Raw genomic sequence first — 72089 nt, 5'->3', positions numbered from 1 at the left:
TTATTTTGAAATTGCCGACTTGCATCCACCTCCACCTGATAGGCCTGTGGCGGGCTCCAGCCTATGTTGAGGGATATTTTTGACTTTGATGAAACCCACAAAAAAAAGAAAGAGACCAGAGGCAAAAAAACGCGTATACAATAAGAGACGGCCCAAGAAGTGTCCCTCCAAGTTTCCCGCAACACCCGTATTTCCCATGTGCCTTAGCCGAACCACGTGACCGCCGCCGTCGCAGCTATAAATACGTTCCCCTGCCCACAAAGCAAATCACCCCATTCATTAGCTGATTTTTCTTGGTTAGCATATGTCTCAAAGGCCTAACGTTCCCCACTCTTCTTCAATAGCTTTTGGTCTCCATTCTCATCTCCTGGTTTCCAGTGAGATGAACCCTAATTCCAACTGGTCTTAATAGTTCCATCTCTTTCTTTTTCTTCTATTGATTTTTTGTTTAAACTTCTTTTATTTCCTTTTTGAAACAAAGTAATTGCCTTGTTGATTTGCAAGCAAATTTTGGTAAAGTTCTTAAGTATTTGAGTTTAGATCTTCTTTGAGAGTGCCGCTATGGGAGTGAAGAGTTTTGTTGAAGGAGGCATAGCCTCAATCGTGGCCGGGTGTTCGACCCACCCGCTTGATTTGATCAAAGTCCGAATGCAGCTCCAGGGTGAAAGCCATGTTCCCAATCCGGCTGTTCAAACACTCCGCCCTGCTTTAGCCTTTCAGACAACCACTACTACTACTTCCTCTGCTATCCACATGCCTCCTCCGCCGGCGCGTGTTGGACCTGTGGCCACCGGGATCAAGATCTTCCGGACCGAAGGCGTCGCTGCTCTTTTTTCTGGCGTCTCTGCTACCGTCCTCCGCCAGACCCTCTATTCCACCACCCGCATGGGACTCTACGACATCCTGAAACAGAAGTGGACTGATAAAGAGACCAAAACCATGCCTCTCTCGCGGAAAATCACCGCCGGGCTAATCGCCGGAGGGATCGGCGCTGCCGTTGGGAACCCAGCCGACGTGGCGATGGTGCGAATGCAAGCTGACGGACGCCTTCCCGTATCTCAACGTCGTAACTATACCAGCGTTGTCGACGCCATCACACGCATGACCAAACAAGAAGGCGTGACCTCCTTGTGGCGCGGCTCGTCGCTGACGGTGAATCGTGCGATGTTGGTGACGGCATCGCAGCTTGCCTCCTACGATCAGATCAAAGAGATGATTTTGGAAAACGGGCTGATGAAAGATGGGCTGGGGACACACGTGGCAGCGAGCTTTTCAGCCGGGTTTGTTGCGGCAGTGGCGTCCAATCCTGTTGATGTGATAAAAACAAGGGTGATGAACATGAAGGTGGAGGCAGGGCAAAAGCCGCCTTACGCCGGCGCTTTGGATTGTGCTATCAAGACGGTGAAGTCGGAAGGGCCGATGGCTTTGTATAAAGGGTTTATACCCACAATCTCGAGACAGGGACCATTTACGGTGGTGCTGTTTGTGACACTGGAACAGGTCCGGAAGTTGCTTAAGGACTTTTGAGGCATTGATAACAAAGACGATGACGAAAATGAATGTTTAAGTTACTTAATTGTTTTCCAGTTTTATGTTGTTCTACATGTTAAACGCGATGTGCGATTCTTGTTCTAATAATGATATCAATAGATGAGATATTTGCTCTAAAATTACTGTAGGTAAATTAGTCGCTGCAAATCCACCTCAATTTTGATTTGGGTTCATGATAGGGGTAATAATGCTATTGTTGTCCAACTCATTAATCACTGTTGCCTTTTCAGCAAACAAACATAAACGTCTTTATCAAAATTGAGGTGGATTTGCATCTTCTTTTGGGGTGCATGAGATATTTGGATGGCTGATTCCGATATTAGTCCCTGTATTTTCTAATTTTTAAAATTTCAGTCCTCATTGAAAGGATAAATGGATGTTTTGGTTTGTCAAATCTTACATATGACCTATAATGTTACATTTTCGAATGAGATTATGGTGTTTAGATTCTCAACATTTCTTTCATTTCTTGACGATGAAGTAAGACTAAGTCCATGAGCTTATTATTCTAGGTCAGAACAAGTTAATAGGATCTCTTACACCCCTGAGTCCCTCCCATGTGGCGACATGGGGTCGTAAAAAGGAAAGAGAGGGATGAAGCTTTGGGGGTTTCTCTCGCTTTTGGCATAACGAGCCCCCAACGAGAGGTCCACACGACGAGACTATTAGCTCAGTGGTAAAGTGCACCCCTGATAATTGCGTCATTGTGCCAGACTGTGAGGGTTTTCAGTCACATGGATAGTTCAATATGCTTATCAACACTTGACCCTGAGATGTGAATCATTCAAGGCACATTAACATGGCGTACTCTTGTTTGAACCGAGGTTTGAAAGCCTCTTTCTTAGATTATTTAAGATTTTGGGTAGAATTTAAAATTTTGGATAAAATTACCCTTTATCTTCATACTACTTGTGGTTTATTGCATTCATCGTAACAAACCCGTTTTGGTTGATTAATTTTTTCTTTTAAGAAATTATTTTATTAATCTTAGTAGCTAGTTTCTTTATATGATTTTTTTATTTGGAAATAAAATCCTCATTTCTTTTTATTTTACATAAAAATTTACAAATAAGGTTAACAGCTTACGTTACCAAATAAAACCCATTTTGCCATAAACATTAATAATTAGAAAAAACCAATAGTTTAAAAAAAAAACTCAATCTTCTTAAATTTGTTGAAACCCGCAAATCGTAACAAATAGAACATAAAATTTGGAGGTTTATATTATGAATTTTAGTTGTACTTCACTTTTCATATTAAAAGTGATTCTCTAAATAAACAACTATAAATTATATAAATAAACTATCATAATTAGGTTGAATAGTTGTTGAGTTGAATTCATATAATAAAATCAAGGTGTAATAAAAATGAATTTATTAAATTATTATAATTTTATGAAAATTTTAAGACTAAAAAATGTTGAACTTTTAAAAACAAAAATTCTATATCAAGGGTAATTTAGTAAAATTTGTTTTAAGATAATCTTACATTTTGTTAACCAAAGACATGAACCTTATATTCTAACTAAATAAACCAAACAAGGTAATCTCATATTCCATCCGTAATCCTATTACGAAATGTAATCCAAGATTTGGACCGTTAAATTCATTAAGTTATGCGATTTCCAAAGTTTGATGGGATAAATATATTATCATATGGATAATATTATGTCAATTTGTTATTTTCACATACTACTCACTAAAAGTTTAATTAATTGACTAATAATCATCATCTGCGTCAATATTAAAATTTCAAAATTTTAAAAAATCTATAAACTCAAATTAATTTAATTAAAAAATATAAATTAAATCTACAAATAAACACATAATAAAAAATAATAATTAAATTTAATCAAACAAATTAAATTACTATTATTTGATAATTTTAAAAAATATATAAAAATTAAACTGAAATAAGTTGTAGGAAAACAAAGATATGCGCCGATGCAGTCGCTGATTGATTGACCCAAGAGTTCAAATTTGAATTGCAATATAAAAGTATAGAGAATTAAAGATATTATGTATAAATTAAGATAGACGTAATCCAATTGGAGTCATCAAACACCTCTGATTTCTTTTTTTTTTCTTTTTCTTTTTTACTAAAATAGCTTTTGAAATCCAAGATACGCATTTGTAAAATTCAATAAGTTGAATTGGAATTTCAGTAACAGTTTCATAATATTCATAATTATTTTTTTAAACTTTTGTTTTCAACAATAAATTTAAAATATTTGTTGATTTTGAATTTGAATTTTTTTATTTTATACCATTCAAATATAAAATAATATTTATTTTTAACTATAATATAATATCATATATCATAAGATCTAAAGCTGACGTGGACAACTGACTTAACGTATAATTGTTATTTTCTTAACAATTTTAAATAAATAAAATTTGAAATGTTTAGATAAATTTAAAAAATTTACATAATTTTTATGTAAAAATAAAAAATTATTATACAATATTATCATAAATATAATTTTTATTTATCTTAATATTAAAATTTGTTATCATCATATTTTTAAAAATTGTTATTATGATTATACTTAAATTAAATTTTGTTTATTTTTTTAATTTAATTAAATTTAAAAATTATCATAAAACATGTATTAATTAATTTAAATTTAAATTTAAAGTAACTATGTTATAGCCCGATTTTAAGTCTAGTCGCAACAGTGGTTTCAGGACTACAAATCCAACGCAAAAAAATTTATTTTTCTTATATTTTTATGGTCTACAGTTTTATGAATGATTTTGTAAAAATTTCATTTGAAAATTTTGACGTTTGAGCACTCAATTTAGTAAAAAGGGCCAAATTGCAAAAAGTACAAAACTTGAGTTCTAGAAGCTAGAGGTATCTAATTGCTATGAAATTTTAAATTGAAGGTCCTTATATGGCAATTAGACCATTTTTTAAGTTAGTGGATAAAAATGGACATGAAGTAAGAGAAATTTTAGTGTTTTAAGAAAAGGGCATTTTGGTCATTTGGTAAATAAAGCCAAAATAACTAAAATAAAAGATGTTCATCTTTCTAATTTCATCCCTTAGTGTCAGAAATTGAAGGGTCTCCATAGCTAGGGTTTTGGCCAACTTTCAAGCTCAATTGTAAGTTCGTTCTTACCCTGTTTTTAATGCTCTTTACATTTTTAAAGTCGTTGTAACTCAATCTACCTATTTCTACTACTAATTTAAGAAATAATCAAAGTCTAAATTTTTATCCATGATAGATAATTGTGTATTTTGAAGCCTAATGTTAGAAAATATAATTTAGATGTAAGATAAACAACTTTTGCTAGGTGATTTTTTATGGAAATGTCAAAAATGACCTATTTGTAAAAGTTATAAAATAAGTAGTAAAAGTGTGATTAAGTGGAAAATTTGGGCTGGCATCAGTATGAAAATGGTTCATCTAGGCTTGGGTTTCGAAGAAATTGAATACATTTCAATTTACGAGCCTAGGGACTACATTGTAAAAATGTGAGACATTAGGGGCAAAAATGTAATTTTCCATAATATGATTTTTGGACTGAATTGAACAATATGTGTATTAGATAAGTTAAATTTGTTATTATAGATCAAGAAAAATGAGGTTCGGACTTAGATCGGGGGAAAAACAAAGTGTTTGACGATTAGGTCAAATTCTATTATTTTTGTACCGAGGTAAGTTCGTATGTAAATAATGCATTGTTATATTTATGTTTTAAATGCTTTAATATTGTATGAATTTTGATTGACTCTTTGGACGTGGTCGAAAAAGTTTCGAGAAGTGAGAATTTTCGGTTGAGCCTTAGGAATAGAATAGGATATAAGTGACATGTCACTAGGAACCCATGTGTCTATGTGATCCGGGTGCTGGTCTTATACGTCCTACCAGTGGCTGGGTAATCCAGCATGAGTTGCAGATACCTGACAGTTTGTGTGAGCAGCACTGTGTAGCTACATCCTGACTGACAGCTTGTGTGAGCAGGCCCGTGAGTAGTTCGAAAACGAGTATCCGTTAATATTCCAAAAGTTTAACGGAAATGTTAAAATTGTGAAAAACTATAGTATGTTACGATTTGGCACAGGTATGTACGTAAAACTCAAACGTAATGAGCTCGATAAGTGATGAACCCTTGGTAAGGTTATGATTGAGTAAGTTAAGACTAAAGATTTTGAAATCATTCATGTTAATTTTTATCATGCTAATTATCTGTTAGATGTGTGGTTATGATGCTTATTATTTGCATAGGAACTTACTGAGCTATAAAGCTTACTCCTCTTTCCTTTCCCTTATCTTATAGTGTCACCAAACTTACTCGAGGATCGGAGACCGTCGGAGATCCACTCACACTATCAACAATTATTTTGGTACCAATGATTTCAACATTTTGAGTTATGACATGTATAGGGGACTTGGTCATTTTGTTATGTGTCATAACTGATTTGGCCAAATGTGTTAGCTTATGTTAGTTGAAAGTTCATTTTGTATAAGGCCACTTGAAATTGGCTACTTATTGGTATAAGTAATTTATATGATGATGCCCTTCATGAATGTGGAAACTTGCATGATTTGAGTTAATGAGTGTGTGATGTTTGTGTATAATAGATGGTAGCATGTAATTGACGTGTGGATGTCTTGATTGTGGCTGATTTGATTGGATGTAAATGCTTGAATTGATGCTATGTTGTGTTGTGTAGGTGTGTGCACCAAAGGGTGGCAAAAAGGCTTGGTAAATAGCCTTATTTTTGTCCACATGAGTAGAAACACGGGCGTGTGTCTAGGCCGTGTGTGACACACGATTTTCCCCATACGCATGTGTTAGGCCATGTGTCCCCTGCACCCTAATTTTTGCAAAACAGAATGCTTAGAATTGAGCACACGGGCAGAGAGACGGGCGTGTGTCTCAGCCGTGTGGATGACAAGGCCTCAAGAATGGACGTGTGAAGTCTGCACCTATTTTATGAAAAATCATAATTTTTAAATCGACCACACGGCCTAGCACACGGGCATGTAACTTGGTCATATGTCTTCAATTTGTTCTTGGGTGACAAACAGAGAGTTACACAGGGTTGGGACACAGGCGTGTGTAACTACAAGGCCTGCCTACACAGGCGTGTCCCATATCCACACAGGCGTGTGACCCTTGTTTAGTGAAAAATCTTCTAAGTGTTGCAAAATTTTTTAAAGTTCTCGATTTAGTCCCGAACCACTTCCTTAGTATGTTTTGGGCCTCGTAGGCTCGTATTAGGGATTTTATGATTAATTGCAAATGGTTTTAATTTGGACGAAAATTTGTGGCTCCGAATTGTATGATTGTTTGTGTTATAAGTCCAGTAATGCCTCGTATCCTGTTCCGGCGGTGAATACGGGTAAGGGACGTTACAAACTAGATATGTACTTTTTTTTAATTTTTAAAAATTCTAAAAATATATATAAATGTCCACAATTATTGTATAAAATTGTTTTAAAGAATAGTATTATAATTTTTTTCATTTTTAATATATATTTTTCTATGTTCTTACTTTCAATTTTTTTTCTGTGTCATCAATTCCTTTAAATTTTTTACATTATATTTTAATTAATATATACAATCAATCTGTATATCGTAAGGGAAAGAAACTAGTATGTATATGATATAACAAGATGCACACTAAAATTGTGGCAAATACTACAATTATGTTTTTTTATGTAATTTATATATTTTTTAAAAGATAATTTATATAGTTTTTTAATTATCCATTAAATTATAAAGGTTTGCGTTTAAAATAATATTTAATTAGATAAAATAAAAATAATTTGTTCATTTAATTTAACTTACATAAAATTTTTATTTAATTATATATTATCTATAATATATAAAGCATTTGCTTAATTAATATTATTAAGTATTTATTCATTCTACAATACACTACATTATCAATTAATATTATTAAGTATTTAAGCCATTTGCTCAAATCAATTAATGCCATGAGCCTTTTAAAATTAGACTTTTAAGTCCTCTACATTTCCTAGCTGTGCCAGTTTAATCCTGTTACCACTTGCAACAATGAAGGCATCATGTATCTATAGTAAAGTTTTGAAACTACCGAGTTCTCATCTTGACAATTGTCATGATTAAAATAAATGAAATAAATTTATTGTAAATGAAACAAATGCGAAAACATGAAAAGATTTAAAAAAACAAATGAATTAAGTGAAAATGTTTTTTTTTCTTTTAAATTATGTTACAATCATCGAACCACCATTCATTACACACTCTTCCAATTCGATTCACGTGATTTCTATAAAATGGGATAACTTCGTGCTTGGTCCTTCCATAGTTTGTGTTATATGTGGTTAATGCCTTAATTTCAGTTTTTATATATTAAATTCAACCCCTATTGTTATCTATAATTATTTCAATATCAATATTCAATTTGAATACGATATAAACAATATTACAATAAATTTATTTTACATTTTTTTCCACCGTATTTTCTTTTTTATTATAACTTTTTCTGTTGGGTCGAACACGAACGAAAATTGAGAAAATTAGATACAAATATTTACATGGAAAAAATCTCCCGAAAAGGACAAAAAATCACAGGTAAAGAACACTTTACTAAGATGGCAAAGACCTAAGGGGGTACAAGATAGAGAAACAAACAAACCCCGAACCCGAAATACAAAGTTTTCCCAAAATTTCTACAAATTTTCTCTTAATTTTGTTATTGTTATTCTAAACTATTTAGGATTGCTAAGAGGCCTATTTATAGGTTGAATTTCATGTACAAATATGACTAAAACATACCTAGAATGATTAGAGTTTGACTGGAAGAATATAACAGAGTTTAACTAGGAAAAGAAACCAGGTTAATTGGGGAACACGTCACCACGTCGTGATGTCGCATTTGGCTAGTCGGGATGCCAGGAATCGTGTCGTTGAGACGACAGGTTCTTCTTGTCAAGACGTGGTGTGTTGCATCATCAGGATGTCGACTCTACCTCGTCTCGACGTCAATTCTGTTTCAGTCTAAATACGAGACACACTCCACAAATCTTCACATTGACTCGTATTTTTGAAAAGCTTTCTTTGTTAAGCCCTTTCAGGGGCCTAACTCGATCTCTGTCGAATGCTTACTAAGTCTAAGTAATGCCTAAACTTGGAAATTGGAAGAATTTTTGTCATCATGTCTGCTAGGTTGTTTTCTATGCCAATTTTATGAATTTGACCATCTCCTTGAGTAATCACGTCCTGAGCAATGTGATACCAAATGTCTATATGCTTTGTTCTTTTATGATACATCTGATCTTTCGTGAGTTGTATGACATTTTGACTATCATAATATGTAATAGTCTTGTCATTTTTATCAACTAGCTCCCCGAATAGACTTCTCAACTAAATAACATTTAGAATTAAACATGATTTTTAATCGATCAATTTTGAATGGATCTTTAGCCACAATTAACATATCATCCACATAAGATAACAAGTAAATGAATGATCTATCATTAAGACAATACAAGTATACACAACTATCATACTTACTTCGTATAAAACTGATGCTTAACATTAAAGAGTTGAACTTCTTGTACCACTACCGAGGAGACTGCTTCAAATTTTATAATGATTTTTGAAAAAGGAAAACATGATCTTTCTTACCTTTGATCTTGAAGCCTTCCGGTTGTTGCATATAAATATCCTCATCCAAATCCCCTTAAAAAAATCCAGCCTTTACATTTAATTGCTCTAACTCGAGATTGTGTAATACAATAAGAGCTAATAGTGCCTGAATGGGCGTATGCTTTACAAGTGGAGAAAAAGCATCATGAAAGTCAACTCCCTCCACTTGATTGTATCCCTTTGCAACCAATCTCTTTTTGTATCTAGTGTTATCTTGACCCGATCCTTCCTTCTTTTTGAACACCCACTTGCAACCAACTATTTTCTTTCCGGTGGGTGGTTTAACGAGCTGCCACATCTTATTCTTTTGAAGAGACTTCATCTCTTCTTCCATGGCAACAAGCTGCTTGCTAGAACCAAAAGCCCGAACTACCTCTAAATAATTTGAAGGGTTGGTTGAATTGATGCTTTTCGCAACACTTAGAACATATGCCACTAGCATGCATTTTTCTGTCTCGAGCTAACTTATAATTTTGAAGGGCCTCTGATTTGGATGTAGTGGCTTTGGAAACCTTTTGTTACATCAAAGAGATGTTGGACTCAAAATTTCTACACGACGTTATGACGTGGTGATTCTCCTCATCTAGACGTCGCCCTTATTTATCGTGACGTTGTGATGTTGTGCTGTGTGATGTTGTGATGTCACTGTCTATCTTTGTTTTCGGCTCCACCTTGCTCGAAACACTCGACTTTTTAGTGTTGTTTTGACCTGGTGACCCCTTTTATGATAGAATCATCGATGTTTCATCAAATGAACATCTCTACTGACGATAATCTTACTCGTTTCTAAGCATCACAACTTATAGCCTTTTATCATGGCCATAAAACCTAGAAAAATACACTTCACTGCCCTTGGTTTAAGCTTTCCCTGACTAACTCAAGCATAAACAGGAAAATCGATTACTCTAAGGTTAAAGTAGCTGGGAAGATTACCTGACCAAATCTCTTCATGAACCTTTCCATCTAAAGCTCGATGTGAAGCCTGATTCACTAGATAGCTTGCAAGGTTAACTACTTTGACCCAAAACTCATTTTCTAAGGCTGCATTGGAAAGCATACATCAGGCTTTCTCAAGTAATGTTTTGTTCATTCCTTCAAAAAATCTATTTTGTTGTAAGGTGCCTACAACTATGCGGTGTCTCTTGATTCCTTCACGGTTTTAGAAATCGTTGAACTCAATTGAATAGAACTCGAGCACATTATCCATTCTGAATCATTTTATGGACTTCCCAATCTGTTTCTCAAGTTAAGTCTTCCACTATTTGAAGATCCCGAAGACTTCATTCTTGTACTTTAAGAAATATACCCAAACTTTTCTGAAGTGGTCATTTATAAAAGGTAGAAGATATCTGCTACCTCATTCGGAGACGATTAGAGCTAGACCTCATAGATTGGAATGAATGTAGTCGAGGGACTCTTTAGTTTAGTGCACTGCTAAATTGAAGTTGACTCGTGTTTACTTTCCATAAACGTAATGCTCTTACAAATCTAACTTTCTAACTCAAGTGCCTATGAGAAGACCTTTTTTTTTCTCAAAATGATCATACATTTCACTCATATGACCGAGTTGCATGTACCATTGCTGGGTTGATTCAGAATTCAAAAAGAGCAGATTTTCACATGTCGTTGTGACATCGGGAGAGTCCTCATTAGAACATCGTGACGATCTCGCCTCTACTTTCGTAATGTTTGTTGAACTAGATATCGTTGCTGTAATGCCCTGTACCTGACCTGATTACTAGACCTAGATATAGGATGTTACAACACTTAGATACTTAGCAAAAAATTTACCACTAGTGAAAACCATACTGGATGTACTTCTTATTTATTTATAATATTTTCTAAGTTAAAAGATTTGAATGAAACATTTATTAACTGTAAAAGACTCTTAAAAGTAGTATAAAACATTACAACTTAAATCTTTAGTGAGACAGACATATTCATGGCGTATGGACTATTCGCCACATTCACAAAAGTGCCCCTCTGTATGCATAATATCGCTCTTTGAACTGCCACCCTAGCGCATTCCTGCCTTGGTCCCTCCTGCCACACTAGTTCAATTCCAAGAACCTGTATTATAAGTAAACACTTATAAGTTCAATAAAACTTTGTGAAACTCAACCATTTTTACTTTAAATGATAATGTTGAATTCCTCAACTTAAGAATTATAGACTTCCTTTCAGATTTTGGAGGATACTTTTCTGATTCATGATAGATAACAATACGCTAGCCTCTAATTTGACCATCTTGTATATGTTCCACTCGATTGACGAGTCACAGCCTTTTCACCTTATAGTGGATCCCATTTCGCAATTGCTTGAAGATAGAAATTGAATACATCTCTCTAAATGATATACCTACAAACACTACTCTCACCAAATTCATATATTGGCTCTAGCAGTTGGCTAGATTACAATCATGCTGTAACTTCACATCGATCCAGACAACGAACTTGGTTTGATGAAGGTAATATTTTATATCACCCAATAGAAACTCAGATGAATACAATGCAAAATGGGAAATTTTCCAGTTTTTTGTGGACACTTACCCCACCCAAAATTTTATATATGCCAAGCTATCTTTCTGCCCTAGCAAGTTACTATGGCAGATTCATCATTCGAGTATACTGTCGAGGACTCTTTCAGAAAATGCCTCAAAAGCATACCTAAATCTCACCAAAAATGCAAACTAACAACTCACCACTCACCACTTAGGCATTACACAATTTTTCTATAGGCTTTCCAAACATGACGCTACATAGGATTTATAAATAAATTGCCACAAAGGCTTCCCAAGTAAATTGCCACAAAAGCTTGGTTTGGTTTGCCATTAAAGCACCATGTAAACTGTCGTGTTTGACGGTATAGATTTTCTTAAACTTAGCATTGCTTAAGGTTTGCCCATCATCGCCCTTAGAACATGTAGAAACCCTAGTTGACAAATGCGGCTCATCCGTCATTCCCAGAATGTTCCATGGCCATGGTTTTTACACGTTTACCACGCTGGCCTTATCTCGAGTTTATTGTCCCGGTAGACGTCATCAAATTCCACCACGGGGTTCATGATTATATCACATTTTCTCGACATTTCACCCGAACTCCTTTGTCACCAACCAACATTTGGCATGCATCACTCTAATAAAATACTAGACACATTTACATAGACTTCACTCACACCTTTAACAGAATTATATTTCCCAGCACAAAATTTCTTATACATGCTTATCTCACATCGTGATTTTCATGCAACACATCATACACTTTAGTACATACATACAAATGTTTCATAGAGAACACACACAACCATACATACATACAGCAACTCCTTAAGAAGATATGTACATCTATATGAACATCGACTGTACAAGGAATCATCATAATATTGTTGGAAAAACGGTTTTGGAAAACGCAGCGAAAAATAAATTTAGGGAAAAACTAGAGTTTTAATTTTTTTTCCAAAACAAGATCTTGATTGTGATATCTAAAGTAATAAACACTTAATCAAAATTGTACCTTTTGGATTCATCTAGGACGAGCACTTTGACTGAGTAGTCTTTTTCACTATCCTCAAGCTTACATCTATCAAGTGTGGGCTCGCTTCGAATCAGAAAATTTTTCACAAAAAATACTAGTGGGGTAATTTTGCAATCTCTAAACTTTTGAGTGAAGTTGTAAATAAAAAAAAATCTCTAGAAATTTTCTGAAATAATCTCTTTAGATAATTTTCTTTCTACAACTTTCTCTTGAATTTAAGTGTTTGTAAATAATGACCTAAGGCTCTCTTTATATAGAGAGAGTTTAGAGAGTTCAACTATGATTAAACTTAATCACTTTAATATTAAATTAATATAATATTTATCAAGATAAATATTAGATTAAATTTAATATTAAATTAATAAAATACTAATTAGATGAATATAAAATTAAATTTAATATTAAACTATTAAAATAATATTATTTTTGGAATAATTAATCTGAAATCAAACTCTCTAATGAATTTCAGTAGGAATGCAACTCTTCCACTGCTCAACCATTGATGACCAATAGCCGCCAGCCGCCGGGACACTATCTCCATAGCCACCAACACCGTTGTGTCTGGTGATGCAGGTGCGAAACCCTTACGACACCCAAAGTTGGATCTGCTGCTGCCGATTCGGTTAGGGTCAACGATAACCCAACCAATTTGATCTAGTCACCGGTTGCACCATCTGTCCAGTTTCACTTACAGAGCCCGATTCGACCAGTTTTTGGATCTTGGTCTCAATTTTGGGCTCTTGACCCAATTTACAATTTCATGTTCAATTACCAATTGGGCTAATTATCTGACTTGAAAATTAACTTCCAAAAATATCATATTAATTTTAATTAATTTGATTAATTTAATTTTACTTGATCAAAATTAATTTTTCCAAAAATCATTTAGATTTTCCAAATTAATTTTTCAAGAAAATTCTTTAATCAAATTCTCTAGTTGAACAATTTAATTTCAAATCGAATAAATCAACTCAATCAAATTATTCCCAAAGTTGTAGAATTTTCTTCTAATTCAAATGCACTTCGATTGAGCATTTGTTGAGCTAGTGGAGAGACCAATCAGACACATACAATTAGTCTCTAGTGATTGCAATTATGCCCAAAAGCATCATTCTGATAGTTCACAATTACTTAATCATTGAGTCAGTCCACAAGAAGTACCATTATTGAAAACTCCTTATTGTATACTATTTACGAAAGTAATTCATCCAACTATTTTTGTCCAATGACCTCGTCATGTGTTTGTTACCCTCATATGATATCCTTTATTCCCTTAAGTTAAATCCGTTCACTCAATACAATCATATTTTATCTCATTGTCAACATTGTGTCTTTTTAATGATTAATATGATAATTGTCAACAAATGACTGTGATAAATTGCTCATTCAAGAACAAGCAACCCGTGGCCACATTCCATATTTATCAATCCACACAATTCTAATGAGATGATATCATTAACTCTTTAATTGATCTATGAATTCCACTGTTGCTAGTAAAGACATGTCATATATAAGTCATGTACCCAACATACCGGTTATGGCTTGATCATCTTTAAAGCATAAACGACCATTTATATCAAAGCACATGAGTTTCATATGCATGGTCAGTGGCTAACTCAGGATTTAGGTAAATCACACCACGAACGTCACAAGTGAATTAATTCACAAACAGATTCAGAATTAATTCATCTTGGGTCCATTCCAATGTATCATTCTACCAATCAATACATCTATGTCTCTACTCGTGAAATCAACTGCTCCAATAGCCAAGGCTAGCCATCTCCATAATTGGAATTGTAGACAACATAATAATCCTTCTCAGTATTTGATTCAGATGCTCACTTTGATTCTTTTATAGGATTACAGACTCATTTAAATTATCTACTGAAGTAAGTCATCTTTCTCGCAATGTAAATGTCCTCTACAATGTAAGTCATCTTTCTCGCAATGTAAATGTTCTTTACAATGTCACTTATCTTCAGTTTAAACTTTAGATAATAATGAGCTAATATTTATTTGTCACAATTTTGCTATGCATGCAAAATATAAAAGTCATAAATACAAAAGACATAATAGTGAAATGTGAAATTAACTTTATTTATTTATTCATCATTCAAATAAATAGAAAACAATTAAATGTTTACTACTATATGGCACATTTCCCAACAAATATATCATGCAGAAGTCAGGTCTAGACTGTAATACCCCGTACCCGAGTCCGTCGCCAGAGTCGGACACGAGAGGTTTGCAGACTTAAATCACTTCTTTGCACAATCCATTTTAAAATTTTTTCCAGGCAGTTGGCTAACTGCATTACTGTCACCTTAAAAATTATATCTTGAGTTTCACAACTCGAAAATCAGTTTCGTAATTTTTCCCTGAAACTAGACTCATATGCCCATCTACATATTGTTTTCTAGAATTTTTGGTCAGTCCAATTAGTACAGTTTATTAGTCAAAGTTTCCCATGTTACAGGGATCGACTACACTGACCTTTGCGCATTACGACTTGGATATCTCCCTGCACAGAGCTTCAATACTGATGCCGTTTGTTTCTATAGAAACTAGACTCAGAGAGGAATCTATAAATATATGGCATGACTCCTAATTGTCTCTGGTTAATTTATAATGAATTTCCAAAATCGGAACAGGAAATCCAGAAACCATTCTGGCCCTGTCTCACGAGAACCTGAATATCTCTTAACATACTGTCCATATGATTGTTTCGTTACTTTCCTATGAAAATAGATTCATCAAGGTTCGTTTACATAATTTATTCACTACTTAATTTCATTCCTACTATTTTTAGTGATTTTCCAAATCTACATCACTGCTGCTGTCAGCATCTGCCTTTAAGGTAGACTTTACCTATTTCATAGTTTCCATGATTCAACTAGCCCTTTTAGCATAAATAGCACAAATTATGATAGTGATTAACCATTCCCATGGCCAATCCTTGTTAAGCATATCCACACCTCTCAATAACCATATCCATACCAAATGATGATAACATTATGCTCAAACATATATAAGCCATTTTCGCATGGCTATCCAAAATTATACAAGTCCAAAGGGTCCATGACCCACAACAAAAAGGGTAGTCCTATACATGCCATTTTGAAGTTCAACCAAAATTGTACCAAAAGGGGGCTTTGATAGTGTGGGCGACTTCGACCTCAAAATCCCGAGTCCGATAGCTGAAGAACCAAAATCTATAAAATAGAGAATCAAAGAAACGGAGTAAGCAATTTATGCTTAGTAAGTTTTGAGCAAGGGATTCCAGCACAACAAAAGTATAGCATTCATGTAGCTAAACGGATAATTTCATATGCACAAATTTTCAATATCATACTTACTTCACATTACCAACCCTTTTATTCATACACAAAGATCAACTTAGCCAAAGGCCGGTAGCTCATTTATCAACTGAGCGAATACTTATTTGTAAGGGCTCAACTAATTCAAAGCACATACGAAACATACCTCAATGTTGGGATGTTTCAAGCGTATTAACTGAAATTTTTACAGCAAGATCATTCATTCCCAAATCACGTACCTTCGAAATTTAACCGGATATAGCTACTCGTTCAAATGCCTTCGGGACATAGCCCGGTTATAGTAACTCGCACAAATGCCTTCGGGACTTAACCCGGATTTAGTAACTCGCACAAATGCCTTCGGGACTTAACCCGGATTTAGTAACTCGCACAAATGCCTTCGGATCTTAGTCCGGATATGGTCACTTAGCACAAAGCCTTCGGGACTTAGCCCGGACATCATTCAAATAACCATGCACATTTAACAATAAATCATGGCACATTCGTATTTCGTTTTCGTTAGCAAAACTCAAACACAAGACACTTATCATTCTTGCAATTTCGGCTCAATAGCCACACACAAAGAGCATGATTTTGATTTGCTTAAAACATGATCTAATCAAATCATAATTTAAGCTGTTTTACTCAAGAACTTACCTCGGATGTTGTCGAACGATTCCGATAGCTATTCGACCACTTTTTCCTTCCCTTTATCGGATTTAGTTCCCCTTTGCTCTTGAGCTTAATTAAACAAATAAATTGATTTAATCATTTGAGCATCGAAAAGAGGAACACAAGGCACTTAGCCCATATTTATACATTAGACATTAAAGTCACATATGTACGGAATCATGAATCAAACTCAACATTTTAGCTAATTTTCCCCCTTGGCCGAATTTTCTAAGCCAAGACAAAAGCATCAATATGCTTGCCTCTAACCGAATACATGCAACACCAATCTTCTTCCTATGGCCGAATATGCATGTCTATGTTGAGGCCGATTATATACTTAATACCACACATAAATGGCATACATTTTACTAACTAATGCATTACATATTATAACTCAATACGCATCCATCATTTACTCCATAACTAAACCACCACCATATATAAACATATACCTTGGGATGATATATATATGTACCATACCAATACATCATGTGCAAATATATATATATGCAAGAGCCGAATCACAAGGCTGATTATAGCCATCTCATATATTTTCATCCTATACCCGGATGCACAAGTACATTATAATAGCTTCCAACTTAATTCATCGTAAATTTCCCTTTATTTTTTTTTTCATGGCCAAATGCTCCTTCTACACCATTTACCTTCACAAAGCATGAATTTCATCATCCAACTTACAAGCTTACAATCTCATGAAGTTTAACCTCATAGTACCTACCAAACTCTCACTCATTAGCTTCTATCATAAACCTCCAACAACACCAAATAAACATATACTTCGTGGGTCTATGGTAGAACCAAGAAAGGAACTCATAGATATCAAGATGTAAGCAACTACCATTATTCATCTAAGTTTAGCATGAAACACAATCATCACCCTTGTTAATCTTTTATAGCTGAAAACCATACTCACCCCCAAAATCAAAATTTCAACATGGTTTACAAAAATCACTTGATAACTCACTCAGTATCAACTAAAATTTCAAAAGCTAGTACAAACTTCGTTACCTTAATAGTGACCTTAGATGACCGATTGCTTCACTCCCTTCTTCTTCCTTTCAATTCGGCCAATAAGAACCAAAGAACACAACTTGTTTTTCTTTCTTCCTTAGAACATTCGGCCAAGGGAAATGAAGAAAGATGGACACTTTTTTTTTTGTTTTTTCTTTCTAGTTTCGACAAAGTGGGGGGGAACAACCACACACTTTTTTTTTTGTTTTCATCATATTCCCTTTCATTATTTTATGCCCATGCTCCTTATTTTATCATACTTCCCATGAAACACTAACTCAACATGTTTATGACATGTTCTTGCCCATCACACTTGGTCTACCATGCTTGTCATGGCCGGCCACTACTAATTAGGGGGGGAAATTGACATGCAGGTCCCCCCTTTTTATTTCATGCACTAATAGATCCTTATGCTTTGACCTATCACATTTCAAAATTTTCTCACATAAGTCCTATTTACTAAAATTCACCTACAATTAAACAAAATTCAAACACGAAATTTTCACACATGCACATGTACATATAATGAGCATCAATTATGACGGTTAATTATTTTTATGACTCGGTTTAGCGGTCCCGAAACCACTTCCCGACTAGGGTCAATTTTGGGCTGTCACATAGAGACTCACCAGAGACCTACCTTTACCTCGAGTTTGAGTTTTTGTTTCAATTTTCCTTTTCAATCCAATAGCAGCAACTATTAACAAAATCATGAAATTTCTATTAGAATCCACATGCAGGGCCTTTCCCTCATACCCTATTGTTCTTACACCTTTTAACATCTTTACCCATCAACAATCATAACATAAAAGGCTATAAGACTTACTAAAAGGTTGAATCACCCATTGATTAAACGAGGTCTTAGCTCTATCTTAACGAAGAAAAAAAACATTTAGGTTAGAAAGAAGAACCATAACGTAAAGCAGAAAGGGAGCCATTTGAAAGGTTTTCCTCATCACTAAATATAAACTCCCTATTCCCTTACTGTGGACCTTAACAAGTGATGATGCTTACCTAACCCAAATCTCCTAATTTTCCCACAAAAATTCCAGGAAAGGTAAAGAGAATTTGGTGAAGATCTTCATTACTGTTTGACCGGTTATGGATAGGTTCTAATCTGTACAATTGACTCCCAACTAATCCCGTTACAAGACCCAACTAGAATAGTGCTCATGTAAATCGAGCATACTATACCCTGGTGGTGACTCACGTATGGCATTCTCAAGTATCCTACAACTTTCTCATACACTTGATAGGCTTTTAGTTCTCAGTTAAAACTCTAAGCGTACTCTTTCTTAGGCATACTCTTTGCTCACTTGAAGATACCCTGTAACTAAATCCTTAGTTATCGCTAACGGGTGAATACTTTACTGCTAGTATGCCCCCATACTCTAACTCACCAACAAGTTAGCAAGGTGGTAGATCATACTACCACGGTGCCAAAACAATTTACATCCATACTTACTCACCTTTTTGGATCTACCGTTTTTGGGGTGTGATAGTTGCACCTTGCATAATGTAAAGGCTGCCAACTTTCTACCCTCTCATCAAAACAAGGGCTCCATAAGATACTTTTAAGTCGTTTGACTCGATGACAATTATGTAACCATTCAAGTCTAGAATACTCAAAGAGACGAGATTCTTCTTTAAATTAAGTAGATGCCTGACATCTGACAACGTTTTGATTATTCCGTCATGTATCCTAATATGAATGGTACTAATGCTAGTTATTTTGTAAGGTGAATTATTTCTCATAAGCACAAATCCACCTTCAATCGAATTGTATGTGGAGAAATAGTCCCTATTAGGAGATATGATAGGAAAACCCTAAATCTAATATCCACTAGGATGTGAACTTAGACCTTTCAGTCATTGATACCAGCAACAAATCATCACCTCTGTCCTCGATTACACTGACATCATCTACATTGACTTTTTTCTTTCCTCTCTTGTCGATTTTGGTGGCCTTTTTTTTTAAATTTGTAACATTATGCCTTAATGTGACCCATATTTTTGCAATAGTTGCATTGGTTGTCGCAGTTTCTAAATTTTGATCTTACCCTGGATCTTCTTTGACCCAAATCCTTAGATTGTTGCCTTCCTCTAGCAATCAAAACTAAGGCTTACCAATTTGACTTGTTCTTCGAGCCTAACTCACTATCGAGTTTATCCTTTCTCAAAAGGATTCCCTTCATGTCCTTAAAAGAGAGTCTCTCTTTATCATAAATTAGGGTTTCCTTAAAAGTTTTGTATAAAAGGGGCAAAGAACAAAGTAATAACATAACCTGGTCTTCATCGTCTATGTTGGCCTCGATATTCTTTAGGTCATTTAGAAGAGTTACAAATTCACTGATGTGAGTCCTAATAGACTCACATTATTCCATATGGAACATATAAAATCAATGTTTCAATACTACGCGATTTGCGAGAGACTTTGTCATATAACGGGCTTACAATTTCCTCTAGAAGGTCGTTGTCATCTTCTCCATAAGTACCTCATGTAATACATTGTCAGTGAGACACAACTGAATTGTTGACAATGCCTTCTTATCAATTTCCTCCCACTCTGTTTGATTCGAATTTGTGGGCTTTTGCCCTGTAATGACCATTTTCAGATCGTTTTGAACTAGAATTGTCATCTGAACTTGCCACAAGCTAAAATTTGTAATCCCATAAAAATTCTTGATATTGTACCTTATTTCCATCTCTAAACGGGTTGAATGCAGAAATTAAACCAAGCTCTGATACCAGTTTGTTAGGTCGAAATCGAGTTATGCAACGAACACGAATAAAAATCAAGAAAATTGGACACAAATATTTATGTTTAAAACCCCTCTGAAGATGATAAAAAACTATAGGTAAAGAAAACTTCACTAAAACAGTAAAGACCGAAAAGGGAGTACAAGATGGAGAAACAAACAAACCTTGAGCCTGAAATACTAAGTTTCCCCAAATTTCTCACAAACTCTCTTTTAATTTTGGGTTTGTTATTCTAAATTACCTAGGATTTCTAAGAGACCTATTTATAGGCTAAATTTCGTGTACAAATATGACTAAATCATCCCTAGAATAATTAGTGCTAGATTAAAAAAATATATAAAGAGAGTTTAACTAGGAGAAGAAACCCAATTAAGTGGGGAACATGTCGTCACATCATGACGTCACGTTTGGCTCATCAAGATGTTACGCATCGCATCATCGGGACGACGAGTTCTTCTCATCAAGACGTGATATGTCGTGTCATCGAAACACTAACTCTTCCTCACCTTGACGACGATTCTATTTCAATCAAAATGCGAGACACACTCCACATTTTCAAACAATTATTAAACTTACCAACATTGCACTAAATTATACAAAAAAAATATAAAAATGACAATATATTTTAAAATATTATGTCATTCTAATAGAAATATAAGCATTTATTTTCAAGCTACTGTACTCGTTAGTTAATTATTAGTTTTATTTTCTAAACTCAAACTTGTACTACTTTGAAACAACTATTTACGGCATAGATTAAAGGTATATAATATTGGTGTAATGATTTCTTTTTTTAATTTTAGTTTCTCGGTGATTTTGATGAATACCAGTAATTAATTAAATTTTATTTTAAATATTAATTTTTATTCTTAATTTATAATGAACATAATACAAATTATCATAATTTTAAATATTAAAAATTAATATTATATTATTTTTACTTTCTCAATAATAGTATTATTAACAATTATTTTAACAATAAATATAAAATATTAAAATTTATACATACATCTTGTGTATCGCATAGGATAAAAACTAGTTTTTATATATTGCATACATTTTATTTTAACGATTTACAAATAAAATCCAATTTCAACATTCATATTAAAAAAAAAGCATTTAGTGATTTATCAAGTTCCAAATTTAATCTTAAACACTGTGACACCTTACCAAATGAATGTGTGTTATGATATATTAAAAAAAAAGACAAATTTATGTTTTAAAAGATGTGAAGAGATACACTTGCATCAATGTAAAATTAATATAGTTTTAAACTCTTTTATAATTTTTTTATGATTGATATTTTAATAATCCGATCATTATATTTCATGTGTTATTCATGTAGATCATGTATGTTAAGTTTGGAGTAAAGAAAAATGTTTTAACTATTTGCTTTATAAAAAAAATTTGTTCAATGCGCATTTTAGTTCTTGAAGCATACCGCATTTTCCACTTTGATTCTTTTTTTAGTCCACTTTAGTCCCTAATGTTATAAGACATTCCTGGTTCATTCTGTTGGACATTAAAAAAATGTCTAGGATAACCAACTAATTATATGTTGTAACGCGCTCGACCCAATCCGATACATCGAATCCGGATCCCAGGTGTTAAATTTCCTATTATAGACTTATTCATGTCCAAACGTTTAAACAGCCTTTTCATTCGGCTAGGGTTTACAAGTATATATATTACACTTATTTGGCCAACACATTATATTCTCGCTACAAAGCTTCTAAATAGATTGCCTAGCCCATTCGTAGTGTTCTGTCAAACTTGATCACATCACCTCAAGCTCACTCTGTATGCATAACAGCTCATCGCGCCATTCCTTTGGTGTAGCCCTGGCGTTGTCCTTCCTAGCATAGCCTGGAATCAGTTTACCTGTGACGTAAAAGACACAAATGTAAGTTCATGAGAACTTAGTGAGCAAATCCTTCTTTACTTGATTCATACTTGATTTCGTATTCATCTCCTTTGCTCTTATCCTTCCTTTAACTCAAGCGGTTACATCCTTAAGATTCCATTCATTGTGTCATTGGTGTCAAGCTTCATTCTGAGACCATAACTTGCTATTCCTATCACTGTAACTTTATTCACATTCCTCATTTTGTTCTTTTATGATTTCTTACAAATAGAATACCTATGGTTTGCCACTCACGCTGGCGCGGTCTAGTCTCGTTGATCTTACTATATTACTATATTGGGTTAGTTATAACACTTCTTACGGAGCTTTTCTTTCAGAGTTCTCCACACTTATCATTCCTTCAGAAGACTTCATACTCCATTTTATCAGAGTTCACCATGGATTCCCATCTTTCCGTTTAGAGTCTGCCACAGAGACATTTTTTTCAATTGGTTGTCACAAGGTTTATTCTTTAGATGATTGGAAACACAAAAATTTATATACTTTTTCATGCCTTTTTTAACTTAAAACCAGGTTATTCCGGTTAAATTCTTGTCAAAAAATACTTAATATTATAAAATAATTAAATTATGTTAAAAATATGAAATTTATGAATTTTAATTAATTTTATAGTTAATTTTTATTATATTTGGTTATTTTTGACAGAATTACACAATTGGAGAAAAAGGGCCTGGTGAACACTGCGAGAAGAACAAAACCGAGAGTAATTTGAAGTATCGAGGCCAATTAATTTCCAGCCCAAGACGGTCCAGAAATGTGTATTAATTCATAATTAAATTAATTTTAATTTATTTCCTATTCAATTTAGGTTAAATGAATTAATTTTAATTAATTATGAAGAAAGGGCCTAGTGAACCGCACTGGTTGAACCGAATGGAGTGAGCCGAACCAGCCACTAATCGGGCTGACTGAACCGTCCATTGACTTACCCAAATCAGCAAATTAGATGATAAAATATGCTTGCAAAAAGGACCTTGAAAAACCTCCAAACTACGTTCAAACCCCACCTTTATTTTAGCCTTTGTATCCCCAGCCTATTTTTAGCAAGGTTGAAAGCTTCAACCTTGCCATGTGTGTGGCCGGCCATGGGAGGGCTCTCTTGGCTGCTGAATTTGCTATTTTTAGCAGCCCTCTTCAGCTATAAAAGCCACCCTATGCTGCCCATTTCAAAGCATCCCTCAACATCCCTCATTCCACAACATTCTCTCATCCTCTCTTCACTTATCTCAAAGTTTCCTCTCTATTTTTCCATCCCATTTTCTCTTCCTCTTGTGCCGATTTCCTCTCTTGAGAAAGAGGTGTTCTTCAGCCATCTTAGGCAGCAATCAAGGATTTATAGAAGCCTTGCTCGACGAAGACAACGAAGACTAAGAACGGAGCAACAGTCAAGCTACAGAGAAACACTGGATTTGCTTTATGTTCCCTTTCTTTTTAATTTTTGTTGTTTTTATGATGAACATATCTATGAAAAATATTGTTGTTGAAATGGTTATTTTAATTAATTTAGCTTGAATTTAATTCGTGTTGGGTTGATTATATTTTGCCTACTTGAATTATTAAATTAGTGTTTATACTGTTATAGGCCTTAGTGAAATACTTGATTAAGTAAAATCATGCTTAGGTTATCTGGCATTATAATTGTTTAGATAACTAAAGAATTAATTATTTAAACGGATTGAAATTGCAATTAATGGACTCAGTACTTAATTAGTGCATGTTTAATTCTTGTAAGGTAACTGAAAATTAAATCAGCATTGTATTTGGCGATACATATGCCTTGCATAACTTGCAAGATTGTTGTGATTAAATTGTTTCAAGGTATGGCTACTTTGTTACTTCACATAATCTTTTACATGTTTATTAAGTTGAATTAATCGGTTGAATTGACATAGGAATATGCAAGAGATAATTTAATTCAATAAGTATGTATGTGCGATAGCATGTTTACTTTATTAAATCTGTTTAGTCGGTTGAATTGGCATAGGGATATGTTCAAGAGATAAATGGAATTTTTTAATTAGTAAAAATGTTCATAAGTTAGCAAATTACTGGGTTGCCATGAATTTACTCATAACAGCATAAGCACGAATTTAATATTTCTAAGTTAAGAAGGTATAATTAATCCAACACAATTATATCATCTTGATTAAATCTTAATTGAAATCGTGCACTAGAACTCTTTTATTTTATTTAAATTGTTTGCTTAGTTTTAAAATCTTAGTTTATAAATCACTCTTTTCAAACCAAAATTATTTTTACCTCACCAAAGTGTTTTAATTAATTTCATAAATATTGCTTTTTACAGTCCCTGTGGGTACGATAACTCGACATTTACTTGTCACTTTATTACTTGTTACGATTGTGTACACTTGCACATTTCCACCGTTCCAATGATGCTACAAAGGCATTTCTTTTCAGAGATAACCACAAAAGCTTCATTTTCATTAAGTACTCACTATAAGAGTTTTCCTTTTGAAGTCTTGCCACAAAGGCGTCCTTTAAGCGTTTTACCATGAAAGCTTCTCTTTCCAGAGTTTTGCCACAAAGGTTGTCTTTTAATAGGTGTTTTAAATGATAGGGATTTGCTTAAACTCACACTTAGTGAGGTTTTCACCTCATCATTTCGGGACACACAGAGAACCACGTTATAACCCATCAGTTACAATCTTACACGATATGGTCTTCTTTCCATATGATGTCATAACCTACACAATATGGTTTTCTTTCCATATGATGCCATAACCTGCCAGTTACGGTCTTACATGATATAGTCTTGTTTCCATATGAAACCATAACCCACCAGTTACAATCTTACACGACATGGTCTTCTTTCAGTGCCGTGGCCATGGACTTGTCCTTTTACAGATTTGTTTTTCAGTCCCGATAGACCCCTTTGACGACTTTAGAGACAGACACAGACTCATCATACATTGACTCACTCACGACAAACATTTTTACTCATGACAAACATTTTTATACTTATCAGACAGACATGCGCTTCTTATTAGACTCGTTCTCACTTTCAGACATAAGCACACCGTAGTCATTTAGATTCATAAGTCTTACATTTCTTATCAGATTCGTCACATCACACTTTACTAGTTTCAGTCTCATTGTAATGACTCGATAGTCAAGGGTGTCGAAAAGTGCATTCTCAAAACTCTGTTCTAGTAAATTGGACTAGTAAATATTTTTAATAAATATTTACGAAGCTAGTTGTGTAGTTAATTAGATTTTGGTTAAGTGAATTTACTTGAATTAAAAGTAATTAGGTATAAGGACTAAATTGCGTAAATGGTGAAAGTTGAATTATAGATTAAAAATTAATTAAAAGGCCAATGTAGTAATTATATCTATGTTATAAAAAATGTTAAAATATGTTATCTTAATAATTAAGTAAATGTATATATATTATATAATAATAATTAAAGTATAATAATAAAAGTTAGTATAATTAAAAAAAAGAAATAAAGAAAGATAAAGCCATACAAATTAGAAAGAAAGAAGTACAAAAGAAAGTCACGCATGGCCTTAGGGACTTTTAAGGTTCAAAGTTTAATTGGTTAGTTAATTTAGTCCATTTTCTTGTAATTTTTATGTTTTTAGAATCCCGGTATCTAGGGTTACTCGACCCATATTGAAATTTTATCAATTATTAAGTTTTTAAATGTTGTTAATGTTGAATAATTTTAGTATTAGGGATTAAATTGATAGATTTTTAAGCTAGAAATGAAAAAGGATTAAATTGTAGAACAAATTTTAAATTTTGAGTAATAAGGACTAAATTGTGAAAATTCAAAATTTAGGGGTTTAAGTGAAAATAATGAGTAAAATTTAGTTTAAAGTGAAATTTGTATGAAAATATAGAATTAAATGTGAAGAATAAAAATTAGTCTCGATTTAGGGACTAAATTGGAATTTAGACAAATATTGAGTAAAAATTTAAATATTCAATATCGAATATGAAATTGAAATTTTATTGTATTGATGAAGTTTAATTGTTTTAATTCTGTAGCTAACGTCTACTGGAATCTTAGACTAAAAAAGGGAAAGATAAAATCGATGTCAAATAGCTCGAAATTCTTGGTTTGTATTTCTATAATCCGAACCTAGTTACTAATTGTTGTATTTTGATTTAATGCATATGGTAAGTGATTGAGGTGAGTATTTGGCACTTTGATATTGAATTGAATTAAAGTTGATTGAAATGGATTGAATTGGTATATATATTATGAATGTATTGATTATTTGAATTGAAATGAATATATATATGTGTGTGCAAATATGATAATTGGATATTGGTTGTATTTGGAAAGTGAATTGGAGCCTTATTAACTGTATCGGGCTGAGTCGGATATAGATGGTATGCCATAGGATAGGGAGAGTTCATGGATTTCTTCGATTCGAGTCGATGAGGCATTGGGTGCCTATTAACTTCGGTTTAACCAATGAGACACTGGGTGTCAAATTTATATAGCGCTGGGCGCAGTTACTATTTTGGATTTATTTGATGAGGCCAAACTGGTGTGTTGGATCTGTGTATCCATCCGAGTCGAGGGGTAATTAAATAAACGGTTCTGTAATTGATATTAGATGATATTGTATGTGAATTGAAAATGGGACATAGATTTGAAAAACGAAAATGAGATATGTTGTGATTATAAACGAGATATATGAGTAATGTACTCATTGATTGAATATAGTTGAATTATGTAATTGTTAAAATGAAATGTGGTTTGATATGTGAAAAGCTATCTATATAGCAAGTATGAGAATTGGGATATTTGTGAAAGAAATGAAATATGATAGCATGTGTAAGTTGAATATAGTATGAAATGATATGCTATTATGTATAAATTCAAAGGGTTGGCATATGATAGTTGTGATTTTTAAATATTAATATGTGTTTATATTTCAATTATACATTTGTAATCTCTTATCTTTAAATATTTGGATTATAGAAATATCACTGAGTTTTACTCAGCGTACGGTTTTGTTTTTCATGCGCAAATTAGGTACTTCTCTTTTGATCGCCGATTCAACATCCAACAACGATCCCAAACTCAAATGTGGTGATATTTATCTTTTGTGTTGGCATGTACCTAGAACATCTAAATGATAGTTATTTTGTGGATGGATTGTAAATGAGGTTATAAATGTAATGTTGATTTGGTATATACATATAAACATGTGTTTGTGTTTGAAGCCATTTTATGGCATGGTAAATTGAACCAAATCTAGATATGAGCATATGAATTTAAGTTAATGTTTTAGGTAGATTTGGGTTAGGCCTAACCACACGGCCGTGTGAACCCTGCAATTAAAAATTTTCTAACTTTTTCCAAAAATTTTCAAATGTTCCCGATTTAGTCTCAAAATGTTTCTAAACTATTTTCAAACTCTCAAAGGCTTATTAAAGGACTCTATGCATGTTAATGTTGAATCATTTTATGATTTTTGAAATGTTTGAAATGAATGATTAGAGTACGATTACTCGGTAATGCTCTAAAACCCTATTCTGACGACGGATACGGTTTAGGGTGTTACACTCATGCTTTGGCCAGTTAGCATAGAAGTTTCTAGATAAGCATAATACATATGCAAGAGTTAATCTAGGGACTCACCTAATAAAGATGTTTAGCAGGTTGGTCTCCAAGCTTAATTTCTTCTTAGAATTGCAGTGACCACTGCCTTGTAAAAATAGAAAATTTTCCATTTTACCCATCCAAATAACTTTTACAATCATCCTACCTAGATAATTATCAAACAAATACTTATTTCTTCTTACACTCATACAGATCTACTTTTGGAAAGCAATAAGACTTACCTTGGCACGAAGAAATCACTGTTAAAATCCAGGGTCTCAAATCCAGCTTAAAGAAATTCTATTGTTTCCTCTACCCTTAGATTTCAATATTCTTGAAGAGAGAATAGGAGAACTCTCTTTATTCAAACTTGAAGACTTATTCATAAAATCTAAGTCTTCATTAGAACTTGACAAATGTCACATCACTATTGAATTATCTTATCAAGGTTTACAACTTCCGAGAAACCTAATTGAGTATTTTCCCTTATCTTTCAACCATCCTGGTTTATGTTCAGTTAGTTCCTAACTAGTTTATCTTGTAACTTAACTAGTACGGGACCACAGTTACAAGGACACTATGCCACTGGTGTGACCCATATTCAAAAGAATTCATCTTACTTAGCCACAATTTTCATTTCTTTAACCTTAGTAACCTGACATAGAAACCTTTATTCTCTTGTACTCACTTTGGAGTTCGCCCACACCATACGCCAAAATGTAGTTGGGCGGATACCACTCTGCCAATTATACTTCTACAAGACTATGTGCGAAGTCTCGTATCCGTCAAGATCGAAGCGTTTCAAGCGTACTCATAAGGTTCTTATACTTCGTCCAAATTCTAACATTATACATTCCCAAAATCTTCTCTATATGCCTTACTTTCATAAATAGTATTTGTACAATTGGATTTCGCTAGGTGGGATGTTACATATGTTGTCATGTGTCATACAATGATGTCACTATGACATCATCATTTGAAAAACCTTAAAAAATCTTTAAAATTGAAAAAAAATAAAAGAATTACTTAAAAATTACAAAACTAGAAAATTTATTGAAAAATTATAAAAATATATATATAACAAATATAAAAATTAATAAAAATTTAAAAATATATTAGAAATTTTAATATTTTAATTATAAATCACATTTACTGGAGCTTGAACATGATATCATTGTCTCTTGGAAGGATATCATCTACGATAATTGTTTTATAATTCAATCAATCAAAATTTATAATTGGTAAATCTTTTTAGGTGAAATTTTTTGATAAGTTATTTTTAATTATTTAAATAATGAAAACATTTTTATTATTTAAATAATAATTTAATTGAAATAAAATTATTTTTTTATTATTTAAATATTTTTTTTGAAAAATTATTCAAATTTATCACCTAAAAAGATTTATCAATTGAAGTATAAGATAAGTACCATAGATGTTATCCTTCCAATAGACAACAATCTTAAGTTCAAGCTCTATTAAATGTGATTTATAAAATTTTTAAAATATTAAAATTTCTAATATATATTTAAAATTTTTATATAAACATATAAAATTTTTATATAAACGTATAATTTTCTTTATAAATTTTTTTTGTAATTTTATAATTTTATCTATTTTTTAATAAACTTTGTAATTTTTTAAAGGCTTAAGGGTGTAAAAAGCCCTCAAACTTTTTCAAAAAAAGTAACTAAGCCCCTGCTTTTTTCTTTTTGCACTCAATTGGATACTTAAATTTTCAAAATACATCAAAAAGGCCCTCAAACTTTTTCAAAAATAGAAATGAAGCACTGGTTTTTTTTATACTCAATCGGGTACTTGAACTGCCAAAATGCATAAAAAAGACCCTCAAACTTTTTCAAAAAAGCAATTAAGCCCATGATTTTTTTTTGCACTCAATTGCCAAAATGCATCAAAAATGTCATTTGATAGTTAACTTTAACTGTTGACCGTTAAAGCTAATTGCCCCAATTTTTTCAGTTAAAGTCACCACATGTCAACCATGGTGTGACATGTGGTAAAAAATTATTAAAAAAATAAAGATCAATAAAAGTTATAAAAATTATTAAATTGTAATAAAATATAAGAAATATTTAATTTTTATTAAAAATTAGAAAAATATTATAAAAACATAAAATGTAAAATTTTATAAAAAAAGTGTAAAAATCTATAAAAATATAGAAAAAATATATAAAATTTTATAAAGTCGTAAGAAAATAATAAAAAATGTAAAGAAATATAAAATTCGTAAAAGAATTATAAAAATTATCATATCATAAGAAGAATTTTATAATTTTTCTATAACTTTTATTTTTTTATTTTTTTATCATTTATTGACATATGCCACGCTGTGTTGCGATACGTGATGGCTTTAACTGAAAAAAAAACTGGATCGTTAACTTTAATGGTCAGCGGTTAAAGTTAATGGTTAAAGGACCTTTTTGATGTATTTTATAATTTTTTATGATTTTTATAAAAATTTTAGAGTTTTTTATATTTTTTTACAATTTATATATTTTTCTAATTTTTAGTAAAGTTTAAATATTTTTTTATATTTTTATTAAAGTTTAATAATTTTTATTTTTTATAATTTTTTTGTCACATATGACACAATGATTGTGACACGAGGTGGCTTTAACTAAAAAAAATAGGGGCAGTTGACTTCAACGATCAACTGTTAAAGTTTACGATCAAATGGCCTTTTTGATGCATTTTGGCAATTGAGTGCAAAAAGAGCAAGGGCTTAATTGCTTTTTTTGAAAAAATTTGAGGGTGTTTTTTTATACATTTTGAAAGTTCAAATACCCAATTGACTGAGAAAAAAAGCAGGGGCTTAATTTTTTATTTTTTATTAAAGTTTGAAGGCCTTTTTGATGCATTTTGAAAGTTCAAGTGCTTAATTAAGTGCAAAAAAAGGGGGGCTTAATTGCTTTTTTTTAAAAAGTTTGAGGGCTTTTTACACTCTTAAGCTTTTTAAAAAATATATATTTTTGTATTTTTTATATTTTTTAAATATTTTTAATATTTTTTCAAATGATGACATCCTCTTATAACACGTGTCAACATATGATTGATTGCATATGTAACACTCCTACTTGTCTCTGTTACCGAATTAGGGTTACAGAGCATTACTGTACAATTCAGAATATTTAACATTGAAACAGAAATTAATAAATAATTTAGATTTAACATTTGATAGCATAATTTAATTATAGCATAAATACTCTTATAGGCCTTAAATTGAGCTTAAAAGACCCTAAAAATAGTTTGGAAATATTTAAGGACTAATTTGAAACAAATCAGAAATTTTAGATAAAATTAAAAAAAGTTATGAAATAGGGGTCACACAATCATGTGACCAGGTTGTGTGACATAACCCAGACTGTGTGGGCATTGGAACTATGGGACAAACAGTCGTGTCCCAACCGTGCATGTTTGCCCGTGTAACTCAGTGACTTGGGTCACATGGTCGTGTCGTAGGGCGTGTGCCAGAACGTATGAAACCTGCACTTAAAATTAATATGACACATGGTTGTGTGGGGTGGTTGTGTGCCAGCCCGTGTCCCAGGCCATGTGTAGCAAAAATTGCCCCTAAACCAAGCCATTTCAAACATTATTCTTGCACGCCAATACACGCCATTTCTACAAACATTCATATGATTAAAACACATTCCAATCACACTCAAAACATACCAAATCAATCATCCAATAAGTTCTAACCAATATACCAACAATAGGTACCACAATCACAATCAAGCTTGTTTCATTTCAACATTTCAAAATCAACCATTTAGTACATTTCTAGCATACCAAATAACCATTTCTTTTTCATAACATTAACCCATAAGCCATTTGCTTTCAAGAGGCATGAATAAAGTGACCAAAATCACATGACCAAAATCTCATTTGATCTAATTGCCTATCCAATGTACTCTCAATGGTACCACAATTTAAATGTCCAAACAAATTCATACTCAATATTTACAAGACATTATCAAAGTCTCCATTTTATCACATTTGTTTACCATATATCAAGCTAATCAATATAGGTATTTAACTAATGATCAAAATCACATCAAGTTTCAAAAATACACCAAAGACATTAAACATTTATAACTACAAAGCTTACTCAAACTAACTTATAAACAACATTATCGTAAACAAAATAACTTAAAGGGCTCCTAGTTCATATCATTTATAACCCGACATTAATATATCCAAACCTTCTACTGACATAAAGGATGGATAGTGTGAATGTACTCCAACTTGATTTCAATCAATCGAACTTTATGACAATATACAATACAAGGAAAAATAACTACGTAAGCAACCAGTACTTAGTAAGCTCGTATGAAGGAAACTTAACTTACAGAATATAAATGATTAAACTATTAAAACATCGCTCATTTATAATTAAGCATACTTTTCCTTCCAATTCACAACACACCATCAGGTTAGTAGGTGTATTAAAGAGATTATCCAATCAATTGAACATGAAACATATCAATATGAAGTTCAATACATAAATCCTCAATCTATTACTCAATTTGTTCCCTTTTCATTTCATATTCATATACCAACATTTTCCATTTCATGTTTCCATAACACAGTTCTTTTCATATACGCATCAATTCATTAAAACTTAAATTGTCCTTTGAATCAAATGAAATAACATCGAATACTTGGAAAATACTCATATAACCATTTAATTCCCTAAACACACCACAACATCACGATTTAACATATTTATAGACATATAAGGTATACAATCACACCAAGGCATTAACATTCATTATCAAACTATACTAGTCAAACTTTCAACTCGTATTCATACTTACGATACATACCTCACTTGAAATGTGTTACCTGAATAGCAAATGATCAGAGGGTTTCATGGTGTCTTTCAACCATGGTCTTATTTATTCTCGACTTGATGTCATAGTGTCTTTTAACCATGTTCTAATTCATTTTCTGTCGTGTCGCCTTAGTGTTTTTCAACTATGGTCTTATTCATTTTCTTTCTTGTTGCCATAGTGTCTTTCAACTATGGTCTTATTCATTTGATTCATGATGCCATAATGTCTTTCAGCTATGCTCTTACTCGATAGAATCGTGATGTCATAACGTCTTTCAGTTATGGTCTTACTCAATAGAATCGTGATGTCATAACGTCTTTCAGCTATGGTCTTACTCGTTTCTAGTATGATGCCATAGTGTCTTTCAACTATGGTCTTATTTATTTCTGGTATAATGTCATAGTGTCTTTCAACTATGGTCTTAATAATTTCCTTCAAGCCAACTAACTCAATTCATATATAAATAATTAGATATTAAACAACCGAAACAACAGCTAATTTATTTAATCAAGTTACGAACTTACCTTGACAATAACAATTGTAAAAACGAAGCTGACGACTAGTCTAACACTTTAGCTTTTCCTCAGTGTAGATCCACTTGGTTCGTTTTTTGATCCATATAATAATTTTCATTCAATTAAACCATTCAAATAACTTAACATAATTAATTCAACTTATAACCTTTATCAATAAGAAATTTACAAAATTACCCCCAATATTTTACGTTTTATGCTATTTAATCCCTAAAGCCGAAACTTGTAAATTTACCATTTTTAGCTAAAATTCATGTTAGTAGATTTTTATAGGATTTCTAAACAACCCAAATTCAACAAAATTTCACATTAAATCCCATGAATTTTACTCCTTCAACAAATTAATCCTTTAACATTAAAATTACTAAAAATAACTTAACAAAATACTTCTATTTAACAACTAAACTTAATAATCTATCAATTAAATCCATAAACACACTTAAATCATTCATGGCAAGTCCCTAAACTTTTAAAAGTTTCATAAATTAACCCCCAATTAACTAGATTAAGCTAAAACAATAATAAAAACATAAAAATCATGAAAAACGGACCTCAAAATACCACACATGCATAGTAAAGAGCTTGGTCGAACTCCATGATTTCAACAATGGTGTTTATTCGGTTATAGAAGATGAACATAAAGAGAAAGAAAAAAAAATATGTTTTCCTTTTTTTTTTTAACATAGCCTTTCTTTTTTCTTTTTTTATTAAAATATATCATCTAATTTAACATATTTTAAGCACCAATTGTGAATACCATTTTCCTGTGGTATTATTTTCACATCAGCCCTTGTGACATTATTAATTTAATTATTTAACACCCTTAATTAATAGAATTTAACTTTTTTAATTTTTACGATTTAATCCTTTTTAATTAATAACCAAATTTTAATATGACCCTAACAACACTCCGTAAATATTTTATTAAATATTTACAGGCTCGGTTTATAGAAACGATGTCGCAATACCTCATTTTCTAAAACTATTTGACTTTAAGGACATACCGCTTGAACCTAATTATTCTTTTAATTAAAAAAATCATTAAATCAAATTTCAACGTAATTCTCTACTTGACTCGTAAATATTAAATAATAATATTTACGGACTCACTCGTCAAATTTGTGGCATCGAAACTATCATTTTTGACACTACTGAAAAATGGGCTATTATAGAATATTTCAACTATATCCCAACCATTAGTTGGGATATTCAGAGGACTAAACTGGGAATGTTTGATAACGTTAGGGACTAAAGCGGGCCAAAAAAAAAACTTTAAAGACTAAAGTGAGAAAAGTAGTATACTTCTTGGACTAAAGTATGCATTAAACCAAAAAAAATTACATCATTAAATATTTATAAACAATATTTTTTATTGGTATAATAAGCCTGTTGAATCGATTCAAAATTTTATATATATGATAAGTACAATTATATTTATAAATTCAAGAATTGAATTGTTAAAATATCAAAAAATAAAAAAAAATCCAAAAATATAAAATCATCTCATTCCTTCAAAAATTGAATAGATAAATCAGTATTTGTATCTATCACGTAACACTTTAACTTTACATGAAAATGTATATACTAAAGGTTTCACATTCTATGATTTTTATTTAAAAGAGGAAATTTATTGGACATTTGATGGCTGAAATATTACGTAGATTCTGGAACACATAGATTGAAGACGACGCGAAAGCTAATCAGATTCGTATGAGTGTTTTATGGGATGGGGAGAATGAAGTTGAGTTGGGTTATTTCGTCACTAGCAGAGAGAGGGTTTGTTGGCGAGTGAATAAGCCTAACCAAATAAGCCTAACCAAATAAGCCTACATACAAATGGGGGACAATGGACAATGATGGATGGCGATGGGCACCAACGACCTGCCTTGGAGCATCGCCTATCTACTATGTGTTTTATGGGACAAAGATCGGCGCACCATTTCCACATCTAAATCCTTGGCTCACAGCATTCTCAACCCAACAAAAAATTCAAGCTTAAAAAAAAAAGCCTTGGTGCAATGTTAATGTTATTGTTATCATGTTCATTTTATCTTTCATAGGACTTCTAATAATATTTGTTGGTGGATATTACATGGTTTTTCAATAAAAAGAAATAGTATAAGATATGTCAAAATATTTTTTTTACCAAAACTTAGCTTGACGAATTTGAGCAAACATGAACATTTTAATTTTTAAAACACTGAATTTTAATTAAGAAAATAGGAGTGATCACAGATTTTCTTTGGTCAGAAGTGATTGGACATCTATAAAATCACTTTTTTAGAAGAAAAATTTTAAAAATTCTTTTAAAAAGATAATTATTTGTCTACGTTTTGAAAACCAAATAGATATATGAATTCGAAAGCCGGTTACATGTGAAGAAGGTATTAGCACCCTCACAATGCCTAGAAATTTGTACCTTGTTTAATACATGTTAGGACCATGACTGTCCAACAATGTTTGTCCAATGACCCAGTCGGTCATGGACTTGGTCAATCACAATATAAGACAGCTTAGGTATTTGTATGTGTTGGCCTTTTTTACATAGACATTACTTCTAAAACAAATGGGCCTCATGTGTAATAGCCCGTTTTTAGGGTTAGTTGGAACTGTGGTTTCGGGACCATAATCCAAAGTCAAAATATTTATTTTATTATTTTATTTAGGTTTACAATATGATAGAATGTTTGTGTAAAAATTTCATAAAGAAATTTTACCGTTTGGGTGGTTAATTGGTAAAAAGGACTAAATTGCGTAATGTGTAAAAGTAGAGTTTTATTAGTTAAAAGTGTTTAAATGTTATAGAATATAAAATATGAGGTCCTTATATAGAAATTAATCTATTATTGAGTTAGTGGAATGTGATGGCTTGATATAATGGAAATTTTAAATGTTATTAAAGGTTAAAATGGTAAATGATTAATAAATGTTATAATAATTAAACAAAGCCAAATTGTCATCTTATTTTTCATTCATCACCATCTAAAATAGAAATGAAAAACCATGGAAGAAGCTTGCTAGGGCTCGGCACACATTTGGCTTAATTAAGGTACGGTTTGAGCTTGGTTTTTAATGATTTCTATGTTTTTGAGCTCGTTGCAGCTTAATCTAGCTTGCCCGTACCTTCATTTTCGAAACTGATATAGATTTTGAATGATGTCATTGTTGAATGCTAGGTTTTTTAGATGTTTTATGATAGATTATTAATGTTTGAAGCTAGATTAACAAGTTTTATTAAGTGATTTTTGACAAAAATGTCAAAAATAGACTAAATTGAGAAAAGTGAAAAATTCATGGTTAGATGTGTGAATAAATGAAAATATGGGCTGCTATAAAGTTGTGTTAAATTCGGCTAGGCTTGGGTTTGGCCAAAATTGAATGAATTTCATTTTAAAAGCTTAGGGACTAAATTGTAAAAGTGTGAAACTTTATGGGAAAAAGCATAATTTTTCCAAAATGTGTATATAGTGTCAAATTGAATAGAAAGGAAAGTTAATATGCTGAATTTGATATTATATATATAGATCAAGATAAGCAATTACCGGAACTAGATCGGGGAAAATGAAAAGTGGACGAATAGCCGATAATTTTATTTGAGCGACACCAGTTAAGTTCATATAATTAGAATCGAACTTTTCTATATTTGTAATTGTTGAATTGAATGTATATAATTGAAATACTTGAAATATAAATGTCTTAATGATATATTGTATTCGTTACCGAGCCCCATTTAAACTATATGAATTCATTGGATACGAGTGACATATTACTGGGATTATCGTATTGGTCGAGCTCCTGCATTTGTTGCAGACTTACCACAGATCTTACGAGCTTACCAATTCAGCTTATAAAAGTTTACTGTTTCAGCTCATTAGAGCTTACCGATTCAGCTCGATAGAGCTTACTGTTCAGCTGAATAGAGCTTACTGTTTTTAGCTCAAAAGAGCTTACTGTTTATCAGCTCAGAAGGAGTTTACCGACCATGACTCAAAAGAGCATGTATGATGATGAATTGACAGATTAATGACATTGTTCACTCGACTATCCTTTGAAGTTCTAATAGGTTCAACGGGCCTAAATACTGTTATACGGATAAGTTAAGGGTTATAAGTGATATTAATGTTATATGTATGATATGTGAATTTTGGAATAATACAGAATATTGTATTAATGGATGAATTACTGTTGAATTGAATGAATTATTGTTGATATGTTTGAATTACTGTTAATACAAATGAATTACTTTTGATACGGATAAATTATTGTTATTACTGATGAATTACGGGTTATACGGATGAACTACTAGTTATATGAATGAATTATAGTTTATACGAATAGAAATGAATTGCCACAATGTTATGTGAATTACATGGTATTGATGATTTTATAAGCTTATGTATTTGGCAAATTTGGTTGGATTGTATTGAAATGGTAATATAGGTTATAATGACGTATGAAAAAATGTTATATATGTGAATCGAGATATAGGTGGTTTAACCACATATATGCCCATTAGTGTGCAAGATACATATTATTCGATGTTATTTCCATAGTTGAACTGAGAATATAATGGTATGAGAATTGAAATGATGATATGAATCAGTTCAGGTATACATGGCACGCTCGACAAGTAAGTGATATTTAATAATTTCATATGATATGTAAGTGAAAACCGATGAATACATACAGAAATTGCCAGGTTGTTATTATTTTACGTGTTGGCTTTGATGGGACTGATTTATATATGCTCATGTTTCTCTAATTTTGAATTAATTGTTAAATTGTATATAGTACATATTAGTCATACGAGCTTACTAAGCTTATTAGCTTACTCTATTTATTTTTTGAATTTTACAGTGATTTGAAAGCTCGCTCGGGTTGAAAGTTATCGAAGATTTCATCACACTATCCAGGAGTTGATTTGGTATTTTTGAACTCTTTGAAATTGGTAATATGACATGTATAGGCTAGTTGATGTTTTGAGATGTATGAGTTATGTAAGCTATTGAAGCTTATATGCATTGATGTGTTTAAGACATGTGATTTGGCTTAACTTGGTTAAATATTGGGTTATGTTTATGTGTACTAGATATGGCATGTTTTGGTAAGTAGTTGATGGAATGAGGATATGTAAATGGTATGGATATGTGAAGGAAATATGAATCGAAATTGTTGGAATAATAGTTAGTACTTGGATGTTTAAGGTTGAATTATTGAATAGGTTATATGTGTATTTTGGCTAATGAATCATATTGGTTTGGTATATGTTTGAATGCACAAATGGAATTGATTTTTTGAGTATATAAATGTTTGGTTTTGTAATGGCATATAATGTGTATTTGAAATGGCTATTTTGATTGCCAAATTAAATGAATGTATGGTGTTATATGTGAGCTTAGGTGATTAAAGTTGGGTGCGGAAAAGTGGCTTAAAACAAGCCTATTTCTCGTCAACATGATTGAGCATACGGGCGTGTGAGTCAATCGTGTGTCTGCTGAAGCTTAGTTAAAATAAGTCAGTGAGTTACACGGCTTAGACACACGGGCGTGTCTATTGGCTGTGTGTGACACACGGGCTGACACACGGACGTGCAGTTGATCGTGTGACCCAAATCAGTATGTACGCCCTGTTTCCACACGGCCTATGACACGGGCATGTCTGGTGGCCGTGCGAGGCACGTGGCTTGGGCACACGGGCACGTGACCTCTGTATTAAAGAAAAATTTTTAAGTTTCCCAAAGTTTTCAAATGTTATCAATTTAGTCCTGAATGCATGTTTTAAGTTTTTTTTTTTGCTCGACTCAAGCATGATATAAGTTTAAATGAATGAATTTGATTGAAATGAGTTGATTTATTGATAAATGAATGTTCTAAATTGTGCTATAATCCGATAATGCCTCTTAACCTATTCCGACGACGGTTACGGGTTAGGGTGTTACATCGTGAAATACATCATTTCTACTCCCGAAAATGAAATTATCAAGAGGAGCAGTGCATGAAAAGTTTGAAGTAGAATTTGACTTGGATTAAAGAGAGAATATCTTTAAGACGTTATCAATGAGTATTTTCGAGGAAGGATTTTCTGATTGAATTAGGACTCTATTGATTGATTATGAAGCACAGGAAATCAAGTTTATCTGGATTGCTTGACATTTATCATTACTGCCTAGGATGCCTATAAATAAGCAATACTTTGTACATTTGAGGTACTTGTTTGTTTATTGTGTAGAGAGTTGCGAATTACTATTCTGACTAATTGTTCTCTTTGTTTTCAAATTCAATCTTAGACATTAATTGTGAGTTAAACATTTGTAAGTGATATTTGGGTGAGTGGTTTGAATTAGATAGAACTAGCTATTGGGGTTGCAAATACATCCTGTAGAAAGGTAGTTTGGGCTTATACCAATAGGTGATTGGATTAATTAAAGAATAAGAGACGTTCACTAAGCAAGGCTCGGCATAGTAGGATTTTTGTTTTTGTTTTACTATTTGTTCAATTTTATAACTGAACTCGCTATCAAACAGTCAAATGATATTCACAACAAACTAATGTGGTTTTTCAATACATGTTTTTAAATTTTAAATATTATCAGTTCAAATCTAATAGTGAAATATGATTCTATAAAAAATTTTAAGTATGCATGAATTTTGTTAATTGAGTGAATTCGATTTTGACACTTAAAAATTTAATTTATAATTTATAATTTTAATTTTTTAAATTCACTCGAAGTTTTGAAACTCAATTTTTTTATTTACTTTTTTTCATATGAGTGTAACATCACAATTCCTAGTCTTTGTTATTTAATACAATACCTAGAACTACCTATAGCCCCTCCCCAACTATTAAATAAGAGGATAATGCGCTTTAGCACACTTGAATCGTCCTCTTGCACTAGCAACAATATTGATGCCAATTGTTGACACTTAAAAAATTTAATTTATTATTTTTTAATTTTTAATTTTTAAAAATCTAATTATAGATTTTGATCATATCTGCTCTTTTTAACACAATGCTTAGAACTATCCATAGCCCCCCTCTGAACCATAAATAGGAAGAATTCAGCGCATTAGAACCTACGTCTTCTTGTATTGACAAAAATGCTCATGCCAATTGAACTAAAACTCCATCGACATTTTCTAAATTCACTCAAAGTTAAAAAAAATGTATTTTTTATTTTTTTTAAATTCACTCAAATTTGAAAAATGCATATTAACATTAGGCTCTGCTTGTTTACCAGGAAAACATTTTTCGAAAAATGTTTTCTTGGTTTTACAGTGTTTGGTAGCTTGAAAATATTTTACATTTGAAAAATATTTTTCATGACACGGGTAAAATCAACGTTGTTTTAGGGAAAATGTCTTACAGATTTTTTTTCGTAAGACATTTTCCATCTCCTTCTTCATCCGGGTAAAATCCTTCTCCTTTCCTTCCGTTCTTCATCATTTTTCTCTCTTTCTCTTTTTCTGCAAATCACATTCCTCTTTTTCTCTCTTTCTCTGGCAAAGGCAAATCTCATTCATCTCTTTCTCTCTTTCTCAGGCAACTCTCATTCCTCTTCGCAAGGTCTTGGCTTAAGGTATGGCATCTTCTTGTTTTTTTTTTTCTGGGTTTGAGTAAATTCATCGATTCAGGGTTTTTTTTAATGTTCTTCTTGTTCTCATAGTTTTTTACGAAAATGTACACTTTTTTTGAATTTTTTTTTATGAATCTCGAATCATGAGGCTGAATCTCAATTACTTAAATATGTAGGTCTTGCTCTTTTTTCCCTGAATCTATCGAATGAAATCCCAGACAGGCAAAGCTAATCAAATGTTTTGAATGTTTCAAGCAATAAGTTGTCTGATGTCTAGGTCACGCCTAATAGATGCTCATTTTATAAGCAATGCGAACTTGCATATTAAACAAATCATCGAAATCTGACATTATCATTCAGTAGAAACTTTGATTTGTTATATGGTTATAAAAATTGAGCAGGGTAGAAGTGAACCATATGGTCAACACTTAGCAAATGAGCTTTGGTTTAAGTTTGTTTTTATACTTCTATTGAGCTAAATTTATTTGAAACTACTTGAATTCAAAGAGTATATACACCCATGTCTCACTTTTTAGTATTCAAAACTCTCCTCTAGTCATATAGGAAACATAAGCATCATTGCTTTCCATATCATCTATATTCGATATCGATGCTTAGAAGGAAAAAAAAAAAGAAACGAAGAGTTGAGAAAGATGAGTGATTTAGGTTATATTGTAGAATTTGGTGTAGGGAATTGATGAAGTTGGTTCAACACTATTGGGCAGGTTGCTTGGTTTTAGTTGATGGATTTGTCCAAACATCAAAAGAGCTACCATAATGTAATATTAGATGAAAGATGAAAGCATCAGCTTCTTTTTCTTTTTCAAGCTAATTAATGTGGTTTTCGGCTTTGAGACTATATAGCTCCCTCCATTCAAGCAGGGATTTTTGTGTAAATAAACTACTCTGCTTCGTCTATCTTGATTTGTTCATTTTTTTTTTTTCTTGATTTGTTTCAACTTTTTTCAACCATTGAAAATACGTAAGATGCCAAAAAATATGAAATCTTATCAGGTAAATTCTCGAAAATCTGAGCCATCTAATGAAGCAATGGATGCCTTCCTCACCCTGTCTCATTTTTACAGAACTTGTAGAAGTTACTGATAGAATTTTATGAAGTATATCAAGGATTACTATTGTTTTCTATGAGAGACAAAACATAAAAAATGCTTGAAAATTATACATTCCTGAAGACACATTACCTCAAACTGTTCTTGGATAACTTTAGCCAGCTGTAATTCATGTTTCAATACTTGAACACCATACAAAAAATGCAATTAAAATCATAAATGTGAAACTTCTGAAGTCAACTCCACCCATTTTTTTTCTTCTTTCTTAGAGTTTCTCAAGGTGAGAAACAGAGATAAGAACAAAGAGTGATAAAGAGAGAAAAAGACAGAGAAGTGAAGCTTGTGCTTTGAGAGCCAAAATAATATGTGATGGTTGGTGTTTATATAGTGAGAAGATTTCGAAGCAATGAGGACTATTAAGACATAATGCAAAAATTTTAAAAAGAAAATGCTTTGATAATCATTTTCATTCATACTTCATATAAAATTTTAAGGTAGCAAATCCTTTATAAAAACATATAATACTTAAAATAAGGTTATAAGACATTATTATAATCTAATTTACATGTCTCATGCATGTGAATCATTCAATTTCTTGATGACCAATACATAACATCTATTCTATATATTCCAATACCTGACACCTATCATCCTAGCTATTATAGGTAAATAGACCAGCAATGAAAAGCAATGTATCGTCCTAGATTTTGCTTTTCCGAAGACTGAACTTTCATCAGATGAAAAATCAGATTTCGGTCATGTGCATGTCTTTTTCATCAACAGTCTACCGCATTTCAGTCCTAGATTTCTTCTCCCTCTTTGATACCTCCTGACAACTAGCTGCTGACTCTGCAACACGTAATTTTACAGTCTCTATTTCCTGTCATAGTGCTGCAGTTTCCACCTCAAGCCTGCAGATAGTAGCATTAGCGCGTTCCACCTGCCTGCTAGCTTTGGACAAAGCAATATTCATCTCGACGAGCTTTTTCCTAGTGTTTTCTTCCAAACTCAACTTCTCTTTCTTAAGCCATTCAACTTCTTTTTTCTCTTGCCTCAAAGTCTTAAGTTCAACTTTGTCTTTACTCAAAGCCATTCAACCCTTTGGTTATGTTGAAAGGGTTAGATAATAATAATCTCCTTAACTATTTTTATTATAAAAAAGTTATAATAATTTTATATTGAAAATGTTATTTTTTAAATTTATTATTAGTAAATAAAACAGTATATTAGTTTACATATTTGAAAAAAAAGAAAAAAGAAAAAGGATCAACGAAACATGTTTAGTTAGCAACGTTGAAAAAAATTCCTTCTCCTTTTCTTCATTTAGGAATAGAAAATGAAATTGCAAATGCCTGAATTTTGTAGTCAAATGCTTTTTTTTAATATTGAATTATTGAAAGAATTAATTGAATTAAAAATTGATTTTAAAATATATTTTTCCTGCCATGTGTTGCATTGTAGTAATTGTATATGTTGATTAAATTTTATACCTTTTATGCTCAAATTCATGAACTTAGCATATTTTTCTCTTTTTTTAAATATATATGACAATTTCTAGCATACGAATTTTGCAGCTATTATGATTAGGCAATGATCACAAACAGAAACTAACAGTTGATATGTGTAACTCACATATATGTGAGTCTATTAATTTCAATGGTTAACTCAGCCAATAATCACAAATATGTGTAGGATGCAAAATTTGTTCTATTGGATACTACAATTTGTGATGAATATGTCTTGAATTATGCCTTTTTTTTGTTATTATTTAAGTTGGGGTTGGTTAGTTAACTCTATTCCTTTTAGTCATGGTAACTTTAATCATTGCTTGAGAAACCTTCATATATATATATGTATGTACTTTAGTCATGGTAACTTTAGTAATATTTATGTGGCATTATTTTGTGTAGATGGATCGTAATCAAGATCAAAATGCAATTGTCAGAGTCGTGGCTTCAGTTTTAGCTTTTGGGGCTCTCTGGATTAAAAAATTAAAAATTGGGAAGGAAATTGCTTCTCACCCTCGTGTGAATCGACATTATGAAAGAAAAAATTATATTAATAGTATTTTATACAGTGGTGACCAACATTGTATTGATGTGATAAGGATGAGACCAATAGCCTTTTTTAATTTGTGTGATATTCTTAGTAGGAATAATTTGTTACAGTCAACTAAATCGGTGAATATTAGGGAGCAAGTAGTTATATTTTTTACATATAATTGGTCATAATGTAAGGTTTCGAGTGATTGGATCTAGATATTATAAATCAATTGAGACAATTCATTGTTACTTTAGGGTTGTATTGAGAGCTATTTTGAAATTGTATAAGCTAGTTATTAGATTAACTGATGAGTTAACTCCTAGTGAAATCAGAAACAATCCAAGGTTTTATCCTTGTTTTAAAGATTTTATTAGAGCATTAGATGGAACTCATGTTCGTGCATCCGTTCCACTTAGCATTCAAGGAAGATTTCGTAGCCGTAAAGAGGGGACAACACAAAATGTATTGGCTACCATTACATTTGATTTGAAATTTTCCTATGTTCTAGCTGGTTAGGAAGGTAGTGCACATGATTCTCGTATTTTAAGTGATGCACTTTCACACCCAAGAGGATTAAGAGTTTCGGAAGGTAAGAATTATAAAACATTAAATACCAAATAGTTCTAGTAAGCTCATAATTTATTAGTAATAATTATGTTTTGTCAAATTGTAGGTAAATATTATCTTGCTGATGCTGAATATGACATCCGAAATGGATATATTACCCCATATCATGTTGTCCGATACCATTTAAAAGAGTTTAGTGCTCAGGGGCCTGAAAATGCAAATGAACTCTTTAATCTTCGTCATTCATCATTGTGAATCACTATTAAACGTGTTTTTGGGATTTTGAAGAAATGGTTTCGTGTATTAGATGCTGAACCATTTTGGAATTTTCAAACTCAAGTAGATATAGTTTTGTCTTGTTGTATCATTCACAATCATATAATGGGAGTTGATCCTAGTGATTTACTTAATCAAGGATTATACGAGGAGCATGAGTCTGATTTGATAATACCAACTCTTACGGAGCGAGAAGAAAGAGAAGAAGTAAGAGAATGGTCTGCTAAGAGAGACGAAATTGCACAAACTATGTGGACTGATTATATGGCTAGAAATATTAGGTAATTTTAGGGCTTAAGGTTCTTGTTTCTATGTTTTGTATGTTTTAGTATTAAAATCGTTTTTTTTTTGTTAATGTTGGTTGGACAATGATATTGAAAATTTAATTTGTTGGATTTTGAAATTATTATGTCTTGAATTTGTTACATATTGAATTTATTATGTTTTAAGCTTGTTGGATATTGAAATGATTGACAATGACAATTATTAATGTAGAATGGGTAAGGGCAACAAAGAAGGGACCTCCAAGCAATTCAGGTGGACAAAACCGATGGAACATCTTTTTCTTGAAATTCTAGCAGAGGAGGCCCAGAAAGGAAATAAGCCTTCTAACTCTTTCAAAGCAGTTTCTATTAATCGAGTTGTCGAAGCTATTTCAGAAAGATTTCAAGTCCAATGCGATGTGAAGCATGTGGAAAATCATTTGAGGACTGTAAAAAACCAGTGGCAGATTATATGCACAATTCGAGGTGAAAGTGGTTTTGGATGGGATGATAATAGGAAAATGATCGCATGTGATAGAGCGACATATGATGCAGCAGTGATAGTAATATATGTATGTATATGTTAAGTATATTTCAATTGTTTTTTACTTGTTATTCTAATTGTGTATAATATCCAACAAGCACACAAGAAGTATGAACTATTTTTGAATAAAAGCATTGATCATTATGAAATGGCTTTGGTTGTTGGCAAAAATATGGCAACAGGAAGTTTTGCCAGAACATTTGCTGACATAGATTTGGATGATGATAACCAAGATTCAGTGCCTATAGACTACGAAAATGAAGAGATTGAAGAGGTAAGAACAAAAGTATCTTCATCTGGCACATCCAAACGTAAAATAAAAAATGCTCAAGAAAGTGTCGTTGATGAACAAATTAAATTTGTGGGTGAACAATTTGGCAAAATTGCTAATGCTTTGGAACAATTTACTGCGGATAAGACACCACATCTTTACGAAGAAGTGATGTCGATGGAGGTAGAAGGATTTGATGATGAGTTTCTGTGTTCTATATTTGATTATCTAGGGAGTCATGAATACGAGGTCAAAGCTTTTTTAGTTAAAAGTAAGAAGCATAGAAAAATTTGGCTTCAAAAATTTTCTCAAGCTTGAAGATATTGATACTTTTAATGTGGTGTAATATTAGTTATGCACTTGGACGATGTTGTTGTTATTATGTGGTGTTCTACTAATTATGTATTTGGATAATATTATTAATTTCTAGTATTAATTGTGGTTTGGAAGCTAATTTATAATTATTCAATCCTTGTTTTTTATTTTTTTTATAACACAATTACAAATAATTTATTTGACTTTGGTTGTTTTCAATTTATGACGGTTAATATTTTAGCTTAATAATGGAGTATTATTATATATTTAATTTTATTTATTTATTTATAAATAAATTATTGCAATATATGTAAAAAAATTAAAATATAAATTTATTAATATATGTAAAAACAGATTTTTTGAAAAATACTTTCAAGAAATCTGCTAAATAACAGAAAATATTTTACACTGATTCATCTAAATACCAAAAAAGTAAATCATTTTTCGAAAAATATTTTACTTGTAAACAAACTGAGCCTAAAGATACTAAATGAGATTATATCCAGTAATTTTAACAGGGAACTCGTTTAGTTGAGTAATGCTAAAATATTGGCTCAAACTTTTATAAAACATATTTAATACATAAAAAAATCATGGAGTACATATTTAAATAACAGTTCCAAATAAAAGCGAGTCATCACAATTTGGGGCATTTAAACTACCACATTCTTGTATATGCTAGTTAACATCTAAAAAATAATAAGGCTAAATTTGAAGAATATGAAAAAAAAATTAATTAGGATTTTAGATGGTTTTAAATTTTATTTAAAAAAATAAGTTATTTTTAAAGAAAGAATGTGAAAGCGCGTCTAACTGAGCGCGTTTTTCTTTTTAAGTTGTAATATTTGACTTTTTTAATGTAATTAATTTTTTTAATTGAATGGTTAAATATTGGTGGTTTTGCCATTGAGTCCTAGCTTTGATTCCTCTCCAACTCACATTTATATTTTTTATTTCATGTTGTTTTAAGCTTCCTTTTCTTTTTCTTTTTTTAATGAATGTTTTTAATATATTAGTTTTTTAGTTAAATAGTTAAATAATAATGATTTCATCCTTATGACCTAAGTACAATTCCCTTTTTTCTAGACACATTTTTAATTTTTATTTAATATTGTTTCAAGTTTTTTATTTTTAATTAATAAATATTTTTTTTAATTTTAATTTATCTTTTTAATTAATAAATCTTTTATTCATAAAATCAAATTATTATTACAAATATGATTATTTTTAGTAAATATAAATTTTATATGTATAATATTTATTTTTCAATCCATATCATGAGTGTAGTAAATATTTTTGTATGTGTATTTAAAATATTTCACATATAAACATAATGATATTTCAAATAATTAATTGAAATATTTCACATATAAATATATTTGAAATATAATACTCACAGTGTAGATGAAAAAACAATTATTTCATTTTATAATATTAGAAATCACCATACCCACAATATACATGGAGAAAATAAATATTTGACCTATAAATATTATATATAAAGAAAAATATATAAAAAAATAGTTGATGTTTATATTATATATAGAGTTGTTATTATTTTCAAATATTTTTAACATAATGATATATGTAAAATATATATTTATTATTTGATTTTATAATTAAAAGAGTTATTAATTAAAAAGATGAATTACAATAAAAAAATTAAAAACAATATATTTAGTAATTAAAAATTAAAAAAATTGAAACAGTATGAAATAAAAATTACAAATATATTTAGAAAAAGGAAATTAATCCCGGATCTTAATGATGAAATCATTATTATTTAACTATTTAACTAAGGAAGCTAATATGTTAAAAACATTCATTAAAAAAAAGAAGAAGAAGAAGATACTTAAAACATGAAATAGAAAATATAAATATGAATGAGAGATGAATTAAATCTGAAACCTAAGGACAAAACTACTAACATTTAATTATCTAACTAAAATAATTAATTATATTAAAAAAATAAAAAAGAGAACAAGAAATGTACTTTCTTGCATAATTGCACTGCACCAAGTAATAATATATATATTTATTTATACACCAACAGAATCGGATCACTAAGGCATTATATTCCCCAATCTCAAACAATTGGATAGAAACATTAAAAGAAAAAATGATGGGACTAGAAACGAAAATTGATGACTCCTTTTAATCAACTGTGACAATTCCCTCCAAAATTCAGAATCTCCTTCCACTATCTCTTTCACCCAATTGTCCAAATCTTGCAATTACTATTTGTTGTTTGCTAATCTTGCAATAAATTCCTTCGCTTCAAACTCTACGATACAACTAGCGATAATGGATTGTATGAAATAAAGAGGTGATATTATGTTGTATTCTTTTTCAATTATTTAATGATATTTTAATAATTTAATATAATAGTACATGAAATATAAATTTTAAAGACTTTTTGAGTAATTGATATAAATTATTTGCAAAATTAATAGTATATAAAATATTAAAAAACTTAAATATAATAATTTATATTTAAATAATTTAATATAATAAAAAAATAATATTTAAATATTTTAAAATAATGATATATAAAATATAAATTAATCTAATTTTTATATACTTTTAATATTTAATATAAATAAAAATATTTTGATAATTTTCACTTCCAAACGTAAATATAAAAAGTACTTAAATCTTAACTTTTGCAATTGGGTGGAAAAACACTTTTCCGCCACAATTTTGACCCCAAAAGCTAGTTGTTTCATTGTTTCTACTGTGACAAAACACTCTTAGCTTCCCAAGCGCAATTAAGAACAGGGCCTTGTTAGAGCAGTAAGGGTTTTTTCATATGAATTTGTTGATTTTATGTTTGATTCTCAAATATTATTTCTTAATTATTTTATTTGAAGATTATATAAATGTATAAAAAGATAAAAATACACTTATAATAATATTAATTACCCCTTAAGGTAAGGATATTTTAATACTTTCACAGTTGAAATGATGTCGAGTTAGACTCATGACACCAACTCAGAGACTTAATAATAGTATACATATACAATTGATGGAGGTACGTAAAAATAAAAATATAGTAAAGCTTTGGTTGGATAATTAATTTAGGATTTTATTGATGTGTATATTTTAATTACGGAAGGAGATCCAAATTAGTAAAGGGGTTTACAAATATATAGTATATATTTGAAAAAAACCTTCATTATTAACTTACAAACTGCAGGAACGTAAATTTCTTTTTTTCATAATTTCATTGCAGTATAAAAATAGGTTTTAATTATTGTGGATGACAACTTGGCAACTTTATTTTAGTTTTGACTTTTTTCATAATTTCATTTTCTGTATAAAATTAGGTTATTGTGGATTAGAACTTGCCAATTTAAATCCAATTATAGGTTGACATTCTTTAGATAATAACTATTTTTCTTTACAGTTATTCATACATCATATTATTTTTTTATAATATTTATAACATCTTTAAAAAATAATTTATATTTTGGAAACTCTGATATTTAAATATTGTATCACATCATTAAAGTTTATTTTAGAGAATATTTTAATTCCTAGAGATTTGAAAACCTGAAATTTTAATTTCTCCACATTTGAAACTAAATCAAGCTAAACAATAATTTGGAGGAAAAAATTATAAGAAACCAGTTTTGGTTTTACACCTAAATTGTTTTCAATTTTTTTCGTTTTTTTCCATAATTCTAATCTGCCACCATTTCTGATTTAATACCACAATCACCGTTAAGCCATGTCGGACGATAAAATAGTTAAAGAAACAAGAATGAAATTTTTATATGGTCTAGGACCTTGTACCAAACTTTATCCCAAGGCTTTGTGTCGTCAAAAATTCAGTCCCCCCCGCAATGACATTCTTTCCCTTAATTTGTAAGGCTTGAATCGAATGATATAGTCCACACTGCTTTCATTTTCAACTTTTACCTTCTGGCTGATGATTAATTCCAAAACCTAAGGAGACGTAAAAAACTAAGAACACCTTAGGTTTCCTTTGCTAGTTAGCTGGTAGCGATTGAAACACATTCCTCTTTCATAACTTTCAGCCCGGTTACAAAACTGTAGGAAAATGGATATCAAATCTGTGACTTCCCAAAATTTCATACATTTCTTCCAAAAAAAAAAAATAGAGGCAAAGAAATGATGGCCTCCATTGGAGACCTCTACAAAATTTCTGAAAACCATCGCTTCTGGTAGTCATTCCTTTCCAAGCAGTGTATAATTCGACTAAATCTGTACAGGCAGATAGATAGACCAAGCTAATCATACTTCTCGTAATTTAAAAAATCCTCGCAAACATCGACCGCACTTCTATCACAGATGGAGGTGGCTCCAAATCTTTTTCCTGGAGTGCATTCCCTAGCAACTTCTGCATCTGTGCCGCAAAGATTTCGTCCAAAACCTGCAGTTTAGCAATGCTTTCAATAACATGTAAACTACCAAGGCTAACGAACAATGGGTTAATACTATATATAGAAATGACAAAAGTTCAAGTGTTTGTCCGAGGGATCCAAATTTATATCAGGATGTTCACTGGTCGAGGAGAGACTTACCGAAATCGCAATCCTTAAGCCCTTATACCAGGACATGTTCTCTCTTCGGTTTTCCATAAAGTGTAGAACATCCTGTAAGAAATAGAAAACAAATGTTATATACGTTTTCATGATTTTAAATTAAGGATATGAAGATATTTGCCAGTTCTACCTGTCCCATCCGGTCCCAAAAATTTCGACAGACGGTTATGAACACATGTGGCTCAAAAACAGAATGGAGGTTCTCTATCATATTTATCAAAAGATCTTTCAAAGGCTGCATTCTACTTCTTACATCCGACTCTACAACGGTTTCCTTTGAGTCTTGGATTATCTTCTTCAATTTTGTAGCAGTCTGAACTTTTGTCTGTAAAAAATAAAGAAATAGAAAGCATAAGAATATCTTTAACAAAACAGTGGATATAATATGTAAATACTTGTGCATTCACATATTCCAGGATGCTAACAATGCATCTAATATTAAACTAGGAATGTGTAATCTTAAAATTATTTAAAAAAAGAAAGAAGAAAAGAAAAGCTGGAAATTAGAGACTCAGAACAAAAGCAAGGAGATAATACACTGTGTACTAGATTGATAATACACTGTGTACTAGATTCTACTGCATAATAAACAAAACGAGTCCAGAATCACAGACGTTGGAAATCTCAAAAGCATGATATGAAACCAATAATAGATTCCACAGCGTACTAGAGGATACTCACATTCTCTGCAAGTTTCTCCACTATCGCTTGAATATGGTTTCTGAAGTCAGCCCTCAGCATTACCGTAATTTCACTGAGAGGCTCTCCTGGAATTGCATTTCCACCAGGTGGAGTGCAAGGACACCATGACTTCAGCTTGGTTTCTATCTTGGGATGCAGTACAAAAAGTATCCTTTTCATGGAATTCAAAAGAACTCCCAACTGAAAAAATAATTATTTTTCTTTAGTTGTTAGGGGTTAAAAACCGGACAAATCAGAAAAAATGCGTGAAGAAAACTTTACCTCATCCGGAACAACATAGATGACAGCAGTTCCTTTGGTGAATTTATGAACATATTTGCCAATTATCTTCGGAGCAAGGCCATCCTTTAGTGGAGCTAGAACATCAGCATACTGTCTCTCTAAAGCTTTAATAATGGCTTTCTCGACATCTGCTACAGCCTTTTCATAGCAACAAGTAGCAACGAGACATAAACAGGTTTGGTTAGCATAAAGCAGATTAAACACATGTTTTTAGTTGCTATGTGATGGATGCTATTTATAATGCTAAATATTAATTTTAATTGATATATAACTATAAGTAATAACTTTTTTTTGGACCAAATTTATTGTTACCGAATTTATGGTTTAATATGATGTATAGTTCAATAAAACCAACTTCAAATACCTACAATTTGATTTTATTTATGTTTAATTTGGATTAAAACAACTGCACTATTTCAAAAACAACTAAACTCATCTTCTCGCTAAACACTTGTGTAATTCAAAAAATCTAATTAAATGTTACTATAATTTTATTTATTATTAATTAATTGATATTACGTTTTTTATATGCTAAAACTAATTTAATATAATGAAGAATAAAAGATATTCCCAACACATCAAAAGTTTCTCCAAATTTGTGCTTTTGTATATTATATATTAATCACAATTCTTTAGGTAACTATTAATTAACTAGCAAAAATGATAGATTGCCATAAATAAGTTGTAAATCTAATACCATAATAATAGTAAGATGTCATATTAAGCAAGAACCTAACATAAGGCTCAAAATCATAAGTACAAAATTCCCCTGAAAACTGATACTGTCATGAAACTAGGTAACATGTTATTTTGTAGTTTTAGGTCCATTATATGAAATATTGTTGGGTTCATTTTTTTTAATTCTATGTCATTCCTGTACTACATAATTCTAAAAATCTCTACCAATAGTCAAATATATCATAACAAAGCAAAAGGTCAGAACAACGTACATTTTCCAAGATGATGGTGAATTCTGGCCAGCGAGAAATGATAATTTCATATTCATTCAATGTCTCTGTTAGCTGATCATACATATCATCTATGAAAGGAGTTGTTGATTGTGATGTTTTAATATCAGAACATTTAACCTGCAACCAATTTCAAGAAAATTGCCTTTGAGTGGGGAAAATAGAAAACCTTGGCTTACAATCAATTTTAATTAGTCATGCACACTTGGCAATTCCCTGGCCTAGGCAGTCCGCATACACACACTTATACATACATATATATATATTCAGAATGCTAATGAATGATGAACTGTTTAGATCAAACCACAAAGAAAGAAAGTTCAACCCATCAGGGTAAAATGTGAGGATCCCAAATTGTATTCCAAGCAATACCGACAGTGATTTTCTTAAGCAAATAAAAGCAAACAATGCACAAGTGTCCAAGAATTACTTGGTCTGAACCATTAAAAACTCAAGTAAAGAATGCACAACTGTATTTGACCTTTCCTAGATAGGGTCAATGCAAGTCTGCAACATGAAATTTGTACCTTATCTAGCTTGCATGAATCAAGTAAAGAATGGCGCTTCTCTTCAATCCAACATGTTATATAAGAGTGAAATAGTTCTTTTGCCTCGACTCCCCCTTTAACAGGTCTGAAAAATGTTATAAGATCAGAGAAGAACGGAAAACAACAGAAAATATTTTGAAACAATAGAAATTATAGACTAGAACAATATCTTTTTTTTTGGGGGTCACCGAATAGAACAAGTTCATAATATATAACTAAGATCTTTACTTAATATTTGAGGAAGACAGATCTCTTTGAAAGTCTGCTGTTGCAATAACAAGTTCTATTACAGGACGAGAGGGGCCAGGAGGGGGGCATGAAACAAGAAATGCTCGCAATCTACTGCAAAGATCTGCACTGTATATGGGTGCAGAAAGATTTGGAAGGTCTATAAAACTGCAAAAAGTAGAAGATGGAGCAGCAACAAATATTAGTACAGAAGAATTGAAGCAGTCAAAAAGCAAAACCAGAAAAATACAAGTACAGGGGACAAACCTAAATACCAAGTAATTCTAAGAATATTTAAGAGCTACCAGTCATCTACCTTTAACCCTTTTCTATTTGAACCTTCCTCCTCCAATAGATTTGCATTCTCTTCGTTCTTTTATTTTTCAAACTAATGTTACTAAACTTTTAATGCAAATTAGCTAAACAGGAAAATCTAGATTCTATGTTGCTACAACTTCTCAAAGTGGACATGACATGGGTACGGAGTCATCACCTTCCAAAGGACAAATGAGAATAAAACTTAAAACACCCTCACTAGACACATATCCACGTCCAGCATTAGCTGCATAGCCTCAGGTGCAAAGAAATTTCAACATATTGGAGCATATGCAGTCTTAATTGATCAACAAGTGGAAGGGAAAAGAAAGAACAATTGTTTCAGAACCACAATAAATCATTTTGCATCCTGTAATCTCCTGAAATAAGAGAAAATCACCTAGGAAGAATATTCTGCTTGTGGATCTCTATATCGGTGAAAATCTCATTCTTGATACTTGAAATTAAAATTTTCATCTTCTGATAAGACATTGAAAGAGTCATTGGATCCATCAATGCACTGCCATTATTGCTCAAAATGAACTCGTCTGTTTCAGCCTGGTGCCTTCTTGATCTCTTTTTTGCAGCAGCCTGCAAGGTTATAGCAAGTTTATAGAGAAAACAAACAAGAAAGGAATATATAAAACCATGACTATGAAGAAATAAGTCACTTGTACCTGAAAATATCCACAGAACTTCAGTTGTATCTCGGGAGTTAATATATCATGTAATAGGCTATAGAGCTTGATGGCAGGGACCAAGGCAGGAGCTGGTGATCCGGTGGCAGCCTTAAAAACACTCATCATCCCTGATGGCAATGATTCATCTAATGACTTGTAATTTTCAAAGATCACATTTAAAATCTGCTGGACCTGATCCTCAACTTCCCCAAGGATGCGGTTCTGATTGATGTAACAGAATTACTTTCATAAGAAGAAAAAAAGAGTTTGTATATAGTAAGACATTTTCTGAAACATGTATGCATGCAAATGTGTATATGTATGCCTTTGTATAATTTTAACTACTAAATACCATGAGATTGAAGGATAAAAATTAAAATGAAAGAAAGATGCATCAAAATGGCAATAGCAAAGTGGCACATCTATGACCTGAATAAAAAATAAGATGGAAATTCAAGAAACATTTTAGTCATTAGTGTACATTAAATAGTGAATCAGACGATCCAAACTAACAAGAACTATAAAGGTGCTTCAAAGGGACGAATTAAACCTAGATACATGTTTAACAATTCCATTTCTGAGTAGATACAATCTGACTAGCATAATGACTATGAAGCTAATGGCCAGCCCTTTCTTAGTAAAACAGACATCCGAAACATTGAAAAGAAAAAAAAGATCAATTCAAATTATAAAATAATTTTGCTCAAATAGTGCTAATACCTCTTGGTGACTTAATTTGTGCTTGGTATTGGACTTCACAGGAGATAGTAAATCATGTATTAATGTAAGGCAGTCCGCAGTTGGTGTAGCCACATCCATGATATAAGAAAGGTATCTGTAGATGAAAAGAAAATCAAATAAATAAAACAATTTAAACTTGTAATGAAAACATGAACTACCATTCTAGCATATACCCATACCTTAACTTTGTATATGCATCTGATACACCATAGTATGATGCAAATTCATTCACCAACCACTTCCAAGGGCCATGTAGCAACAAATTTCTTTCCTGAAAGTGCTGAACTTTCATTGCGACTTCCATCAAAAGATCATATGCTACAGTTTCTGCAACAGAACCACACTGGCAAAACAAATGTTAAGTCTTACTGTCACTTCTAGTATAGTTGTTATTTTTTTTTTTTTTTTGGTCAAGCTCTAATTCAAATAGTAAAACAGTAGCTAGTGGTAAAGGAAAATTATTATTTTTTAAAACAAAACCCTTGAGTGGAGTCATTTGAAAATTTACCGGATGATTACATTTTGCATGTACCTTGAGATTATTCTCCTCTTGACTGGTTGAATAGTGTATATACAGTTGAATCCGGCCAACAAGTTCATGATCCGGCTCATGATATATTGGCCACCATCGAAGCTTGTCACCCTGCATAACCAATGTTTTAAGCTTTCAGCATAACCATCTGTCCTTCTCCTAGGCCATAAAGACTAGGTATTACTCAAATATCCTTACAGGGTCATCGGCAATAGAAACCACTTGTGCTAGGACATGACCACAATACTGCCCCTTGGAGTCATGAACTTTGACAATCAAATCGTCACCAAGGCCATCAGGTAAGCTGTGAAGTAAAATATCAGGAAAGAAAGTTTCCAGAGGTTATGGAGCAGGAGGAAAAAAAAAAAAGATAACAAGCAAGCAAAAGTATGGAGGAAGGACAACATATATAAGGGGTCAGAGGAGCTACATACAACACATGAGTTTCACTGGATCCTGGTTGCATTTTGGTCACATCATCCTCAGAAGAACTTTTCAATTTCAGCAAGCAACAATATGTTTCTAAGAATTACAACCACCACCTGATGTTAGATAGTGCACAAGGCAAGTACAAATTCAATTCATCAAGAGATTATACACAAGGTAATAGCATCCTATTCTCTGAGACAAATCAGCATCATAATCAACAACAACCACCACCTAAGCCTTTTTGCATTATTTCTGGTAGGTGGGGAAATAGATCCTATTACACAAGGAGTGCTCCCTATTTAGGATCACATCCTTGCAACAAACATGGATGAACGTTACTTGAACTAAGATGTTCTTATTTAACCCAAAAAAAAAAAAAATTGCTCTATGGCCATATTATTCTTAACCTGCTAGACTACAAAATACAAACATAGATATGTACTAGTTCAAGAAAGTACTCTCTCCTTGTTCAAATTCCTTCAAATATTGAGTGGTCTTGCTTACTTGGTAGAATAAAGGCTTTATTGAAAAAATTGTGACTCAATAGTATGAAGCTAACACCTATCCCTAGCACCCACCTATTAGGAAGAAAGAAGAGTGACTATAACTTTAATTACCATAGCTAGATATTTACAATAATTAAGAACATCTCCTATTTAGCATCCTATCAAATAATAAATGGAGGAAAAAGGAAGTCATCTAAATGTTCAGAGGTTACAATTGTTAGAAGTGTACTATTTTGCTCCTTGTAACTCACATGTCTCATAAAAGTTCCGTAGGATGCTGCAGGTGTAATTGATAGCTGCTGTTGATACCTAAGCAGCATTTCCCCTGGTCAAGTCATTCCTTAGAAATTAACTATTACTACTTGATAGTGCCAAAAATTCATATAATTGGTTCCAAGTACCTCCAAACAATTGATAAGATCTTTAAAAGAGATGGATTGACATTATGGAAATCCGGGATTCTTATTCGAAGATTCTTGGGATTTAATAGACTACATGTAGCTAATTGATTCTTGTTATAGCTTATTTTTTTGTGTATATAAGGCTGGATAATAAGGCTGCAAAATTCAGAATACTAAGAAAATTTCTTCATCTCATTTCCTCTTAGAAATCTTCAAAATTCTCTTAGAATTTCTACGGTCCTGTATTCATTGATCACAACAGTACTTACTGAATTTATGGAATGGCTCTAACAACATACCACACTAAATTTAGTTATACATTCTCTATGAAGCTTTAAGGAGTTATTAGGTGGTAAGGAAAGAAGCAGCACATATGAGGAGAAAACATGACCTAGCAAAGGGTGTTGAAACCAATGAACCAGGACAAAGCCACAAAGGATAGGTTCAAGAATAATAATAGTCTAACGACCAATTTTCTGACCATATTTTATTATTTGAATCATAACATCAGACAACTAGATTATCATAAAACTAAAAGGGGTATAAATACCTGGAATTTCTTCATATGATGTTGAATTGCTGCGCAAAGTAGTCACTCCAGTTTTCAAGAGCTTGGATACCTCCTTTATATACTGGCTGCTAGCCTGCAGATAAGCTAGGCTTTGCTTTGAAAGAGAACCATTTACAGGCGTATTGGGAGCCAATCGAACTTTCCGAAGAGCTTCCCATCCAGAATGCAACATCGAGTTTACTTTGCAGAAACGTTGATGAACGGATTCCATCTTCACTATAGATAGATTGCAGCCAGGAGGAGGATCTAAACCCATTTTGACTTTACGCACTGTCCAAAACAGAAAGAAGATATATTTGTAGGCTTAAACACAAAATATTATTACAATTTGGTGAACTTTTTTCCCGGAAACAGGACAGTACCTTGAACTTTCATTTTGCCAATGAACCTCTTTGATTTAGGAGCAGCTGCTTCACTAACTAACTCAGAAGATTGTTTTGCCAATAGCTCTTCTTCTGGCTGCAATAGTACCTGCTGTAGACTAGAAAATTAAATGCGGTAGTCAGAGATAGGTAACTCAAAACATAAAGGGAAGAACTAACAAGCCCGGAATATATTAACAATAAGAAAGCATCATGTAAATGGACTGCATATCCAAATATAAACAAGAAAGCTTGAATCTTACATGCACGGATGCACAAAGGCAGGCAGGCATGAACAATGCAATCATTGCAAGCAAAAGCCAGGAACACTGGGTGTTTATTCTAAGTGAGCTGGTTAAAATGCAATGAATCTCATTGCAAGTATTTAGTATGTTCTAAAATGGTTCTTTATTAAGTGAAATTAAGAATTCAACGCAGGCCATAGCATCAACTACTATATATTTCATAACCAACCGTAACTTATAATCTGTTCGTTAGGGTGGACCAGAAATATTTTCAAAGAACCAAATCGCCTCAATGATTCTTTGATAAAAATGAGAAATAACTAACCCTAATGCAAAGTTTTCCGGTGATGGTAACTATCATGGAAGGCAAGGAACTAACCAAAGCAACAGTATCACATGGTCAATATGTCTAAAGTTCGACATCCATCCATGCTTATTTCTGACCCCATATTGCCAAATATGGGTAATATTTCATCCATGCTTATTTCTGACCCCATATTGCCAAATATGGGTAATATTTCATACTTCTATCAGCATATCAAGTTATAGGGATTTCAATATTAGAGAGGCTTCATTCAACCAATCTTAAGTTGGATTTCAGAGTTAAACTAGTATTTTGATCACATATTGACCATAAACTGGCAGGGCATTAACCGCAAAAACATGATACAAAACAAACAAAAAGGGAATACATTGACTCACCCAAATGCTTTCCGCAACTCTGCACATTCTTGATTCAAGAAGTAGGGAGCCTCTTCTGTGCAACCTTTGGCCCATGAATTTAAGCATAAACGTACACAAGCATCATAAGACAGCACTGCACACCATGGACCAAGCCCACTGAAACATTTTAATCAATGCAGTCAGTTGTCTAAACTTATGAAGGCAAAATGCTAAACCAAAGAAACCCATGCCTAGCTTAGCTATTAACTAACCTTGCATGAAATATAGGGCGACGTGTGGGCATATTATTAGTGGATTCGTTGGTTCCTCCATGTTCCACAGTCCTGTAATACATAATTGTTCAATTGAAGTGCACTGCAGACATTTTTCTCGGAAAACATCAAGGGAACTATGCATAGAGATGCAGAAACACAAACCTCACTGATTGGTCGAGAATCTCATCCCCGCTGTTATCTTGAATAATGGTATCATAGTGAAAAGGCTTCACCTTTTGCATTCCTCCAGTATGAAAAACCTACATGGATGTAGATAGCTGAGTACTACACAGAGTATAATGTTTTAGACTAACAATAAATTTAAGTTGACCATCAAAGCGGTCTTCACATTTCAATCTTATAATTTCATATTACAATCAAGTTAAAGAATACCCCCAAATGAAGCCATTTCAACATCTCCAGTCCCATTCCCATAACCGGTCAAACCATTAGAAAGTTAAAAAGGAAACATTTTAGGATGTGAAACCCTGGTAGCTCACCAATTGACAATGGAGATATCACCCAATGTACTTTGCACATAAAAAAAGGTACCATCTTAAATTTGTATAAGCATGACCAAAAAGTGTTGCCAAGTGCCCAGGTTTCTACTTTAATGCTTAAGGGGGCACAATCAAAGCAACTTAATAAAATAATAACAAATTACCAAAGGAAATAACATTAAAGGAGAAAGTGCTTGAGTAAAAGCAAAATTCTTAGCGAGGTAAGTAAAGGTTTTGTATCCAGAAGTTCACTTAAAGATGCAAAACTATTTAGATACTATTTCAATGCCTACCCTAGAAGTAACTGTAGAAGAATAACTATCTGAATTATATGCTTCCCCAGGAGGTGCACCACCATTGTTGCTTCTATACTGCATATACGAAACTTCAGTGCTACAGGCAGAATCTGAAAATTGCTTATCTACAGTGTCCGCCTTCCCACCACAGACCTGAGCTGGTCTCTGAGCACCATTTCCTAGTTTCAGCTGAGGTCCATAATGACCATGAGCCTCTGATTTCTGCATCGAAGCAGCTGCAACATTATGCACCTTATCATCTTGTGGAGATGAAATGAACGAGTACTGCCCGTCATGGGCATGCTCTTCAGAATCAGATGAGATGTCCATGTCTGATTCTGAACCATCATCATTGCCACTAACAGGTATTATATTCTGGGATAAATGTCCATTACGAAATTTTGCAGAAGGAGGTAATCCAGCATTTCTTAAACTGGTAATAGGGTCAAGTGCTTGTTTTACTGCCATGGTCACACCGAAAAAATCTCTGTTCTTGGCAGCACCTCCCTAATACAAGTTTAAAACAATAAGATCAGACTCGACCAACACCTCAGACTACACTATATACGTAAAAACTACTTCAAACATTACCTTCACGAATCAATGAAATATCTATATATTTAAATAAACAAATGTTTGCAGCAAATACCTATACAAATGCATAAATGTATGAAATTATAGGGATAAACAACTGAAATGACTCACCGCACGAACCCATCTGAACGCATCCTTGTCAAGGCCTTGGGTGAACATTGTAAAGTTCTTCCACTTGACCTAAAATCCAACCCCTAAGAGAGAGTTTAACACCCAAATTAACACAAGCAAAAGAGCAACACTAGCAAACTAAATAATTAATAAAAGAAACTGGGGAATTCTGATCATGTTTCTTTCCTTGTCTGTCTTTCTAATCAAGCAGTGTGAAAAAAAAATAAAGTCCAAAACTTTACCAAAAAAAGTCAAAATATAGCAAAACCAAATCATTAATATGATCGATTGTTTTCTAGATGAATGGAAAAGAAAATCTATATGAAAAAGATGGAAAAGTACAAGTTTCCAGCACCGACATTCTTTTATTTTATTATTTTCCTTAAAAGGATTCCGAGAAACCAAACAGAGAAAATAAAGATGATGAGAATTCAATTCAACTTCACATGCCAAGCACTGATCAGAGTAGTAACAAAGAAACCAATTACTGAAATCTCATTAGCTTCAATGATCAAACCAGCAAAAGGATATCACTAAAACTCAATAAAATCCCTCCGCCGCCCAAAGGGGAAGAAAAAAACCTTGACTTTTGATCAAGTTTAGTAATGAAGAGAAAGTAGAGATGGAAAAACTACTCACACAAAGTGATTGTGAAAAGAGAGTGAGAATTGGAGTGACAGTGAGAGTAAAACACAAAATGGGTCTAGTTCAACAGTTCAAGCAAAATTCTTCTTAGCTTTATAAAAAATCATTTATTATATTTTTCCTTTTATGTCATCAATTAATAAGAAGAATAAATGGTTGAAGATGGAAGCGAAATTTAGGAGAGAATAAACGAACATTAAGACGGAAACATAGAACTAACGGAGAGTCGTAAAGTTAACGGGAAGCTGACGTGGCAAGTGAACGCGCGCCTCTTTATAACGGCTGGATATATTTTAATAGTTTCTTTTTCGAGCTTGGTTTGGTTGCACACAGAGGCCAAGATGGGTTACTTTAGGGCAGAGGGGACCCACGCGCATCTCAAATGGTGCTTTCAGTCCAAACTGCGGGTGTGCTGTAAATCCCCCCTGCCCAGCTATTATTTATTCCCCCACCCCACCCTGATTTTCCGCGCTTATTTAAGACTTAATCACGAAGGTATATAAATAAAGGGTAAACTTCTTAGAAACCTAAAACTTTCATTTTGATCACTCAAAGTATTAAAACTCCAAAGGTGGTTTAATGTACACATTATATCATGTTTACATTTCTATTTTAGTGAAAAAGTAATAAAAACTAAAATAATACATAAAAACTGTCAAATTATATTTGTTTATCGATTGCTGAAATTCTAAATTTTATTTTAATATTGAAATTTTAAGTTTCAAAATATCAAAAGAAATTGAATAAATTATTGATTTTTTTTGTTCATAGAAGAATGTCAACCAATTTGGTATTATAATATTAAAATTAATTAATTTAATCTTCTTTTAAATTTTAAAATTTTATTTTTTAAATTTTTAAATTTTATTTTTTGTTCTAAATTATTCTTAATGAAATAATTCATATTTAATAATTGTCTACAAAACTTAAAAAAAATTTGATTATATAGTCTCGAATCTTTCATACTAAGCTAAAAGTAAAGGAACAAATATTTGCAATTAATTAAATTAATTGTTTCTTCTTCATGTGAGTAAAGAAGTGATGAAGAAAGTATGAGTTTTATTTGGAATGGAAGATAAAATTTATTAATTTAATTAATTATAAGGATTTTTCTTTATTTTTAGCTTAGTATGAAAGATTCAATATCATATAATCAAAATAAAATTGGGTTTCACATACAACTATTAAAGTCAATAATTTTCATTGATGTTTTTTTAACATAATTTCAAAACATCAAAATAAATTAAATAAAATTGTTAAATTTTTTATCAATTGATAATGTCAACCGATTTACTACTATAATTTTGAATCTTAATATTTAAAAATTTATATTTCAAAAACCAAATTTAGCATTTTCGATAATAGGATAAACAAGTACAATTTGACAATTTTTGTGTATTATTTTAGTTCCTACCGCTTTTCACTTTAATCCTTATTTTTTTTATTCCAATCAATAATTAAAAATATACTTTTTGGGGTCATTAAAATGAAAATAATCTAAAATTTAGGTGACTAAAAAGAAAATGCAAACATGATGCGGCTTATATAGTTAACTGTTGCTAGAGATTTAACACTTGAGTGACTACAATGAAAGCGCCCTAAAAATTGAGTAACCAATTTGCAAAAAATTTATTTTGAATGACAAAAATAAAAGTATCCTAAAAATTGGGTGACCAACTAGGTAATTTACCTATAATTAAATTACTAAAAAGTAATGAAACGTATAGAAAAGCGAATAAAAAATTTAAAGTAAGACATTAAGTTTTGTACTCTTTGTTTATTACAAATTTGGTCCCTACTTTTATTTAAAAATGTAAATACTATTAAAAGTATTTTATTAAATTTAAGTTTATCAGTTTAACGACTGTTGGGAATTTTAGTCTAAACAAAGATCTATCCCTTGATATTTATTTATTGTTTTACTTTAATAGCTGAACTACCATTTTATTTGAAATTATTGACGTATAATAAAAATATATTACATTTTATGTTTTTATTAATACATTTTATTTTTTAAATAAATTAAAAACAAAAAAAGAAATAAAATAGATATTAGAAGAAGGTATAATTTAAAACCGCGAATTATAAAACTGGAAACTTCTTAAGTAATAAAATTTTAGCTAATTAGTGGGCATAAAATGTTAAGTAGGGATCACAATTCGACCGCCTTAAACAACAAATTGTTCCGAGTATGGGCACCTTTTATTCTATTTTTTTTTAAAATTTTATGTTATTTATTTAATATATATCTAAAATAACTAAATAATATTTTATTATTTTTAGATAAAACTATTATATTATGATTTTAGTAACGTAAATACCACAGCCACCGCCTATCCAATTATACAATAAAAAATTGTTTATGACCATACAGTATAACTAATGAGGTGTTTCTCGTATAATGACTAGTTAAATAATAAAATTTTAAAAAATTAAAGACTTTGCCCACATCCTTGAATTCACCCCAATCAGTACAACAAGAATATTACAATGAGAATTTAAAATTAAAATATAATATTTAATCAGGCAAACTATGAAATATGATAAAATAAAAAATAATTAAAACATTTTTCAAAAAAAAATGTAGACAATATAAACATCTTATGTGTAAAACTTTATAATATTTAGAAGATGAAAAAAATAAATTACACAATAGGAACAAATATCTTTTAGTAAGTAAATTTATTTTGATGCAATATGAAAATTAATGATAATAAGATTGATTAACATATTTTTAGTGATTTATTCTAATTAATTTTGGATACAGTTGTTATTAATTTAGTATTTTATTGACTAGTTTTTATATATGTACAAAACATGTTTGAAGAATTGAAATACAAAGTTAAAAACATTGAATTTATCGTGAGATAGAAAAGTTAAACGTATAAAACATTTAGAATTTAAAAATATTTATTTTTATCTAAAAGATGAATTAAGATTAAATTAATTCTATCTTTAAAATCTTACTTAACTTTCTTTATTTTATTTTTTTCATTTTTAGGATTTTATTTTATCTTTTCAAACAGGAGAATAGTGAGAAGAGAAGGAAAGAAAGAGGGGACGTCACTGTACCCACCAACAAGCCATTGTTTATTTTATTTTAAGTTTTCCTTTGAATAGAATTTCTCTCACTTATTTTTTATTCTTTAATTCACGTATAGTTTGATTTAACCTGGCTAAATCTTTGGTTTAGAAGATATAACGTCTTTTTAGCATCAAATCGAGAAGGAAGTATTAAATAAAAAAGATATCCCTTAATTCAATGTTAGACAATGTACAATTAGTAAATAAATAAAATTTATATTTGTCATATTTGATCTACTGAATAACAAATTGACATGACCAATTAAATGAATAGTTGAATCCATCTAGAAAGTTAACGATCAAAATTAAACAAGCATAGTTGAGACCATTGATTTAAGCCCACATAATAAACGCGATTAATTTTTAAATTTAAATTTAAGTATTTAATGATTAGATAAAATTTTAATCTCGATTTTTTGAGTAAGTCATTCTAATATTTAAAACAAAATTTAGAAAGTTTTAAAAATATTTGGATAACAACATAAAATTTAAATTGTTAAATTTAAGATAATAAACTTAAATAAAAATTTTAAAAAGATTTATTTTAATATTTTGGAACCATATATTTTAAAAAATTTCAAAATTTTAAAACATTCTTCTAATATAATCTCTTCATAAAATAAAATACAAAATCTGAAATGTCTATAATTATTATCATACCACCAAAGAGCTACAGTGTGTAGCAGTAGTAGCATCATTCTCCATTAGTCAAATTCTGGATAAGACTTGTCCAAAGGTCCAAAACATTTATCTAGCAATAAAACATTATTTTTATTTAATATTTAATTATAAAAATATAATTTTAGTGAATTATAAGAGGAGGATAAAACTCTAACAATAATATAATTAGTGCGACTTGAAATCAGATCACATCTGAGATAATGATTACTCTGACCATTAAGCAACACGAATTCTAATCCATATAATTTTAATGGTAAAACAAGTGAGTCGATAGGTGAGGATAAATATAATTAGATATTTATGCTAACAATTAAATTAATTTTGTTTTAAATATTCAAGCATCCAAGCTGCACAGCAAATTATTTGTTGGTTTCTGCCGTTAAGCTGTCACCTTTGTTCCTTTTGATACCACTTTCTACAATACGTTTAATTATACGACATTCGGTACAAATTAATTTGATTATGACAAAAATTATATTTATAAAAAAATATTTAACAAACTTATGGTTTTATTTTAAAATTCAAAAAAAAATTAATAATTGAATTGATGTTGAATTAATAATAATACAAAAACATAATGTTAAATTTGACTAAAGCACGGTGATGATTTTATTCTCGGAGGGGATGGTATATGGGATCATGTCAAACCCTAAAAGTATTATAGAGATCCTTACATTAATAATCAGATTACATATTATTTTTATTACTCAAAAAAGAGTAAATTAATCATTGTACATTAGATCAAATAGTAAATTGATCTTTTTGTTAAAAATTTTATCTATTTTTACTATTAAAAAATTAGTCTCTATATATCAGCATAAAACACACGTGTTACTATTTAATTATTTTGTTAATCATATCAATTTTTAACAATATAAATAGATAATACTTTTAACAAAAAAGACTAAATTTTTTATTTAATATATAAGAATTTATTTATTTATTTTTTAAATAAATGGGACAAAACGTAATATAACATTTAATATAGGAGCCTCTGTAGTATTTTAACCGAAGTGGAGCTTGGCATGCGCCTCGGATCAACATCAAATATTTATGAAGACTATTGTCAATTCATTCGTTTTTCGTATTCCTCAATGCGATCCATTTTTGTTTTGTCTTCGACTGGTACTTCAAAGTTTCATACTTAACAATGCTCTCTGTTTTTTATTGATTGGAGTTTTGAAGAATGTCGATGTTTCATTTTTTTTTCTTAACTTTAATTTTTTTATTTTTTTAAATTTTTATGTCAAATTTAGGGTATAACCGTATAAGTCATTTTGGTCATTTCAGCACCATTAAATTTTAATGTCCAAACAGTATGGGCTAAAGTGTACAAAAATTAAAGAAGTAGGGGCAAAATGCAAACAGGTGTAAATGTTAGGGGTGTATTTTGGCATTATGCCCAATAGAAATTATAGTTTTATTTTAACGATGCATGTGAACACACCTTTTGGCCATTAAACGGTGGCAACTCAGATCCAACCAAACTCGTGGGCTCACCTTGTCCTTGACAATGCAAAAGAATTTCTCCAGTCTTATCAAATCAATTTACTGAAAATTAAGTCTAATGTCTCATGCCAAACTATAAAATATTTTAATTAAAAATTAAAAATTATGTCTCATGTGGCAACATAATCTTTAACGTATTTTATTTTTCAATTTAAAAATCGAGGAATTTATGATTTTTTAAATTGTATTAATTAGATAAATGTGTAGGTATACCTAATATGAAATTAGATTTGAGTCTTTCTAAACTATTGAAATAGTCAATTTTATTTATATTAGATTATATTTTAATCATTTATGTTTAAAATGTTACATTTTAGTCACCTACGTTAACATGTTGTAACATTTTAGTCACTGAGCCGTTAATTACCATTAACTATAAGCTAGCGTGGCAAGTTAAATAATCTTTTCAAAGAAAATTTTTAGATTAAATTATATAATTGATCCTTATATTTTTTTCGTTTTGAACAATTTAATTTTTCTATTATGTTCTTTTAACTTTTTTTTATTTGTTTTTCATTCTCTTCTACTTCACCTATTGTTTTTCTCCCTTTTCTATCTCTTTTAACAAATAAAAAACATAAAAAAACTACATTAAAAAAATGGAGAATGGAGAAAAACTGAGGAAGAAGAAGAAAAGAATGAAAACAAAAAAGAAAACAAAAAAAGAAAGTTAAAAGAACATAAAAAAGGTTAAATTGCTCAAAAAAAATATGAGAACCAATTTTATAATTTAACCTAAAATTTTTATTTGAAATGATAATTTAACGTGTCATGTCAGCTTATTGTTACACCACGTTAACGTAAGTAATTGAAATATAACATTTCAAAATATAAGTGACTAAAATATGACATGAGTTAAACAAAGATGAATATTTTGATAGTTTACTTAAAAAATAAAAATTTATTACTTAAATAAGCATTGAAAACCCTCGTCTATGTAGCACCCAAAAAAGCCTTCCTCAAAGTCTCAACCTAAAATGGGCAGCTATGGCTTTATTTGAAGCAGGAGCTTTTTAGTTTATATAGCAGGCCTGCTGAGTCCTCCAAATTCTAGTTTTTGGGCAAATGTGAGCCCATCTCAATCTGATTTTAAACAAAGCCCCGTTGGGCATTGCTTATGGGTCAATATGGTTGCATCAAATATGGTGCTAAATAATGAAATGGTTTAATATGCTTTTATATAATTTGAATATTTGAGCATATTTTATTTTAAATAAATTATTAGTTTCAATTTAATTTATTAAGGAGGGATTCACTTACACTGGTGTAAAATTAAAGTTATTTTACACCATTTTGTATGATTAATATTTTAATAATTCAACCGTTCAATTTATCGATATAATTATATTTATCATGCATGTAAATTTTTGAACATATCTAATATCTCTATCATATTGATCTATAATATTCAATATATATATAATGGTTGAATATTTTGTATATAAAAAATAGTTGAAAATTTTAATTTACATCAAATTTGACATTCATGATATATATGAATGAAATATTAAATTCAACAGTGGAATCATTAAAATACTAACTGTACAAAAAATACAAAAGAATGTAAAATAACTTTAGTTTTACACCAATGCAAGTGAATCACTCTAATTTATTTATCACCTATTTTGATAATTATTAAGATAGATTTCAATTAACTGGATGTCGAAACCATTTTTTATTTTGAAAAACGGCCAACTTTTATTTTGAAAATGAAAACGAAAAAAACGAGAGTCGCCACCAATCTTTTTTGTTTAGGTATGATCGGATCACCTCGTAATTCGATTGTTTTAATAAAATATTTTGTTTTACTAAAACAACGATTTTGATCTACGAAATTTGAGAAAACGGGTTCGGGAGTTGGTTACGTATGAGGATACGAGGAAGGATTAGCACCCTCGTAACGTCCAAAATTGATACCTAATTGACTAATTAATATCTTAATGTCGAAAGTTGAAAATTCATAAAAAATTTAAAAATACGATCCTCCTTCTTTATTAATGTTAATTTTATAAAAAATGTTTGGATAAATCGAAAAGGAGGCTAGAGACCTTCTTGTCCCGAAGTAATAAAATGTCACATCCAGTACGTTAGGTCATGATATTTTAAACCCTCGAGAATAAGCTTGTCTTTTAATTTTCAAAACTCATGCATTTTAATTTTAAAAGGATATTCGGTCATTTGGGTCAAACGAGAAAAATCGAAACCCAGTACATTAGGGCACGATCTCTCAAATTTCCAAACGTGGAATATTGCTCCTCTTTTTTATTTAAAAGTCATGTATTTTGATTTGAAAGAATATTTGGCTTTTTTAGGTTCAAAGAAAAATCGAAACCCCATAAGTTAGAGTACGATTTCTCAAATTCTCGAAATATGAAATATTGCTTATTGTTAAAATTTTAATTTAACGAGTTTGGGTAAAAATGTATAATATTTAAAATGATACACAAATAAAATGTAGTATTAGCGAAAGGCAATAATGAATACATTAACAAAACGCATGAGAATCATATAATGTACACTATTTTAACATTAACAAGAGCCATCAAGAGATAAATAAAATAGATAACGACAATGATGATAGCAACCATACACAATAAATAAAGAATAATGCTACTCAAATAATGGAGGCGTAGAAACAACTACACAAATCAATACAACGGAGAAATAATTTGTAAAATATCGAAAATAAAGAATCAAGTTAAAGTAAAATAAAATTGAGGATATAATTTGTAATAAAATATGTAAACAAATAATGATGGTAATAAAAGCAAGTAAAAATAAATAAAATGCATAATAAAAGAGAAATAAATCAATTTGAAATATTTAAAAAGCAAGGAACAATAGATAAATAGATAAATAATAAATGATAATAAAAATAAATTTAAAAAAAGGCCAAGAAGGGACAAAATTAAATGAGTGAAGACCAAATTGGAATTAAAATGAACTTGAGGGCCTAAATTAAAATAAAATGAATGTCTAAAGGATTAAAATGTAATTTAGAGGGATTTAAAAATAATAATATTAATAATGATGCTGGTAATATTAATAATAATAATAATAATAACAAATACAAATAATAATTATTCTAAAGTTTGAAATTATTTAAAAAGATATAAATAAAATGAATGATAAAATGATAATAATAAGAGTAATGATATATAAATAAAATAAAATAAATGTGCTGAAAAATAATATTAAATTATTTAATATAATAATAATAACTTATATGTAAATACAAAAAAAATATAATAATGATAATAATAATAATAATGTAATACAATAGTAATAATAATAACAAAAATAGTAATAATAATGGTAATAAAAATAATAGTAATAGTAATAATAATAAAAGAGTAATAATAATAATATTAATAATAAAAATAAAATTAATTAATTTTAATAACAAAATAGCAAAATAACTAAAAAGGGACTAAATTGAATTTAAAATAGAAATTCGGGGCAAATCCAAAATAAAAATAAGAAGAAAAGGGCCGGATGAACACGCAAATAACAAGGAGGGACCAAAATGGAAAATAATCCCCCTCCAAAACGCGCAGCTTCGATATGGACCTGATTGGAAACGAAATAAATTAAGGGGCGAAAATTAAAAAATAAAAGAAAATTAATTACAAAATAATAAAAAGGCGGAAGGGCTAAAAGCGTAATTAGTCCTTCCGATTAAAAACACATGGATCCTAGGTTGGAGCGAGTCGGGTCTAACGGGTTGAGCATGAAACGACGCCGTTTTGGCCCTTAGATGGCTTAAGCAAAACGACGCCGTTTTGCTTCATATATTTAAATCAGATTTTTTTTAAAACCTCATTTTTTCACTTCTTCTAAAAAAAACATAAAAAGCTCTCAAAACCTTCCCCCTTCCCCGATTTTCGGCCTAGCTCCGGTCTAACTCCAGTCGCCGGACCACCGTGGCGGCCGCCTGTCGCTGGCGACTGCGCCGCCGTCCACTATAGCCGGAAAAAATAAAAAAGGCCATTGTTTTTGGCTTTTTGACTCTCCGAGCCCAAAAATGCCATCTTTCATCGGAGATGACGGCCTCGACCTCCCCACGACTGCACGAACGCTAAGAAAGGTAAGATTTTTACTCATTATCCTTTTTTAGTCTATTTCTTTAAAAAAAAGAAAAAAATAAATAAAACAAGATAAATGAACCGCCTTTTTTAAATTTCTCTATTCTTGCTATTTTGATTTTGAGTGTATGTATTCAATGATGTGTACACAAATACAAACTATTTGTTGCTTTTTTTTATAGCCGAATGAAAAAATAAAAATAAAAATCAAAATACAATGTTTTTGTTTTCTCTTTTTGCGTTTCTTCTATGTTATTTTGTCTTCTTTGCAGGTACGGAGGTGAGGCCAGCTGTGGTGGTGTACGGGCATGTTGACTTGGAGGTGGAGGCGGTGGCTAGCATTAGGCAGACCTAGGGTTTCTTTTGGCTGAAAATATTTTAGGTTTTGGGCCAATTAGGTTGCTAGGGTTTTTTTATTATTTTGGGTCTGTTGTATTTGTAAAATTGGGCCAAGTAATTTGGGTTGTAATTTTTGGACTGTGGACACTTTATTATTATTTTGTTTTCTAATGTTGGTTTGGACCCGAGCAAATTGGGTTTTCTACACTGGATATTAATATTTTGTTTAAAAATAGATTATTCTTTTTGCACAAATTTAATGATCATCACTTTATTACATTAAAATTAGTATTTAAATTCTAAATTATTAATTTTTAAATGAAGATTTTAATGTAAAATTTATATTTTTAATTAATATAGGTTTTACATATAAAATATAATATATTTTAATTATTACATTTGTGCATCTCACCATAAACAAACTAGTTATTAATATATAACAAAGCTACTAAAGAATTCAACTAAAATATATAGTTTCCATGCGTTTATGCATGCTGTCGAATTAGAAGTATACTTTTGTAATGTTTTTGGTTGAGTTAATGTCATGAATAAATTATAAAAAAATTTGGGTAGAAATTTTCTAAAATACCCTTTTAATAAAACATAATATAATAGTATTTATGTCTTTAAACGTTCCGTATAAATCTTTAGAAGAAACTATTTAAAAATACAGTATTGAAGTGCTGGTTGAGTCTTAGTTCAATTGGCATGAACATTGTTGTCAATAGCAGGAGGATGTGGGTTTGAGTTCACCGAAGCGTATTACCCTCCTATTTATGGATTGAGGAAGAGCTATGAGTAGTTCTAAATATTATGTCAAAAAGAGCAGATAATATCAAAACCTATAATGAGATTGTTCAAAAAAAATACTAATTTTACAGCTGATCAATAAAG

The 72089-nt window shown here is 31.1% G+C and overlaps 2 protein-coding genes and 2 long non-coding RNA genes across 6 annotated transcripts in view; 3 read left to right on the top strand and 1 right to left on the bottom strand.

Annotated features, from left to right (window-relative positions):
- LOC107898655 (mitochondrial uncoupling protein 5) overlaps positions 1–1670 on the top strand; it is a 1750-nt gene extending 80 nt beyond the window's left edge. The window contains exon 1 of the mRNA XM_016824172.2: positions 1–1670. This exon is cut by the window's left edge and continues 80 nt beyond it. Coding sequence (XP_016679661.1) covers positions 562–1527 — 966 coding nt within the window. The 5' untranslated portion in view covers positions 1–561 and the 3' untranslated portion in view covers positions 1528–1670.
- Positions 1671–36389: 34719 nt separating this feature from the next.
- LOC107905637 (uncharacterized) lies at positions 36390–38678 on the top strand. Its single transcript, XR_001686570.2, has 2 exons — positions 36390–36462; positions 38271–38678. It is a non-coding gene; the product is annotated as an uncharacterized lncRNA (long non-coding RNA).
- A 1970-nt stretch (positions 38679–40648) lies between these two features.
- On the top strand, positions 40649–45951 carry LOC107898663 (uncharacterized). 2 transcript variants are annotated; one of them, XR_005905206.1, is made up of 3 exons: positions 40649–40820; positions 40953–40989; positions 45438–45951. It is a non-coding gene; the product is annotated as an uncharacterized lncRNA (long non-coding RNA). The 2 variants fall into 2 exon arrangements; XR_005905205.1 differs by lacking the exon at positions 45438–45951 and adding an exon at positions 43967–45076 and having other exon boundaries at positions 40659–40989.
- A 4387-nt stretch (positions 45952–50338) lies between these two features.
- On the bottom strand, positions 50339–61637 carry LOC107898672 (uncharacterized). 2 transcript variants are annotated; one of them, XM_041081984.1, is made up of 23 exons: positions 61492–61637; positions 60853–60935; positions 60145–60654; positions 59514–59611; positions 59349–59420; positions 59116–59253; positions 58169–58287; positions 57786–58076; positions 56334–56421; positions 56098–56203; positions 55900–56010; positions 55547–55710; positions 55347–55461; positions 54624–54848; positions 54347–54537; positions 53632–53799; positions 53383–53488; positions 52838–52975; positions 51867–52025; positions 51585–51785; positions 51034–51228; positions 50883–50954; positions 50339–50731 (listed from the first exon to the last, which is right to left on the bottom strand). In XM_041081984.1, the coding sequence occupies exons 2-23, from the start codon at positions 60898–60900 to the stop codon at positions 50609–50611; spliced, it is 3438 nt and encodes a 1145-aa protein (XP_040937918.1). In that variant the 5' UTR covers positions 60901–60935; positions 61492–61637; the 3' UTR covers positions 50339–50608. The 2 variants fall into 2 exon arrangements, with proteins under 2 accessions (XP_040937918.1, XP_040937919.1); XM_041081985.1 differs by having other exon boundaries at positions 61434–61497.
- Positions 61638–72089: the final 10452 nt, after the last annotated feature.

The sequence above is a fragment of the Gossypium hirsutum genome, chromosome A11 (genome assembly GCF_007990345.1).
Source record: "Gossypium hirsutum isolate 1008001.06 chromosome A11, Gossypium_hirsutum_v2.1, whole genome shotgun sequence".
Classification (NCBI taxonomy): Eukaryota; Viridiplantae; Streptophyta; class Magnoliopsida; order Malvales; family Malvaceae; genus Gossypium; species Gossypium hirsutum.
The sequence above is the reverse complement of the archived record's forward strand: the minus strand, read 5'-3'. Positions and strand labels throughout refer to the sequence as shown.

What these genes read in the sequence shown, in the direction of transcription:
- LOC107898672 (XM_041081984.1), bottom strand. Translation starts at nt 60,900, where the DNA reads ATGTTCACCCAAGGCCTTGACAAGGATGCGTTCAGATGGGTTCGTGCG. An exon ending in AGTTCTGTGGATATTTTCAG is followed by an intron (nt 54,538 to 54,623) that starts GTACAAGTGACT and finishes ATAACCTTGCAG; the next exon opens with GCTGCTGCAAAAAAGAGATC. An exon ending in GCTTAAGGATTGCGATTTCG is followed by an intron (nt 50,732 to 50,882) that starts GTAAGTCTCTCC and finishes GCTAAACTGCAG; the next exon opens with GTTTTGGACGAAATCTTTGC.